General features: G+C 38.8%; 2 protein-coding genes and 1 pseudogene across 2 annotated transcripts; 1 reads left to right on the forward strand and 2 right to left on the reverse strand.

Annotated features, from left to right (window-relative positions):
- Positions 1-22,948: 22,948 nt before the first annotated feature.
- On the reverse strand, positions 22,949-34,294 carry LOC141627607 (uncharacterized). Its single transcript, XM_074440841.1, has 2 exons — positions 32,761-34,294; positions 22,949-22,959 (listed from the first exon to the last, which is right to left on the reverse strand). Exons 1-2 carry the CDS (start codon positions 34,292-34,294, stop codon positions 22,949-22,951), a joined length of 1,545 nt encoding a protein of 514 aa, XP_074296942.1.
- A 2,527-nt stretch (positions 34,295-36,821) lies between these two features.
- LOC141626817 (uncharacterized) lies at positions 36,822-40,220 on the forward strand (annotated as a pseudogene).
- A 7,201-nt stretch (positions 40,221-47,421) lies between these two features.
- On the reverse strand, positions 47,422-51,251 carry LOC141627609 (uncharacterized). Its single transcript, XM_074440842.1, has 3 exons — positions 50,597-51,251; positions 47,627-50,265; positions 47,422-47,520 (listed from the first exon to the last, which is right to left on the reverse strand). The coding sequence occupies exons 1-3, from the start codon at positions 51,249-51,251 to the stop codon at positions 47,422-47,424; spliced, it is 3,393 nt and encodes a 1,130-aa protein (XP_074296943.1).
- Between the last annotated feature and the right edge of the window lie 20,838 nt (positions 51,252-72,089).

Below are 72,089 nucleotides of genomic sequence, written 5' to 3' on the forward strand. Positions count from 1 at the left end.
AACATTTCATTTCAGGTAATTTATTTATTTAAATACGCTACTTATCAAACATTTAAAGAAAAACCAAGGTATATGTAATTTTGGTCAACTAAGTCACTTTAGTCAAATAAGCTACCTGAAATGACTTGCCAAACAGAACCTAAATATTGCTCTTGGTCGCAATTGTAGTATCTTCTTTATGCATATGGATCGTTTCCATTACCTATTAATTAGAGCTGATCAAATAGCCCAAGCCCATTGGCCCTACCCGGCCTGATCCGTTTTTTAGAAGGGCTTGGGCCTTTTGTTTTGGCCAAAAAAGCCCATGGGCTGGCCCAAAAAGGCCCAACATATTTTTGGGCCAAGCATTCGGCCCAAATTTTATTAATTAATGAATTTTTTTCCTTAAAAAGCCTATTAAAATAGTGTTAAAGTTATAAACAACTTTTTAAAAACTCAAGTATATTTTTTTAGATTTATAAAACAATGTGTAATAACATAAATCATATCACGAATGCATGATTAAGCATTCTAAAGTGGCGGTGTTTGTGTTTATTTTATTTTGGAGAGCAATTCATAAGTATTTCGTCATATTTTGTACAACTTTATAAACTACGTATGTTTTTATAGTAATTGAAGGTATTATGCTAATTATTTTTTTAATGTATGTCGTTAATTTTTGGCACGAAAAGCCCATTTAGGCCTAAAAGCCCGAATTAGCCCATAAGGGCCGGGTTTGGGCTTGCCAAATAAGCCCACATATTTGGCCCAGACTGCCCGACCCATACAAATGGGCCATTTTTATTAGAAAGGCCCGGCCCAAACCCGCATTGGCCCGCCCATGATCACCTCTACTATTAATGGGTCCTTTCCGTCCCGGGATCTACTAAAAGAATAAGAATTCTCACATTTTTCCTCCAAAAAAGTATGACAACTTATAGTAACTTATTTTTCAATAGTGGTCTCCTCTTATTACTTCAGCCCAAAATAACCCGTATAAAGCAAGACCAACACTACCCCTATAGTTGCATACTTCCATATTAAAGTCATATTATGCTAACCATTTCATATAAAGTGCAAACATATGTACCCTTGTTTATATTATTCGATTGTCTAATTTAAAACTGTGAGATGAACTTGTAACAATAATGTTCCATGCATAATGAAAGAGTACTCCCCTCTTATTTTTATTGTTCCCTTTTTTTCAAAATTTATTCAAAAATAATTTTTCATTCCTAAATTTAGTACGTACTCCCTCCTATTCCCGATAATAGTCTCTTGTTGAAATGACTCAATAATTAAGAAATATAAAGTAGTGTGGTGGGGTGAGGTAATTGAAGAGATGGAAGGTATTGTGGGGTATTATTGTGGGTGTAGTGATTAAAATAAATATTGCTGTGGGGTGAGATGGGGTATTGTTATGGGGTTGAAGTGATTAAAATAAATATAAAAGTTTATCAAAAATGGAGAAGGGTCATTACTGTGAATAGACGGAAATGAAAACTGGGACAGTTATGTAGAATACTCCGTGGGAGGTAGTATGTTGTATGTGTTGGAGCTTGTGTCCTCCACAAATTAGTGTGATAACGTTTGTAAATCACTTACAAGTTCACAAGGGTATACTTCGTATATTTAATCAGTTGATTAACGTTTACCTAATAACGGTTGGCTTGCTAGAAAGTTTGACGTTATTATCATACAGATGGCGGTGATCAACTGGTCCCTAAAGGTCACACCTATAGGATGTGTTTGAGAAATGTGGTTATAGAAATATAATCATATTGATGCCCAATATGACTAAACAGTTAGTCAATGTGTTGATGAGACAATTATTTAATGAAGATTAAATAATATTAGTTGAGACGAATTAACTGTCAATTCGTAAATTAAATATAATAAATTATATTTAAATTAAATATATAATGTTAATTTGGACGAATTAATATGTTAATTCGTAATTAAATATAATCAGTTATATTTAATATCAACAAGTTGAATGTGTCATAGTGGTAATAGTGAGGGTACACAAGCCAAGAAGTCATGGGTTCGATCCTCACTAGATGACAATTTAACACACTTTATATATTTTTGGAAAGACCAAAAATAAGGAGAATATACTCCATATTTCGGTTTGTTTTCCATATTTCGGTCTGTTTGGCCGAAATTAGGAAAGATTTTTCTTTCCTAATGGACTCCATATTTTCGGTCACTATAAGAAATAAACGGGGAGAATTATTCTACCCTAATTCTTTTTTTAACCTAGCATCCTCTCTCATCAGAAGAAAAACACAAAACAACTAAATTTTACAGAAAATTTTAGATCGATTCTAGCATTATCAATAGGGCATATCTCATATCGTCTTGGGTGCAACTAATAGGCGAATATCAATTTTGATATTGTTCTTAGGCCAATTTTGCTAGGACCGAAAGTTATTTCTGAATCCTATATTTTGTTTATGTATTTTAATTTTATGACTAGTAATCATCATTGTTAAATTCGTTATAATCCTTCTAGTTTAAGGGAAGTATACAGATTACTTCCCACAAGTGGTATCAGAGCCAAGGCCACGAATTTTATTTTGATGATTTTCATAAAATTGTTTGTAAACAATTATTAGAGTTTGCGAAGAAAAAAATATAATCGGCTATTTTTTTAGCCGTGGAATTTTTTTTTCTTTCTGTTTCTGTACTGTTCACGGATGAACAGTAATTTAAAAAAAAAAATTCTGTTTTATTTTCCTTTTCGGTTTTCTGAAAAACCGATTAAAGTTTTTTTTTGCGCCGTTTTTTTTTTTATGCCGATTTGAAAAGCATCCGAATTTTTTTCACTGTTCACGCCATTCATTCGCTTCACAGGGCAGATTATAAAAAAAAAAATTGATTGTTTGGTTTCGGTTTTTACAGAAAAACCGTGTTTAAAGAAAAGTAACGGTTTTTTTCTGTTTTGCCGAGAAAGAAAAAAAAATAATTTATTCTTTTCACGTCAAAGAAGATTATAAAAAAAAAAAAAAATTATGTTTTTTTTTTCCCTTTGGTTTTTGGCTTTGAAAAACCGAGGAAAAGTCTTTTTAATGGGTTGTTTCGGTTTTTTACCGAGATAATTTTCAAAAGAAATTTTTTTTGTTTGTTTTGGCAAATTAATTATTGTGAAGCGGTTCATAATTAACAGATACCTAATTATTTTAAAGAAGTTTAAAATATTGATGGATTACATTCATATTACAAGTTTAATGTGAATTAAGATTGAAATTAATGTGATTAATTGAGGAATTGTCACTTAATTTGATTTAAAAAGGTGGTTTGGATAAATTAATCAACATAATTAAGGAATTGTGTCATGTATGTTTAATTTATTTTAGTTGATGTTTTTAATTATGTTGAATGAATCGAATGAATGAATTTTATTTACGTATTTAATTTTGCAATCGGTTGTAATTTGTAATACTTAGTGTGGACTTAGTCAAATTATGTTTTCGTAATGAAGGAAACATGATTTTTTATGTAATTATGAGATCTCGAATCTCCTTTATTTTAGTTTTGGGTTTTTGAAATTAGAATGTAATAAATAGGTCTATTATGTAATTTTATTTATTGTAATTTCAAAGAAGACTAAAGATGAAGATTCAAGCTCACTCCCGCTACATGGATCAAGATGGAACATCAAGACAAGCTTCTCGGGTCCAAGGATGGATTCCAAACTTGTATTTATTGTTCATTTTGATAGGATAGGCCACACTAGGACTTTTACTGTTTTTTTTATGTTTTTCATTATTATTGCGTTTCATTCACATGTTAGTAATTGCATCATTTTCCGCCTAAAACCAAACCACCTACTTCTAAAATGCATGAAAATTGACTCATATAGGTTGTATGTTAGTTTTCATGGACATGCAGATGTCACAGTCTTTAAGCCATCACCTTAGTTTAATCATTCTCGCATGCTAGATTATAGTTCACTTAAAATGAATTTAAATAAAGTTGATGGGATCTTCCTCTAAAACGGAAATTGAGATTAGTCTTTATAAGGGCAAACATCTATGAATCCCTTCTTCGTCGGTAGGCCTAATATGACCCCTTCTACGTTGGGTAAGTAGTTGTGTTGACTTAGTTTACCTCAACATCATAGTCCGAAGAGTTTCTCGTGATTATGATGGACTAAAGATAGTATTTACAGAAATTTATCGACCAAGAATTCTAACGGTAGAATTAGCTAAATGGATAGCTTATCAATTTACAGAGAATTGAGTCTTGGGGTCATTTATATAATTCTTGAGGGAGGTCAATTGTATAAATGTTCTGAGTCTTCGCGTTATGACATTAGCTCATTAGACTTAAAATTAAAACGATGCACATGCTTATTATTTTATTCTTCTTTCGCAATGTAGAACACGTTTATTATCGATAATACTGTTACAACAAATGGCTGGAAATAACACAATCCCAATGCCTAGTGCCACACTAGATCGTTCGTCCTGGCTAAAAATGTTTATGGACCAAATGAATCAGTCCACTCGACTGAAGAATGATGGGTCCAATTTTGGACTCGGGAGGCGGCACTACGGAATGCTGCCATCACGATGGCGAAGCTCGGGTATTTAACTGAGCCATTGCCGGTCAACCCAGGCCCCAATGCAGGAGCCAACGAGTCACTGGCTTATAGTGATTTCATTATGGAAGCGGGTGCGATAAAGAACGTACTTATCTTTGCAATGGAAACCAATTTGCAGAGACGCTTCATTGCCCAAGGTGCAAACAAGATTTTCACCACGCTCACTAACGAGTTCTCAAAGGCACCGAGAATCGTTACATATGAGCATACATGTCGCTTCTTTGATGCGAAACTCCAGAAGGGCCAACCGGTTAGCCCATACATTCTTCACATGATTGATAATGTCGAGAAGCTGGAGGCACTGAATTGTAAAATCAGTGAGAGCATTGTCATTGACCGAATGCTTCATTCTCTTCACGATGGTTTTGCCCTTTTCAGGGCAAACTACTATATGAACGACTTGAAAAAGAGTCCTCATGAGCTACACTCCCTTCTCGTATAGACCGAGAAGGATATGAAATTGAGTGGGAGCGTGAAGCAGGATGTTATCACAATTTACAACAAGGGTAAAGGTAAGGGCAAGACTCATGGCGACCTAGCTGTAGGTAAGCCAAAGATTAAGGAGCCAGGAAATGGTAAGAGTGCGCCTGGTGAGACTAGTGGCTCACATGGCAAGACAAAGAGCAAGGGCGGAAACATAGAGTGCCACCATTGTCACAAGACTGGACATTGGAGGAGGAACTGTCCCGTCTACCGTGAGGACATCAAGGCAGGCCGCGTCGTTCCTGTTGGTATGTCATCTTATATTCATATGATTGAGATTAACCATGCAAGTTTGAACTTGGGTACTAGATACTTGGTTGTGGTTCTCATCTGTGTAATCATTTGCGGGGCTTAAAGAACATCATACCTCTCGAAAAGGTGATGTGGACCTGCGAGTCGGGAATGGAGCACGAGTTGCTGCTGCCTCGAAGGGAACATATGTAATCCAACTCCCTAGTGGTTTTGAGTTATCTTTAAATAACTGTTACTATGTACCCAGTTTATCTAAGAATATTATTTCTGTTTTCGTATTTGCTAAAGACGGTTTTACATTTTCAATAAAGGATAATAGTTGTATTTTCTCTTTTAATGAAATGATTTATGGCAAAGCAGTTTCCATGAATGGAATTTATATCTTAGATCAAACCACGGAAGTACTACACATGAATAATAAGAAATTAAAGGTTGGTGACAAAGATCAAACCTATCTATGGCATTGTCGAATGGGACACATAAATGAGAAACGCGTGAAGAAACTCGTCGATAATGGGACTATTCCCGCATTCGGATTTTTTACATATGACACGTGTGAATCATGTCTCATTGGCAAGATGACTCGAATTTCCTTCAAAGGTGTTGGAATGCGCGCTAGTGACCTATTAGGACTCATACATACGGACGTATGTGGACCTATGTCAATTACCGCTAGAGATGGCTATAGATATTTTATCACTTTCACGGACGATTTGAGTAGATACGGATATGTCTACTTAATGAAGCATAAAAGTGAGTCCTTTGAGAAATTCAAGGAATACCAGAATAGGGTACAGAACCAACTGGGTAGAAAGATTAAAGCACTCCGTTCAGATCGGGGTGGCGAATATCTTTCAAATGAGTTTGATCAACACCGAAAGATCTGTGGAATCGTTTTGCAGTTAACTCCACCTGGAACACCTCAATTGAATGGTGTGTCCGAACGGAGAAATCGAACCTTACTTGATATGGTTCGATCCATGATGAGTCACACCGTAGTGCCTGATTCATTATGGGGTTATGCTCTTTTGTCAGCCGCTCTTATACTTAACCGAAGTCCGTCTAAAGCTGTCGACAAGACTCCATATGAAATGTGGAAGGGAACGGTCTCTAACTTGTCCTTTATTCAGGTTTGGGGCTGCGAGGCTTATGTCAAGTGGAGACACGAGGATAAGCTCGGCCCGCGATCGGTCAAGACATACTTTATAGGTTATCCAAAAGGAACATTTGGTCATTACTTCTATTCGCCTACCGAACATCGAGTTTTTTTTGCGGCTAGTGCGGCGTTCTTAGAGAAAGAATTTCTCGAGAATAAGACAAGTAATAGAACCTTCCTTCACCGCGGAGATTCCAACCAACAAGCGAGGAACGGATGGAGGAAGTTGTTCCTCCAACTATTGATACGGTTAATATTCCTGAGGAACCTAGGAGGTCGGGTAGAGTCTCTCATCCTCCGGACAGATACATTGGTATGGTCGAGGAGAATGACGTTTTACTCCTAGAGAGTAATGAACCCGTTACCTATAAAGGTGCTATGACCTGTTCCGACTCAAAGCTATGGCTCGAAGCCATGCAATCCGAGATGGACTCCATGTATGAGAATGACGTGTGAGATCTAGTTGATTTACCTAATAAGATAAAACCTCTACAGTGCAAATGGCTTTACAAGATAAAGCGTTCTGTAGACGCGCAATCAGATACCTATAAGGCACGACTTGTGGCAAAAGGTTTCACTCAAGTGCACAGATTGCACTATGATGATATTTTTGCACCTGTAGTCATGCTACGTTCCATTCGAATAATCTTAGCGATTGCCGCTTTTCACGATTATGAAATTTGGCAAATGGATGTGAAAACCGCCTTCTTAAACGGTTATTTGGAGGAAGAGTTGTACATGGTGCAACCCGAAGGTTTCATAGATCATGAACATCCTAAGAAAGTATGCAAGCTTAAGCGTTCCATTTATGGACTTAAGCAAGCTTCTCGGAGTTGGAATCATCGTTTCGACCAAGTGATAAAAGAGTATGGCTTCATTCGATCGGTCGAGGAACCATGCTTATATATCAAGTCGAGTGGGAGTAAGATTGTGTTCTTGATATTGTATGTCGATGACATACTCTTGATTGGGAATGACATTCCTCTCCTTTCTTCGGTTAAAGAATGGTTGAAGAACCATTTCCAGATGAAAGATCTGGGTGAGGCACAGCGCATTTTGGGAATCCGTATCTACCGAGATAGATCACGACGGACGTTATCACTTAGTCAGGAGTCTTATTTGGATAAGGTTCTTGAGAGGTTCAGCATGACCAACTCCAAGAAGGGGAACCTTCCAATGACGTGTGGGATACAGTTGAGCAAGTCTCAGTCACCCAAGACGCCTGAAGGGTTGAACGCATGAATCGTGTTCCTTATGCATCGCTATAGGATCAATCATGTATGCCATGATATGCACACGTCCAGACGTGGCATATGCATTGAGTATGACGAGTCGGTACCAAAAGAATCCAGGTACCTACGGAGGACTAAGGATTGGGTATTGACTTATGGAGGAGATACTAAGCTATGCGCAACCGGTTACGTAGATGCTAGTTTCCAAACGGATCTCAGTCCGGTTCGTCTTCACTCTTAGTGTGTTGTAGCAGATTCTACGACTGAATCGTTGAATTATGATAAGCATGTAGGGAACGTCATTTCCATGGGAATTAAACGTGTTCCAGAGTTGTAGTACTTGATTATGGATTTGATACATTATCTTTTTCATATATTACTTATAACTTCATCGTTTTATGTATAATATTTTGTTTTTGATGTGGATTGTACTGACAACATTGAACGCCACAAAATGAACTGAATTACATTATATTTGTTTTGGTCCGTAATCGCCAATGTGAGCTGATAACTTCGGCTATTATATTGTGCAGTCGATTGATGGTGGGTTCAACGAGCCATAAGTCAAACGGTTGACTGATCGATCACAGATACGAGATTATGACGATACCTCGTAGGACAACTTTTTGTGACAACGTAATGGAGTCCTAAATGTTTAGTAAACATTCGGTGCCAGGTCGTGGATAGGACATCCATTGTGTTCCTAGAGTCGATTCTTTTGACTATCGACTGTCTCTTGAGATTAAGGCAGCTTTTTGGGTGACTTTGGTTTCTTTCTCACGGTCTGCCGTAATTGGAGGCTAAGTAGATTTTTTCTGGGTCATTCATACTATGCTTACATCCGCAGGATTCGAGTTGAGGAAAATATCCAACCCTTATCAGGTATAGTTATTTCTCAGGGCCACTCGAGGAGTTGTAACTGAAATGCATGGCCATGCTCGAATGATGATTCGTTTATCAGTTAAGTTACTCTCTAGTCGGGGAAACCACTCTTGATATTGATCGCTTGTAAAATACGACCTTTGTGAATACGGATTTGCAAATTGTTTTACATTGAGTGGGAGAAATTTTAGGATATGAGAATCGGTTATCGCACATACACTTGTGAGGACAAGTGGGAGTTTGTTGGAGCTTGTGTCCTCCACAAATTAGTGTGATAACATTTGTAAATCTCTTACAAGTTCACAAGGGTATACTTCGTATATTTAATCAGTTGATTAACGTTTACCTAATAACGGTTGGCTTGCTAGAAAGTTTGATGTTATTATCATACAGATGGCGGTGATCAACTGGTCCCTAAAGGTCACACCTATAGGATGTGTTTGAGAAATGTGGTTATAGAAATATAATCATATTGATGCCCAATATGACTAAACAGTTAGTCAATGTGTTGATGAGACAATTATTTAATGAAGATTAAATAATATTAGTTGAGACGAATTAACTGTTAATTCTTAAATTAAATATAATAAGTTATATTTAAATTAAATATATATAATGTTAGTTTGGACGAATTAATCTGTTAATTCGTAATTAAATATAATCAGTTATATTTAATATCAACAAGTTGAATGTGTCATAGTGGTAATAGTGAGGGTACACAAGCCAAGAAGTCATGGGTTCGATCCTCACTAGATGACAATTTAACACACTTTATATATTTTTGGAAAGACCAAAAATAAGGAGAATATACTCCATATTTCGGTCTGTTTAATCTTTCCTAATGGACTCCATATTTTCGGTCACTATAAGAAAGAAAGGAGGAGAATTATTCTACCCTAATTCTTTTTTTAACCTAGCATCCTCTCTCATCAGAAGAAAAAACACAAAACAACTAAATTTTACAGAAAATTTTAGATCGATTCTAGCATTATCAATAGGGCATATCTCATATCGTCTTGGGTGCAACTAATAGGCGAATATCAATTTTGATATTGTTCTTAGGCCAATTTTGCTAGGACCGAAGGTTATTTCTGAATCCTATATTTTGTTTATGTATTTTAATTTTCTGACTAGTAATCATCATTGTTAAATTCGTTATAATCCTTCTAGTTTAAGGGAAGTATAGAGATTACTTCCCACAGTATGGATGGACTAATACTATTATCCCTGATTTTTTTTTTCAGAAATAAAGGTTATTAGTAAGTATGAATAATATCATACACATTCTTGAAACTTATAGATGTACAAACTCAAGGAGTGTTGTCACTGTTGTGGATAAAAAATTTTGAAGACAATGGCATGTAAAATCAAACAATAGTATTAATACTAAAAAGTTAAAAGAGGTGTGTCATCAATTCATCATTATACGAAGCCGTGTGACGAAGGCCTGAAAAATTGCACAACTCAAAACACATGCATTAGTATATACCTATAAGATCAAATATAGATGTAAGACTACCAAGCTTTTGTGTTTGTATTTAGTTTCCCAAAATAAGTATAAAGTAATAAATAAAAGGAGATTAGTAAGTAACCGTCTCTCTTAAGAATTTGTAAAACTAATATATACCATCATCATGCGCTCGGTAACCAATAGCGTTGGCCATCAACACATAATCCTGCGAAAAAAACACAGCTATTAATATTAAATGTACATCAATGAATGGAATTTAAAATAACATCAACAATTATAAATATAGAAAAAATATAAATAATCCTCTAAATATAAAATAGATAAAAGTAATAATAAAATTCTCTAATGATCAACAACGTGAAATCGGACGTTGAAATTTTTGGTGTAGAGAATACAATGCGTGAATGGTGATGCTACGGAGTTTATATACTCTCGGTATATGCTAAAGATGAATGGGTTTGAGTCCTATTCAAATACGTTGCCTATATATTATTATTATCTTAATACTTCTCATTATATTTTTAATTTTAAGATTTAATTTCATAAAAGTCAATTAAATATTATTTTAGAATTTTGAAAAAGTTGGAGTCTCTAGAATTGCCTGAAAAAAAGTCTCTTTTATATATATGCCCGAGCAATTTGTAATAATTTATGAATATGATGTATGTAACAATACTAAAGGCACTGTTCTTTTGCACTTAATTTTGGTGAACTGAACATATAGAAGCTGAACTGAACTTATTACGTTCTCTAAATCGAACTTATATGGGCTGAATTGAACTTATAACTTAACTTGTAGAAAAATAGGTATAAGCTTAGCTTAACTTTTGAAGTGAATTTATAGGAGTTGAACTAAACTTGTATATGCTTTAACTTTTATTAACTAAACTTGTAGGAGCTTAACTTTATTTATCAACTGAACTGAACTTATTAAGTTATTATGATGTAGTATAGATGGACCTGAACTACAATGGTTTGAACTTAATAGAGCTGGAGTATGAGTTAATTTGTTACGTTATTTTTTTTTTTGTTTTTTTAATGTTTGTCTATCTTAAATGCTCAAAAGATTTATATCCTTGATTAATATATACTCCCTCCTATTCATTCATTTTGCCCCCCTTCTATTTTGCACAAGAATTAAGAAAATGATTTTGGATCACACAAAACACTCTATTCCACTCTACCCCACATGTAATTAAATTTGGACCACACAAAAGTTACCAAAAAAGGAAAGAGGGACAAAAATCCGACTAGCTTCGATAAGGAAAGAGGGACAAAATGAATGAATAGGAGGGAGTATATCTTAAATGCACGGGTCAGCTTGTAATTTCATACATCTATAGTGTAATAGTATATTGGCTATATATGATTTCAATTGACCTATTTTTTTATAGCAGTCTCTCGGGAGAATTACTATTATTATAGAGAGTTAAGTATTCAAATCTTTCATGTACATGATTTACTCAATCATGTACATGATTGACCATTTTACCCCTCCCATTTCAACAACCATTTTTTTCACATTTCAATTTTCTACCTCCATATCTCAACAGTCAACACCACCCCTACTCCAGTCGACCCCCTCTTGCACGGTTGCAGCCCATACCCGCCCCGTCTATTACCCGCCCAAATCTGCTATTAATTTAGGATGGCAAAAATATCTAGCAAAAGTATTCGGTATTTGACGAACTACAATGCATTTTTCCGATTTTACTTTTTAATTTTCACCTTTCAGGCATTGGGATTTGCTTGTACATCCTTTAGGTAATAATTTTAGAGAGAGGAAGCTCTCTAACAAGTAAGAAAAACCCAGAAAATAATTTATGGGTGAAAAACCCAGAAAATAATTTATGGGTGTTGAATCTTCTTGGCTCTCTTCCTCATTAGCTCTCCATCTTTTTCTATAGAAATTTCTTTTAGTCATCTTTCTTGATTCTACCTCTTATAAGATAAGATTTGACTCTATTAACTCTCCATTTTAGCCTAGGAGAGTTTTTGGAGTCATATATCTTAAGAATGGTGGTGTAAATCAAGAAGTTCAATAGAAATTTTTTTAGATCTAATATCTTGAATTGATTGATTAGAACCATTTTTCTCAAAGCACTAACGCTAACGTTCGAGTCTAGAAAAGAACGTGATGAAGAAGCAGCTGGTGATAAAGGTGTGAATTAGCAAGAAAAAAAAAATTGAGTTGTTTGGGATTATAAACTATCCTCACTTCCAGCTTCCAGGGCGTATGGAGGTACCTTAATTACTTCCTTTTGAAAGCGTTGTTGGCCTGTTGGATAAGAGAAGGAGGTTGGTCAAATTGGAGAAAACAGACTTGCCCTCGGATAGAGGCAACTCAACCTTTTCCCAGTTCTAAGTGAGGCTCTTTTAAAAATATAGACCAAGTCTTGATTTGTTGGAGTTTATTTTTCCTACTTTTGGCTTTTGAAGTTTTACGTTTTCTCCTGTGAGAGAGTCTTCTTCTGTTTGCCCTCTTTTCTCCTTTCTTGATTTTATTTTGATTTGCTTGGTATATCGAAAGTATTTCACTTCCGTTTACCGTTCACATCCGCGAGAATATTATAAGTTGATTTCGATTAACCTAGTTTCCTTACCTTATCAAAAAAAAAAAAAAAATCTATTGTTTAATCGGATAGTATCATTAATATTGACGCATGTCACTCAGTGTTCTTAAAAATTTTGTTTGTTCCTTAGTTTCCAGCCCATCTCGACAAAATGGTGTCTTTGTATTGAATTAAATGATGATTTTTTGAACCCTCAATAATAAGTATGGGTGGGTTCAATCCTTATTTTCATAAACCCTAATTTAATCAACGGTAATTTAATTTACACCACCTTAATTTAATAAGAAAAATTGATGCATAAGCAATGAAGTTACTTGATCAACATGAGAATTAAGATTCATAGTAAGTAATTTGATGAGGGTTTGATCGATCTTGAGAGAAAGAGAAAAAGAGAGACTTATTTTGAAAGGAGGGCGTGATATGGAAAAATTATGAAAAAAGTAGATGAAAGAGTAAAACTTGTACATGAGAGATCAACTACCAAAAAGAAGTGATAACATAAGAAATTGATCCGCCCTAAACTATTAAACTAGTTTTAAACCCGTGGAAAAAAATGCACGGGTCATGATAACATGCACTATTATTGGACACGGGACTTAGGAGCATATAAATGAGCGTTACTAAATATGAATGTCCTGATAATATAAGTAAGTCTATAATTGAAAATTCGACATGCGTATAATTTAATTAACTTTTTTCATTCTGATGAGATAATACGGTTTTCATCATTAATGTACATATAATTTAGGGAAAAAAGACGGTTTTAGCAATAAATGAACACCTTTTATACAAAAGTTCACTGTCTCACCGTATGAGACCGTCTTACACTATAATTTATGATATATAAATACATAAATCAACTCTTTCTAAGAATTTTACCCTACTTCATATTACCTATACCCCGCAGTCGCCCTCTTCCTCTCACAATTACTAACCGACTTTTCATCTTGCTTCTTTCTTTGACTATCTCCATCTCAAAAATTATCCATCCTAATGTTATCCCCTTACTACCTATAATGTTAATCGGCCGTTGTTCTTTAATTAGCCTAATTGTACACATTTGTCCACTACTTCACAACATTCCACATCCCTTCTCCCTCCCCAATCACTCCGGCTCCACAGTAGCATAAGATGGTTACTACTCATCCAACATTTCAAATCAATCACACCTATTTTCCATTTCACTGTATTAGAACACGATTCTAGCGTGATCAATGCGAATAATTATATATTTGCGTTGTTGTGCCTCGAAATTTGTAGATCTATTGCTAATTATATACGGGTCTCCATAATTTTTGAAAAGCTAATTTCAAAAGAGGCGGTGTATTATTTTATGTTAAAATTTTCATTTTTAACTATATTTTCACACTTTAATCATTATTATATATCTTTTTTCTTGTTTTAGTATATTTTCACTACTTTTGTTATACTCTTTATTGTAGATCTGATGCTCTTGTTAGTATTAAATCATCCCTGTATTTGTGTTCCAAGAAAATATTCTTTTTTTTTTTAATTTAAATATGTTTTTAAGACTTTTTCCTTTTTAGCATTTTTTATATTTAGTTTTCTTTCTATATTAATAAGGTACTTTAGTATTTTTTTTTGAATTTAAATATACTTTCTTTTTGGACTACTATTTAAATTATTTTCCATAATTATTTTCTGATGATTATTGTGTTTGTGTCATGAACCATAGTTAAATTATTTTGATTTCAACAAAAAATTCATTCTTTTTAATTTTTTTTCCTTTAAAATATTTCTGGTATTTTTTATTTTAAATAAAGAATGGCTTATATACGCAACTTTATTTTTTTTGCTGGTTATTAAATATTTGATCATTTAGAAAAATAAAATAAATATTTTAATTATTTTTTTAATAATTTAATTAATGACAAAAATCTGATCAATCATAAATATCATATAGTAAAGACAAATTAACTTGATTGATATTTTTTTTTGTTGAAGTAACTTGATTATTTTCTCTACGTATAATGTTCAATGAAGATTTGTTTTAGAAAAAATGGAAGTAAAAGCTTATCAAGAAAAGGAACTATCCAGTTTGTATTAATTTTCTATACAATTTTCCATTTATTCTATCTTTAGTGTAATATTGAATGTGTTTAATTTTTTTTATCATAAGTTTTTTAACATATGAATATGAATATATAATTAAGATTAATCTAAATAGAAATTGAGTTGATGAGAGGAGATGAGAGAAGAGGAGAGAGAGTAATTAAATGTTGTATAAATCATGAGGGGTCCTATATGCACCCAATTCTCTCAAATCAATCAGCCAATCAAAAGCCAACAAAAAACCCAACTTTTATACTATGTAGATGACGAACGAAACTTTTACTCCATGCAAGGGCTGATACTTGTATAAGTTAAGTTAACAAAATTGAAAATAATGAATCGTTGGAAACTCAACGTTTGAGATCACACGGTGGACGACAATTTTTAAAGTCTATTAGAATAAGATAAGCATACGCATAATATGTTATAGAGTTATTTAATGACAATAATCCAAACTAAGTCTCCCCTTCCCCATTTAATGCAACCTATTGATTATCTCATATTAATCTGATCTTTCCTATCATTTATCTTATTTTGATCTTTTGGAAGAGCAACCTGTTAAACAGGTCACCCCTTTACTTTAAAGGCCCTCCGTCATCTATCTTCACCTACTTTTTTTTCCCTATTTCATGTTTTTTCACTTGATTCAACTTCCTTCTTCTGCATCCTCTATGATTTTTTTTTTCTAATTCTCATAATCAATTATGTTCAATTAAACCTTTGATTACATTAATTCACCATAAACACTCACTTCAATTCACCACCACCAAATCCAACTCACCTCATTCTTCAATCCCAGATCAAGCCATAAACACTCCGGCGAGAGTTTAGACTCTCCCTTGATTATTCCCTTTTATTATCTCTATCCACCGTCTGATCAATCACAATCATCCAATTCATCCCCAATTAGTATCGTAAAACCTAACCTGCTCATTTACCCTAATCCCAATATCTCAAATCCTTTTGCTTTGCTCACAACACCCACTTGATTCGGAGAATAATCAAATTAACTACTGATGTTATAATTTAGGGACCATGTGCTTGTTCTTCTAGAACTTCTGTAATCGATTCTCCTTGGATGAACTAAAGTACGTCTATTTTTATCTTCCATTATATGTGGTTGTCCTTCTGGAAATCCCGGATTTGGGAGGCTGGGGAGGTGGTGATGAAGATGGTTGTTTTGGTTTTGGTGCAAACGAACGAGAGATTGCTTGTTTATGCTTCACCATTTTTTACGATGTTAATTCATTTGTTGTGGGAATCTGGAGATGGATGTCTGGATGAAGAAATTAAAGTGGGTATAGAAGAAGGGAGTCAAGGAGATAATTTAATAAGGTTGGGACACTATGACTTGATCTGGTAAATAAAATGGAGACACACCCTTCTTCATTGTGAGGGAAAATCAGGTAAATAGAATGGAGAAGTTAAAAGGAAAGAAAAAAAAGGAATGTTGATGATGAAGGAAGAAGTGTTGGTAGTAATGGCTTAGTAAAGCCAAAAACTCAATTGAGTTTTGCCATTCTCCCACATCGGTGGGGAAAGGTAGAGTGTTGATGTTTTTATATCTACTTTGTCCCCAAGTGGATAAGAGTTGGACCAAGGAGGCTTTTGTTGAGAGTGTTGGGCCTGTGAGTCTGATCCAAACACACACACGCGCGCGCGCGCCGGCCCGGCCCGTCTCGAGCTCGGGCTCGGGCTCGGGTTTGGGTTTGGGTAGAGCCCCTGCGGGGCGGGCCAAAGGCCCTCTTTTCTTTTTGGGCTGTGTGTGTTTTTGGTTTAGGTCCAGGTTCAGTGTATCTGTTTAGTCAAATGTTTTTATGACTATTGATTGCAGAGATTAAGGGAGCTTAATTAACCCCTTAATTACGTTTGACCGTCCCTTAATTACTGTGATTTTATCTATGTATCAGCTCTATTTTCCCCTATAAATAGAGCTGTTCACTTCACAGAATATACACAACTCAAACACTCTCTTCTCTTTCTCTCCTCTACTCTCAAATATGTTCTCTTTCTTTTGCTTCTGAGTTTTTCCGGGTAAAGTATCTGTTTGTTCCAAAGCTTTCTTGCTTCAGTGGTGCGGCTCGAAAGCTGCAGTGTTAACCTTGGGAAACGTACGGCGTGTAGGCGATAACCACCGGAGTCGTGCCGATATTGTTTTCAAGTCAGTGGCTTCATTACCACTTACCAGACCGCTATTCCGCTTTCGATAAGGATTCTTCCTGGTTTTTGTTTCTGTCTTTTCTCTGTCTTTCATCCGTTGTTACGGTTTTATTCCAACAATTTGAAAACAATATAATTCCTGTCGTAACAATGGCTGCCGTCTCAAACAAAATTCTGTCTGAATTGTCGAAATTGGAACCCTTAGACGGTATGAACTACAAAAAGATGGTCTCGAAAATCGCTTATGTATTTTGAACAACTAGAAATCGACTATGTTTTGTTTTCTGACCCTCCTGCTGCTGTTACCGCTGCTAGTGTCGAATCTACCCCACCTTCGTCTATTGCTGTTAAGTCGAATGAGGAGACTATTAAGAAACATGATAAGGATAACAAAACTGCTAAGTTCCATCTCCTTACTCATATGTCGAATACCCTCTTTGATTTATTTTCGGTCCATAAATCTGCTAAGACTATATGGGAATTGTTAGAGAAAAAATATGGGGCTGACGATGCGGGTAAGAAAAAATATGTTGTCGGGCAGTGGCTTGGGTTTCAAATGGTAGATGACAAACCAATTATGGAGCAAGTTCATGTTTATGAGAACTTGTGTGCCTATGTCACTAATGAGGGAATGAAACTAGATGAAATTTTCTTGGCTAATGTTTTGCTAGAAAAGTTTCCCCCTTCCTGGAATGAGTATAGGAACCATTTGAAACATAAGAAGAAAGATTTGTCTCTTCAAGAGCTAGTAGGCCACATGAGAACTGAAGAAGCTAATCGTCTGAAAGATAAGTCAGTCCAATTGTCTCTTACTACTGTCAAAGCCAATCTTGTTGAAACTGGTGGGTCTTCAAAAGAAGATAGGTTCAAGGGTAAGGGAAAGGCTAAAGCTGGTCGGGTCAATCCAAGGGTCGAATGCCAAGAAAGTCGGTCAAGGGAAATTCACCAAACCTGCCTCAAAGATCCAGAAACCAAATCTGGTTTGCTATGTTTGTGGGAAATCGGGTCACAAAGCTTATCAGTGTCCTCCAAAGAAAGTTGCTGCTGAAGCTAATGTTGCTGAAAAGGATGATATCATTGCTGCTGTAGTGGTTGAGGCTAATCTGGTTGCAAATGCTAGTGATTGGATTCTGGATACAGGGGCTTCAAGGCATCTTTGTGCTAACAAGGATCTCTTTGCTGAATTTGAAGATGTTGCTGATGGTGAATGTGTCTACATGGGTAACTCTTCTTCTGCTGTTATCACCTAAGCAAAGGCAAGATATTTCTCAAACTAACCTCAGGGAAAACTCTTGCTTTAAATAATGTTTTGTATGTTCCTACTTTGCGTCGAAACCTCGTGTCTGGTGCCTTGCTAAACAAAGCTGGTGTGAAACTTGTTTTTGAGGCTGACAAGGTTGTAATGTCGCGCAATGGGGATTTTGTGGGCAAGGGTTATCTCTGTGGGGGTTTATTTGTTTTGAATGTTGATTCTCCTATCATTAATAATAATGCTTCTACTTACCTTATATTCTTTGAGTCTATTGATGTTTGGCATGGTAGATTAGGTCATGTGAATGTTGATTCGATTAAAAGGCTCAAATCTATGTCACTTATTCCTTCGTTATCTTCAGAAACTCATGAGAAGTGTCCTAGTTGTGTCGAGGCCAAATTTGCTAAGAAACCTAGTAGACTTGTTACAACTAGACAAACGAGTCTTCTTGAGTTAATTCACACCGACCTAGCTGACTTCAAAAACACCATGAGCAGAGGTGGTAAACATTATTATGTCACTTTTATTGATGATTTTTCTAGATATACCAAAGTATATTTGCTTAGAAATAAAAGTGAAGCTGAGGACATGTTTATAAAGTTCAAAACCGAGGTAGAAAATCAACTTGATAGGAAGATTAAAAGAGTCAGGTCCGATCGAGGAGGAGAGTATGGCTCTGGTTATTTAGTAGATTTTTGTGAGAAAAATGGTTTAGTACATGAAAAGAGCCCACCATACTTACCTCAATCGAATGGAGTAGCTGAACGTAAAAATAGAACTTTGAAAGAAATGATGAATGCTATGCTTTTAAGTTCGCCTTTCGATGATATGTGGGGGGAAGCGGTGCTTTCAATTGTCATATTCTTAACAGAGTACCTCATAAGAAACTAGACAAGACACCCTATGAGATGTGGAAAGGTTATGCTCCTAACTTAAGTTACCTTAAAGTGTGGGGGTGTTTAGCTAAAGTAGGCTTACCTAGCTTTAGGAGGCCAACCATTGGACCTAAGACTTATGACTGCGTTTTCATTGGTTATGCTCAAAACAGTTCTGCTTATAGGTTCATGTCTTTAAGTGACAGGTCTATATTTGAGGCTAGAGATGCCGAGTTTTTTGAGCAGGTATTTCCTTTGAAGAAGGAAACAAGATATCACTACCGATGCCCCGTTGTTTCTACTCGTGCTGTTAACCCTATTGACAGTTCTACGCAAGCGAGTACTAGTATTTCTGTGGATCATGCAGTTGAACCAAGAAGGAGCAAAAGGCCCAGAGTTGAAAAGAGCTACGGGAGTGATTTCATCAGAACTGATGCTATCAGACTTCACTTATCTCGAAAACGCAGTGATATTTGTGCTTTTGATGAGCTTATTTACGCTTTTTAATAGAAGATGATCCAAAAACATATGATGAGGCTATGAGATCTATAGATGTTGTTTTTTGGAAAGAAGCTATTAAAAATGAACTAGATTCTATTGTTTCTAATCAGACTTGGGAGTTAACTGATTTGCCTAAAGGTAGTAAACCCATTAGTAGCAAATGGATCTTTAAAAAGAAAATGAGACCTGATGGAACAATAGAAAGGTTCAAGGCCAGACTTGTGGTGAAGGGGGTTTACACAAAAGAAAGATATTGACTATTTTGAAACTTACTCACCTGTGACTAAAATTTCCACCATTAGAACTCTTGTTGCTCTCGTCTGCTATTCATGATCTTGTAGTACATCAAATGGATGTAAAACTGCTTTTTGAATGGTGACCTAAATGAAGAGATCTATATGTTGCAACCCGAGGGGTTTGTGGTAAAGGGTCAAGAGAGTAAGGTGTGTAAACTGAGAAAATCACTATATGGTCTGAAACAAGCACCTAAACAGTGGTATGAGAAATTTCACAACACTTTGATTGATGATGGCTATATAACTAACAATTCTGATTCATGTGTTTATTCTAAAATGTTTGGGTCAGATTGTGTGATTATATGCTTATATGTTGATGACATGTTAATTCTTGGTAGTAATTTATTTGTTGTAAATAAAACCAAACAATTTTTGTCATCACGTTTTGAGATGAAAGACTTAGGAGAAGCTGATGTTATCCTTGGAGTTAGAGTTATGAAAACCCCAAGTGGTATATCCCTTAGTCAATCACATTATGTTGAAAAAGTGTTGAAGAAATTTAATAGTTTTGATGTTGCACCTGCTAGAACTCCTTATGATGCTAGTATATCTTTGTGTAAGAACTTGGGTGATAGTGTCTCACAAGAAGAATATGCTAAAATTATAGGAAGAGTTATGTTCCTCATGAATTGTACTCGACCAGACATTGCTTATGCTATTAGTAGGCTGAGTCGATATACACATAACCCCAGTGCCGAGCATTGGAATGAACTTCGTCGTTTACTTAAATACCTAAAAGGAACAATTGATTTGTGTTTGCATTATGGTAAATTTCCTGCTGTTTTAGAAGGATATTGTGATGCAAATTGGGTTGCAGGTAATGATGAAATACATTCCACTAGTGGTTATGTGTTCACCTTGGGTGGAGGAGCTATATCGTGGAAGTCTGCAAAACAGACTTGTATAGCTAGCTCCACCATGGAATCTGAGTTCATTGCTCTTGAGTTGGCAAGGTCAAGAAGCAGATTGGTTGAGGAACTTACTAGCAGACGTGCCTATGTGGGGGGGACAGGTTGCACCAGTCTCCCTTCTCTGTGATTGTAAAGCAGCTATCAGTATTGCTAAGAATAATGTCTACAATGGTAAGAAATGACATATTCGGATCAGGCACGGTGTGGTAAAACAACTCCTGAAAAATGGGGTGATTGTTTTGGACTATGTGAAGTCCGAACGCAATCTTGCTGATCCCCTTACTAAGGGGTTAACAAGGAGAGTAGTCCTTGATATGTCGAGGGGAATGGGGCTTAAGTCCTTAAATCAAGTTTGAGTGTGATACTTGATGGACTCTATAGCTCATTCCTATGGCATTTGATATCCATAGCCAATTTTGGTGGTGCTTTTGAGACGCACTTGATGGATTGTGTTTTCTATAGAGGTTGGACTTTGTCCTTAATAGCTCTTGTGAGAAGTGCTACTGAGAAGCACTTGAGCTACCTTTGGGGGTGTGATGGCCCAGCCACCATCTATGTGTGAATATGTAAATTCTCGCTAGAGCACTCACCTAAACCAGGGTAAACGCATGACTTAAAAGCGTTGCACTTAGAAATCGCGGAATAAAACAGATTTTGAAGGTATGATATGTGTTGTGGGGAATTCAACGACCGAAGTTCGACGAGGAATTCAAATCGAAAGATATTCACTTGTTGAAAGTAAGTTGTTGCCTCATTTCACTAATACGTCAATTCAAGTCGAAAGACATTGAACGTTTAAGTGTCCAATCCTTCCTTACCCGGAATATCTCTTTAGCTTTCTCTTCGCCATTAGTGGGGGATTGTTGGTAGTAATGGCTTAGTAAAGCCAAAAACTCAATTGAGTTTTGCCATTCTCCCACATCGGTGGGGAAAGGTAGAGTGTTGATGTTTTTATATCTACTTTGTCCCCAAGTGGATAAGAGTTGGACCAAGGAGGCTTTTGTTGAGAGTGTTGGGCCTGTGAGTCTGATCCAAACGCACACACGCGCGCGCGCGCCGGCCCGGCCCGGCTCGAGCTCGGGTTTGGGTTTGGGTTTGGGTAGAGCCCCTGCGGGGCGGGCCAAAGGCCCTCTTTTCTTTTTGGGCTGTATGTGTTTTTGGTTTAGGTCCAGGTTCAGTGTATCTGTTTAGTCAAATGTTTTTATGACTATTGATTGCAGAGATTAAGGGAGCGTAATTAACCCCTTAATTACGTTTGACCGTCCCTTAATTACTGTGATTTTGTCTGTAATGACTCTATTTTCCCCTATAAATAGAGCTGTTCACTTCACAGAATATACACAACTCAAACACTCTCTTCTCTTTCTCTCCTCTACTCTCAAATATGTTCTCTTTCTTTTGCTTCTGAGTTTTTCCGGGTAAAGTATCTGTTTGTTCCAAAGCTTTCTTGCTTCAGTGGTGCGGCTCAAAAGCTGCAGTGTTAACCTTGGGAAACGTACGGCGTGTAGGCGATAACCACCGGAGTCGTGCCGATATTGTTTTCAAGTCAGTGGCTTCATTACCACAAGACTATTCTCGTTTCGATAAGTATTCTTCCTGGTTTTTGTTTCTGTCTTTTCTCTGTCTTTCATCCGTTGTTACGGTTTTATTCCAACAAGAAGGATGAAACCAGAAAGATGAAATCTTATAAATTTTTTTAAAAAAGGAAGGAAACCTGCTAATATGTAGAAATAACTGGTTACAACCAGTAAACATGAAAGCTGGTGTAAAATAAGATAAATGATAGGAAAGATCAGATTAATATAGGATAATCGATAGGTTGGATTAAATGGGGAAGGGGAGGCTTAGTTTGGATTATTGTCATTAAATAACCCTATGTTATATCTATTGTCTACTATTGATAGCAAAAAAAAATCTTATGCTAGATTAAACTGCTAGATTAAACCCCACGTGTTTATTTTAAAATTAAAACAGGTTAAATATACTCCTACTTACATATATAGGACGAAGACAATACTTGACCAGTTAACATGTCTTAGCTTTAGACGGATAGTCAAATAAGTATAAAATATGGACTCTTTAATATTATTAGAAAGTGTTCTGTAAATAATCATCTATCAAGTTATCACCATTGGATTATTAAGCTTTCTACCCAAATTAACGCAAAGATCAAACGGAAGAATAATCATATTTCAAAGCTATATATAAGCACTTTGGGCTAAAATTTTTCACAATTGTGTACTTTACATCTGTACTGCAATATCAAAATATCAAAGTGTGAATCAATAACAATAGTAAAAAAAGAACATTGATATAGTACGTCACAAAAACCCTTTTTGTGTTATATAGTGTGTGCAAATTTTCTTTTTGGGGTTTGCACCATTTAACAAAATACTCTTGAAATATAAAAATTTTACGCAGATACTAATAAAATGAAAAAAAAAAGGGTAAGCAAGCAACCAATTAAAAATTTCAGTGAGCTTACTATAAGCATGCATACAGATTGGTAGGGCCAAGATTTGAAATTAGTGAGTGAAAATTTTCAACAGAACGAATGGGTAAATAATAGTCTAAGATAAGGTAAACTCGAAAAATTTCAAAACTCGTAACTTTGAACTTTGACGCCCGGCTACTCTGCTACTGCTAGTTTCTCATATCCGGCTTTACCAATGAAAGTAGATCTACCCAGCAACAAATTAAAGATAATCAAACCCCTTGTGAAAATTACATGATCTTGATCGTTCATGTAAAGAAAATAGTTAACCTACATAGTAAAGAAGACTTATGTAGGAATAATATATAAGGTGCAACAAATTGAATCGAGACAACATAAATATCATCTATGAAATTAAACGATATGACAGTATCATAAAAAAATACTCCCTCCGTCCCGGTCAATTGTTGTCCTTTGGTTTTGACACAAAGACCAAGGAAAGGGGAGATGACCAATAATTAAATGACAAGTGGAACAAATTGAATGAGAATGATCAAATTACTCATCAAGTTCATTCTTAAAATAGAAAGGACAACAAATGACTGAGGCACCTAAAAATGGAAAAGGACAACAAATGATCGGGACAGAGGGGTAATCAATATCTATCTATCTATATTAATAAATGAAGTTTTTTTCGAGCGACGTGAGAGACTCCAACTTTTATAAACTTCTTAATTTAAAAAAAAAAAAAAAGATAAAATTAGAATAGTAAGAACTACGTAAACTATATGTCTCTTCCTCCTATTAGAGTTTTAGGGGAAGTACATTGTTCTTAGTCAGGTAGATTCGTAGAGTCCTATGATTCCTATCATTAACCAACTTCTAATTACATAGTATAAATAGACAAATATTGGTGAGCCTGGTTTCCCAAATCAGGCTACTATTTTCTTTATTATGTTCATTTAGTCATAATTTAGTGTTGATGGGGCATATTCTGCACCGCTGACCAAGTCAACATATTGAGCAAGGTCAAAGATACCCACAGCAAGTCAACGACTTAGACAAATGACTAGCCGATGCGGCCCCATCGGCTGTCGGCTGGTCTCGGCATGGCAACAACTGCCAGTAGGGACACATACCCGCGTACTCATATCCAAGACCCCTCGGCGGTGAGTCAACAGGGCCCGCCGGCCTGCCATAGGTCCCTCGGCCGAGGGGTAGATCAGTCTTTCCACCTGCTAGCCACTTGGCCACTACGTGACAAAAGGTGAAAGCCTATAAATACTCCTCAACCTTCATTGAGGAAAGGATCCACAACCTAACCTAAGAAACACTATTCACCTGGTATTATCTTCCTTATCTCTCCACAATATACTTTCAGCCAAGTAACAACTTATCCCTTAAGTTTACTGACTTGAGCGTCGGAGTGAGTACGCTTGGCACAAAGCCAAGCCCTCAGTTCGTTCATTGTTGCAGGAGAGGCCGAGAGGAACAATTAAGGAAAGAAGGATTCTACCAAAGACGACATTCTACAAGCTACGAGTGGTAACGAATATCTGCTCTGGAATTACACCCGGAACAATTGGCGCCGTCTGTGGGAAATCGCTACTAGAAGCTAGTCACATTCATTCCCAAAAAAAAAAAAAACACAAAAACTCACCCAAAAAGCTAAGAAGATGTCGAAACAACAAGACGCAGTCGTAACCGACGAAACCGCGTTCTACCAAGATGATACCTTCAACAATTCTGGAGTCGTGCAGCCCTCCACCGGCGGAGTAATCCAACCGGAGTTCGGGATGCCAATAATACCAGACACGTCGCTGCCAGCCAACTAGGTCACCATCATGGGACATGTGGTTGACGTAGCAAAACTGAAAATGCTCCTGGACCTAATTAGTAATACGCCTGCTCACACTGTCACGCCGAGAAGAGCGGCGGAAACCGTCCAGGAGACCAGGGCCCAAAATGTGACTCCGAGAAATTTGAACGGAGCACTAGGAGAAGCTGACCCAGTCAAGTCGCCGGGGGAGCCCAAAGTGGGCGTGGTAGACCTAAGTCCTTCCCGTACTCATGGGAGGACAGCGTCCCCGCAGCACGAACGAGGCTTACCCCAAAGGAGCCAGAGGAGTCCGACTCAGCAGAGTTGGAGAAGAAGTCCGAGTCGAAGAAGGAGTCCTTCCCGCTACGAGGGGAGGAGCCGGATTAAGAACGCGAGGAGCCGATCGCCACGTGTCGTTCGACACGTGGTCAGACAGCCCCTCAACGCCTACGTCCTAGAAGTCCAGGTGCCAACTAAGCTCAAGTTGCCACCCATATCATACAAAGGGGAAAGTGATCCGGTACCACGACCACGCCGAGGCTTTCGAGTCTTACATGTCGGTATGGGAGCAGCCCGATGAGGTCTGGTGCCGAGTTTTCCCAACAACTTTGCATGGGATGGCTCAAAGTTGGTACAAGGGGCTTCCCGACGGCTCGGTATACTATTACGCCGACCTAAGGGACGCCTTTCTAGCCCAGTACTCTTGCAACAAGAGAAGGGCCGTGGAGACATCGGACCTCCTAACTATCAAACAGGAGGGGGGCGAGTCTCTACGAAGCTATGTGAAGAGGTTCGATGGAAAGGTCCAGCAGATTCGAGAAATTAATCCCGAACTGGCGGCCTTCGCGCTGATGAAGGGCCTCCCAAGGGGAGACTTAAAAAATGAGCTCATCAAGTGCGGAGGCCTGGGCTTGGATGCCGCCAGGAAGATGGCCGACCAGGCCATCAAGGTAGAGGACTATCACAAGACCTGGGTAGGCCCCAGCAAGGCCGATCACTCAGAAAAGAAGAGCCGCCGGGAGGACAACCCGGATGAAAGACGCCGTGACAACAACGGGTCACGGTCCGATGAAAGACGCCGTGAGAATAATAGGTCACGGTCGGACAAGTCTGCCAGGAAACAGGACTCGACAGGCGCCGGGTGGAGTTCAGAACGTACCACCGGAGGCGGTATAATGATAAAACCCCTCTCGTCATATCAGCCCGCCGAGGTCTTCGCCCGAGCAAAACGAGGGCCGAAGTGGGAGAGACCCCCAAGCCAAAAAGTGACGGTGACACGAGCCAAGATCGTGAGTACCACGGCCACACCGGCCATTTAACCAACGATCGCAGTATCCGAAGAATGCCATTGAAGAGCCGATCCTAAGGAAGGGGAGGCTCGGCAAGTACGTTGCCAAAGGCCGAAGACCGACGCCGACGGTTCGGGTAAGAAATCCGTCTTCGAACGGATAGGAGTGATCCATGTTGTCATCGGGGCAACGAGAACGGAGGGTCCGCTCATGGGCACAAACGGCACCAACGAGCTATATCGGCCATCAACTTTGTGCCCAACACAAATGACCCCGCTTCCAACATCCCCGATATAACCATTGGAAGGAAGGACTACGAAGGAGTCATCGCTCCTCACAGCGACCCACTTGTAGTCAATTTGGACATATCCAACCACCTGGTCAAGAGGTGCCTGATTGACACAGGCGCGTACACGAACATCATGTTCAGGGAGTGCTTCCTCAGCCTCGGCCTGAAAGTCAAGGACTTGAGCCCCTGCACCAACCCACTATACAGCTTCTCTGGGGCCGGCCTGGTACCACTGGGATGAATCAGACTCCCGGTGACGTTCGGCGAAAAGAATGCGGCTAAGAATGTCCTAGCTGAGTTCGTGGTCATCGACGGCTCGTCCGCCTACAACGTTCTCATAGGCCGAGTCACCCTGAGCGAGGCCGACGCAGTGATGTCCATCCGGGCCCTAACACTGATGTATGTCTCGAGGCCGGGGAAGCGCATAAGCTCGTCTCCAAAGACGAGAATGACGAGGTGGTCAACGTCCGGATAGGCCGCCGAGGATGCAACATGCAATCCCTCAAAGTGGCAAAGAAATCAGAGAAAGGGAAAAGTCTATCCTTACAACAGGAAGGCGACCTCATGGATATAACTAGCGGCTGACTGGGAAGGAGTGCCTTTGATAAACCATTAAGGCACTGGTGATCTCGGGAAAACTCTGTGTAGCGGCGGAGGTGTCCAAAACAGCTGTGGGCACCCCGACGCATGTTTTTATCTAATGAAAAATCTTCCGAGTCTTCCATCAAAATGTTCACTTTCCCCATAGTCACTAAGAAGCAGCAGACGCCGGCTCACACTGTCATACCGACAAGAGCGGCAGCCTTTATCAGTGAGCAGACGTCGGCTCATACTGTCATAACGACAAGAGCGGCAGTCTCCATCAAGAAGTAGGCGCCGTCGCAGTCACCCCAAGTAGTAGACGCCACGGCAGTCACCCCAAGAGGTTTGACGCCGTCGCAGTCACTCCAAGTGGTAGACGCCACGGCAGTCTCCATCAAGAAGTAGGCGCCGTCGCAGTCACCCCAAGTAGTAGACGCCACGGCAGTCACCCCAAGAGGTTTGACGCCGTCGCAGTCACTCCAAGTGGTAGACGCCACGGCAGTCTCCATCAAGAAATAGGCGCCGTCGCAGTCACCCTAAGTAGTAGACGCCACGGCAGTCACCCCAAGAGGTTTGACGCCGTCGCAGTCACTCCAAGTGGTAGACGCCACGGCGCCTCCATCAAGAAATAGGCGCCGTCGCAGTCACCCCAAGTAGTAGACGCCACGACAATCACCCCAAGAGGTTTGACGCCGTCGCAGTCACTCCAAGTGGTAGACGCCACTGCGAGCTCCATCAAGACGTAGGCACCGTCGCAGTCACCCCAAGTAGTAGACGCCACGGCAGTCACCCCAAGAGGTTTGACGCCGTTGCAGTCACTCCAAGTGGTAGACGCCACGGCAGTCTCCATCAAGAAGTAGGCACCGTCGCAGTCACCCCAAGAGGTTTGACGCCGTCGCAGTCACTCCAAGTGGTAGACGCCACGGCAGGCAATCACCCTCAGGAAAAAGACACCTCGACGGTCACGACCAGCGCAGTTGATGCTCGCAAAACGATCAAAATGCCCATGAAGCGTCATCCAATCAGCGAACAGACACGTGTCGGACATGCAACCAGGGGATGTCAATCGTTGCAACAGTTGGACGTCAATCAATGCAACAGTGACCAAGCGTCTTCAACACGCCCATTCATATCTCTCCGCCTATTCACCTTCCTCAACAAATTCTCAAGCATCTGTTCTCCGCCGGCCACATGATCAACCAAGCTAAGTAGCGCCGGCCGGGGGCAATCAAAAACAACCGGCACTCTCAACCCTGGTCTCGGCAAGCGTCACTTTCTTTTCCACATCGGATGCCCTTTACACATCCATGTGGAGGGGGGATATGGTACGGCCTAAGAAAGACCAGGCCGAGGTAAAAGAAGCCGCCGCAGAAGAAGCCGATGCAGAAATTTTTTTACAAATTACTTGCGCAGAATATACGCTCAAACGTACATCGGAGCCCATACCACGGCATAGACTACGCTGGGGGCAAATTGATGGGGCATATTCTGCACCGCTGACCAAGTCAACATATTGAGCAAGGTCAAAGATACCCACAGCAAGTCAACGACTTAGACAGCCTAGCCGATGCAGCCCATCGGCTGTCGGCTGGTCTCGGCATGGCAACCTGCCAAATGACACATACCCGCGTACTCATATCCAAGACCCCTCGGCGGTGAGTCAACAGGGCCCGCCGGCCTGCCATAGGTCCCTCGGCCGAGGGGTAGATCAGTCTTTCCACCTGCTAGCCACTTGGCCACTTGGCCACTACGTGACAAAAGGTGAAAGCCTATAAATACTCCTCAACCTTCATTGAGGAAAGGATCCACAACCTAACCTAAGAAACACTATTCACCTGGTATTATCTTCCTTATCTCTCCACAATATACTTTCAGCCAAGTAACAACTTATCCCTTAAGTTTACTGACTTGAGCGTCGGAGTGAGTACGCTTGGCACAAAGCCAAGCCCTCAGTTCGTTCATTGTTGCAGGAGAGGCCGAGAGGAACAATTAAGGAAAGAAGGATTCTACCAAAGACGACATTCTACAAGCTACGAGTGGTAACGAATATCTGCTCTGGAATTACACCCGGAACAAGTGTGTTTATTTACATTATGGCAATACAAATTGGTCATGCTGCTCTTTCTTTTGAGACTAATTTCATTTATCAACGATTTTACATGTTACATTATTCTTACTTTTCGGAATACTTGAGTACATAATTTTAATTTTGTAATTTTATTTTTTTGGTAGAAGACGGAGATCAGGGAGAATGAGCAAGCGCGTTTATTACATTCCGAAATATAGCAATCATCCGAAAAGATCTTTGCTTGGAGCGTCATTGTTTATGATCGGCATTTAGAAAGCAAGATGGTTACTATGCATGTGTATATTGGGGTAAGTCGTAGTGATGTCTTATTGTATACCCAATTTTATTGTATAACTAAAATATTATGTGTAAGTTTTTTTTTGTACTTAATACCGTATATTGATATTGTGTTTTCGCATCATGTTGGTTCAATATTGATCATCGACAACTCGAGAAAGTATGGAATTTGATCCACACCGATGTAAAGCACAAGCCACAACGAAAAAGATATAACTATAAGAAGTGAATAGTGAGAATTATATTGCCTGAGTTGTTAGACGATACATCAAATGAATATATACTACAGCATGCATCGTTAGCTAGCTAACTTCCTAAAACTAAGGAATTGCATCCTACAAGTTAGCAACTGGAAAGCTACAGAATAGCAACTACTATATTCTAATGCAACTACTATATTCTAATGCTAAAGAATAGCTAACTACTATATACTAACAAGTTGACTAAGTATAAACATAATATAGAGACATATTCTAATATCCTCCCTTAGTCGAAGCTGGAGGAGGACGGATGCTGAGACTAGATCGGAAATCATCAAATAGGAACTTCGGTAGGCCTTTGGTGAAAATATCCGCGTACTGATAACGGGACGGAACATGAAGCACTTTGACCTGACCAAGAGCAACCTTTTCCCGGACAAAGTGGATGTCAATTTCAATGTGTTTCGTACGTTGGTGATTGACCGGGTTTCCAGCTAAATAAATGGCCGAAACATTGTCGCAATAAACAATAGTAGATTTTTGAATTGGACATTGTAGCTCAAGTAGTAAATTTCGTAACCAACATGATTCAGCGACTACATTAGCTACACCACGATATTCGGCTTCGGCACTAGAGCGCGATACGGTCGCTTGTCGTTTGGACGACCACGATATCAAATTGTTACCCAAATACACACGACCCCGACGTGGAGCGTCGAACCGACACCACTCCAATCAGCATCCGTGTAAGCTATAAGAGACGAAGTGGTCGAGGCGGATAAGTGTAACCCAAAATGAGACGTACCTTTGAGATAGCGAATGATTCGTTTTAGCGCACCAAGATGAGCTTCTCGTGGGTCGTGCATATGCAAGCACCCGTTGCACCGCATACGAAATATCGGGTCGGGTAAAGGTTAAGTATTGGAGAGCACCTGCAAGACTCCGGAACAGAGTCGGGTCAGACACGGGTGGGCCATCATCAGCGCTCAATTTGGGCTTCGTGTCTACCGGTGTCTGAGCAGGCTTACAGTTCGACATCTTTGCACGGTTGATAATGTCGAGGTATATTTGGACCGATGAAGAAACAAACCATGTGCGTGTCTAATAGCCGCGACACCGAGGAAGAAATTCGGGAGCCGAGGTCCGTCATTGCGAACTCTCAAACGAAACAACGCCATAAATTGATCCCGTAGAGCAATGGAAGACGTTGTTAGAATAATGTCGTCAACGTAGAGTAAGAGGTAGGCCATATTAGCACCATTAGAATAAATAAATAGCGAGTTGTCGGTTTTGCTGTGCACAAACCCAATCGAAAAAGCATAAGTAGCAAACCTTTGGTACCACGCTCGGGGTGCTTGTTTGAGGCCGTAGAGGGATTTCTTTAGAAGACAGACATCATCGGGTCGAGTTTTATTCTTGAAACCAGGTGGTTGATGCATATAGACCGTTTGATTAGGTGTCCGTGTAGAAATGCGTTTTTGACATCGAGTTGATGTATGGGCCACTTTTTGGACACGGCTGACCGAGTACGGTGCGAATAGTCGCGGGCTTGACCACCGGGCTGAAAGTTTCGTCACAAATCGACTCCCACTGTTGAGACCCGCCATTGACAACAAGTCGAGCTTTGTAGCGCTCCAAATCACCATTAGCTTTAAATTTATGTTTGAACAACCAGTGACACCTCGTTATATTGACATTAGGTGGCCGGGGCACAAGAATCCAAGTCTCATTCTTAATGAGTGCATCAAATTCATCGTTCATGGCGCGATTCCAATTAGGGTCATTTAGAGCGATGATCGGACTCTTGGGGACGGGTGATATGGCGGTTGTGGAACACAAATTAAACGGGTTTTTGGGTTTAAAAATGCCATGTTGAGCTCGGGTTGTCATTTGCGGTGAAAAAGGAGGGATGGGCTGAGGTGACGTGGTGGTTGCAGTGGCCGCGGAGCTGGCAGCCGAGGTGGAGTTATTGGCAGGTATAGGGGAATTTGGAGGGGAGTTACCATGTCCATTAGGGGAAGCTGGGCCGGGTTCAGTGGCAGTTGGGCTACGGGAGGGTGTCTCGGCTGGGCTGGTAGGGGTGGGGTGAGTTGGGCTAGTTTGAGTAGCTGGGCCAGTTGGGGTTTTTGTGTTGAGAAGTTGGTCAACAATGTAAGGGGATGGGTCATTTGCTAGGAATTTATATGAGGAGTCAGGGACTTTGTTTTTGGTTGCAAAGGGAAATATAGACTCATCAAAAGTTACATGTCTAGCAATAATGACTTTATTAGTAGCCAAGTCTAAACATTTGTAGCCACGGTGATGTGCCGGATAGCCGAGAAACACGCACGGGGTAGCTCGCGGGTCAAGCTTGTGAATGGACGTAGGTGGTTTGTGAGGGTAGCAAAGGCATCCAAAAGTCCTTAGGTGGGAGTAGGAGGGGACTCGATGATATAGACTCGATGTAGGGGAGTCGTAATGGTTGGCTTTGCTAGGTAGTATATTGTGAAGGTAGGTGGCCATGGCTAGGGCATGGTGCCACATGGAGGGTGGCATATGGGCATGGAGGAGAAGGGTTCGTATTGTGTTATTTATGGTGCGAATTTTGCGCTCCGCCTTTCCATTTTGAGGTGAGGTGTGTGGGCATGAGAACCTAAACAACATTCCTTTAGACTCAAAAAATTTATGGAGAGGAGAGTTATCATATTCACGTCCATTGTCACATTGGAGAGTTTTAATTGCAATATTGAATTGGGTATTAACCATGTTATAAAAGGTGGTGAAAATTTGACATACATGTGATTTATTTGTGATCGGAAAAGTCCACAAAAAATTGGTGTAGTCATCAAGAAATAAAATGTAATAACGATGGTTAAGGGTACTCAAAACGGGCGAGGTCCAAAGATCCGTATGCAAAATGTCAAAAGGAGCAATTGTTTGAGATAAAGACGGAGAAAAAGGTAATTTAATGTGTTTTCCTAATTGACAAGAGTGGCAAACAGACAACTTATTCAAGGGACGACAAGGTAAAGTTTTTCGAGTACATAAAGCATTAAAAATCTCGTGGCCCGGATGGCCGAGGCGTCCGTGCCAAGTACTGGATGGAATGGCGGTGAAAGCTTGATGAGGAGAGGCGGTTGTGGCAGTGGTGGAGTCATGTAAAGGGTAGAGGTCCCCCGTGCTATTGCTTCTCATAATCGGCATCCCCGTCTTGAGAGCCTTCACAGTGAAACCAAATGGGTCAAACTCAACAGAAACATGGTTGTCGATAGTAAATTTTCTAACAGAGACCAAGTTTTTAATTAAGTTGGGCACGTGGAGGACATTATTTAATAAGAGGGGCGGGTGTGGGGAAGCAAGAGTCGTAGCACCATAACCGATAATAGGAATCAAGTCACCATTCCCGACTACTATATGACGATTTTTACTCAAAGAAGAATAAGAAGAAAGAGTACCGTTATTGGATGTCATGTGCGACGACGCACCGGTGTCCATATAATAGTTATCATCCGGTTGTTGGAGAGATAGTGACTGCATCAAGGCGGCAATATCCGTTGGCACAAAAGCTCCAGGAGTCGAACCAGTTCCTGGTTGGGCTAGAAAGGCCTGCCCGTTTTGGCTTGGGCGAGGACCAAGGATCCCCTGCTGCTGCCGGTTAGGAGGAGCCGTCCACCCCGCCGTTGGGTAAGGGCACGGTGGAGAACCCCAGCCTTGTTGTGAAGAAGACGGCCATGCGTTGAAGGGGACCCAAGTCCATGTACCCTGCTGCTGGTTGTTCCCACCGCGACTGTTACCACCATTGCGACCCGAATTATTCGAGTTTCCACCATTATTCTTTCCTTTATTCTGACCGCGGTAATTATTACGTCCTCCCTTGCCTCGATAATTATGGGAATTCGAATTTCCACTCCCCTTCGAATTATTGTTGGTCGACGGGGTTTGGGAATCCGAGTTCTTGGACGATTGAGACGCAAGGAGGGCGGTGTCAGCCGTTGCAGGGGCCGTGATGCGCTGATTGTGTTCTTCAAGAGCCAACATAGATCGTGCCTTATAAAAAGGGGGCAAGGGATCTTGCTGTTGAATGATTGTAGCAATTCCCTTGAACCCTTCCGAGACATGAGTCACCAACTGGAGCACCAAGCGGGTTTCGGGGACAGGGGAACCAACATTAGAAAGTTGGTCCGCAAGCATTTTCAATGCTTGACAGTACGACGACACGTTCGGGTAATTGTCCATGTGAGTATTGGTGAATTGCTGCTCTAACAGGACGGCCCGGGAGTGTTTATTGTCGTTGAAAATATCTTTCAGACGATCCCACGCGGCTTGAGCAGTAGAGCCGGGTTCAAGAATCGTATGAAGGAGGTCGACGGAGATGGTGCTATAGATCCATTGCTTGACTATAGCATCGAGACGCTTCCAGGTAGCATCCTTGTCGATCACCGTGTCCTTAGGAGGAACAAGATGATCGAGCACATCAAACGCGCTAGCCGTATTTAAGAACAATTCGGCCCAAGACGCATAGTGAACGTTCTCGGTTTCAAGAGTGATTTGAACATAATTCTTGATGTTCGAGACGGAGTAAGCGGGATGAAAGGAAGACTTAGAGGATTGGGGAATACCGTCGTTAGTCATGGTGAGGCAAAAAGAGATTTTTCAGTGAGCGGAAGAGAAGGGATCGGTATTAGGGATTGATACCATATAAGAAGTGAATAGTGAGAATTATATTGCCTGAGTTGTTAGACGATACATCAAATGAATATATACTACAGCATGCATCGTTAGCTAGCTAACTTCCTAAAACTAAGGAATTGCATCCTACAAGTTAGCAACTGGAAAGCTACAGAATAGCAACTACTATATTCTAATGCAACTACTATATTCTAATGCTAAAGAATAGCTAACTACTATATACTAACAAGTTGACTAAGTATAAACATAATATAGAGACATATTCTAATATAGTAGTATAAATATAATTTCACGGGTGTCTCTTTTATTAAGAGATTATGTCTTAACTATTGTGTTAACGAGTACGTCTTCTTTGACAATCCTACAATGTAGTGTTATTACACCAAGTACCACAAGGCCACGCATTGAGAAAACCCACCAATCTATAACCAACTTCTTGATCTCTTTTAGTATAATAATTTAACTATTTACTTCTTTTTCTAATCTATGCTTTTTATGAGATTGAGTAATTAAATAAAGTAATTCAAATGATGCTTTTCATAATGCCGGATGGTAATATTTCATTATCCAAGAGTTAAGCTATTGTATTATTAATTTATTACTTCCTCCATTCTCATTTAATGTACCCATTTTCCTTATTGGGCCATTTCACTTTGATGTACCCATTTCGTTTCTTTCTATTTTTGGGTATGGTAAATGACCATATTATCCTTGTTACTTATCCATATTTACATAATAATCCTAATTCTTCTCAATGCATGTTGAGCCATAGAATATTACCAAATATTGACCTTGACAAAATACGAGTAGTTTATAGAACTCCGTATTTGCATGACTTTAATTAACTGTTGTGTCATATAATAAATTTAACTATATTTCTGGTTGATCAAATGCTTATGTGTTTTACGGTAAATGAAGGATTGAGCAAAAGGGACAAGTATATTACTACTAAGTCTAGCGTTAGACTGGTAGTCTCCGAGGACGGTCCTCCAGAATGCAATATCACAATTATAAATCTATATATCTAATTTCATGGCCAATGCTAGGGCATTGGAAGGGAAATATATATAAGCAACTATTATACAATGGCATGTGTATCTGTATAAAAATAATATAAGAAATAATATTGAGCTTAAATTATTGCATCTAGATTAGAAACAATATTGGACTCAAATGTACTTATTTCCAATTTCCTGCGAAATAATAGTGTATATATATAATTTTTAGAATATTACCATGTTTGAATAATAATTAAACTCTATTTGATAAAACAGATGTCTTTAGTAGCTACTTTAAACCATTAATATGATTATGCTTCTATTCAATTAGTCATAGTGAATTTACCATGCGCAATTTTTTATCGTTAATTTTTTTTAGTAATATCGTAAACTAAGACAACAAAGTAACTTATTTCGTATTTAACTCATTTGGTCAAATGCACTTATTTTAGTAATACCATAAACTAAAATAACAAAGTAACTACATCGGTTAACATAAATGTGTTGATGGCGTTTATTTTATTTAGAACGTGTTCATAGTATATTTTACAATAGTAGAGCACCAAACAATCAGCTTTTATTAACGTACTCACAGTGGGTTGTATCATGTATGAAATTGTTATAGGTATAGTTTTACTTGGTGATTAGTGAAGGAAGTGTGCATCCACGCCCCTATAAAAGACTCGCACTCGAGCTTCAAACCATGAAATTTAAACGTGCGCGTTTTACGTTACCATTATCCTTTGATATGAGGTGACAAGAGAAAAAGGAACATCATCGGTTGTACTACCTCCAATTTTTTTATATTTTGAGCATATATATATTTTTTTGAGCTTATTATTTCAAACTTTATTTGTTTTTGAGCATATGTGTATTTTTTTGAGCATATTAAAGTTTATAAGTTAGATTTTAATATTTTTTCCGTCAAAACTAAAATTTAACTAAATTTAATGTAATCTTTTTGAGTTTTATTATAATTTTTTAGAGCTTAATGTTTTAGTGAATAAACTCAGAAACTTCATAGTGAAACTCGGAAACTTTAAAACAAAACTCAAAAACTTTATTATAATGCTCAGACACTATAGAATTGGAGGTAATACATCAGATGTATAATCCTCTTACTAGAGGTGATAATAATAAAGTTTGACTATGAGGGAGAATGTTTAGAAAACTTAGGGTGCGTTTGGTTGCCTTTTTAAAATACAGGAATTTCAAGTTCCCAGGAATTGAGTTTTTACATACTTGTTTGGTTGACAAAATTTTCAAATAATGGAGGAAGTGGGTGTTCCACCGGAAAAACAAATTCCCACATTATGTGGGAACTCGAAGACCAACCCCTCCCACGGTCATTCACAATTCTGGATTGATGACTTGTTTATTTACCATTTTATCCCTAATTCTTTAAAATATTTACATATTTAATGTACCATTGGGGTTTTATAAAATTAGCTTTTGCCGTCTTCTACTTTCATTTGCTATCTACCAAACTCTCATTCCTTGAAGCAACTTCTGGAGCAATCTCAATTTTTGGTATGTATTTTCTATCTTTCCTTATTTTATCATTTATGCATTTTTTTTTTCATTTTCAAAATTGATTTCAGTGTGATGTAAGCAATGAACCATGTCCACTTGACTTTTACAGAGAACAAATTGTTCTGGGTGATTCTTTATAAAACTTTGATGATTTTTATATTGTTGATTTGAAAACTGCTTTTGAGATATAAATAACGGTCAATCCATTATTATTAGTTTACTCCCCTCCGTCTTAATCATTTGTTTACCTTTAATTAAAATTCTATTCACAAAGCTAGTTAAATACATGATTGAGACGGAGGGAGTAACATTCATAGATTTTGTGTTAGTAGTTTTAAGTGTCTACTTAGAAAAATTGGTTGGTTCTTATAATGAATGTTACGATTTTTGTAATGGGTTGGAGAATGATAGTGAGTTTGTGATTATTAGAATTTTTTTGTTACTTGTTACTCTCTTGAGGTGATGTACTGCATAATACAAGTGTTTATTTACTTAGAAAAATTTGGTCATGTAATGCAGAATACAAGATACAAGTATTTAGGATGCTTTCCTTTCAACTATACTTTACATTTGGATTTTACTTCTTGTTTGGTGATTATCATGTTCATCTTAAGAGGTTGTTTGAGTAATTAACTATTTTTTGTATGTGTATTTCACGCAAGTTATCAATGGCGCGCTTACCTTTGAGTAAACGGAAGAAGATTGTTACTACATGTATTGCCATATATAGGCAAATGATTTTGATGGTTATGGAGATCATTGTGGAGCTTCTATGTCTTCTTGCTAGCTTGAACATTACTATTCCGAAACCAATAACTTATGTTTTTGACAACTCTATTGATGAAAGATTCCAAGCTAGACTTCTTAATCTTAGATCTATGATTCAAGGGAGTGATGTAGCATGTTTAGACAACTTAAGGATGGATAGAGCTTGTTTTAATAGGTTGTGTGAGATGCTTAGAGATGTTGGTATGTTAGAAGGAAATAGAAATACAAGTTTGGAAGAAATGGTTGCACTTTTTCTTTTCATACTTTCCCATGATACAAAAAATAGACGAACCCAATTATATTTCAGAAGGAGTGGCGAGACTGTTTCTAGACACTTTAGATCAGTTTTGCGTGCTCTTCTTAAATGTCATCATCTTTTGCTCAAAAAACCTCAACCTGTCACGGATAATTGCCAAGATGAAAGGTGGAATTGGTTTAAGGTAATTTAACATCTAAAGAATATATTGTCTATAAATATTTAAAAAAAAAAATAGATTTATTAACAATAGATGTGTATAGAATTGTTTAGGTGCTTTGGACGGAACACATATTAAGGTTCGTGTCGGAGAAGAGGATAAAGTTAGGTTTAGAACTAGAAAAGGGGAGCTTACCACAAATGTTCTCGGAGTTTGCACTCGAGATATGCAATTTGTTTATTTGTTACCCGGATGGGAAGGTTCAGCTCATGATAATAGAGTTCTTCGTGATGCACTTTCTAGACCCCATCCTTTAAGAGTTCCCCAAGGTAAAAACATCTAATAATCATTATTGTTTTATATATACTAACTAAACTCGTATATTAAAAGTCTACTTTGCTAATTTTAGGGTATTATTACTTATGTGATGCTGGCTATATGAACTGTGAGGGTTTTTTAACACCATTTAGAGGTCAAAGATACCATTTGAGTGTTTGGAAGACGGGTGCTCAACCAACATGTGCAGAGGAGTTTTTTTAACATGAAGCACGCTCAAGCAAGAAACGTTATAGAGAGATGTTTTGGATTGCTGAAAATTAGATTGTGTATTCTAAGGAGCACTACTTAGTATTCTAGGAGAACAGTGAGCAAAATCATTTTTGGTTGTGCACTTTTACATAATTTTATTCGAACACATATGAGCGTAGATCCCTTGGAGGCTTTTGTTCAAGATGGTGATGAAAGCGACGATGATTGTATTGATACTATGGAGACTAGTAGTGAATGGAATGAATTTAGAAAGGATCTAGCTACTAAAATGTATGATAGTTGGTTGCAAACAAGATGATGTTTGTTGTATTTAAACATGTGCTATTTTGAATATCGGATTGAATGTTTCTAATATATATCATGTTTCTTTCTCACATTGATATAATAATTATTTTTTGTCTTTGAATCATGATTATGATGTATAGATGTCTCAACCCCAGCAAAAAGGTAAGGAAGTTGCATCTTCTACTAGAATTTGCTCAAGATGGACAATTGAAGAGGATCGTGCCCTTGTAAGTCCAATGCAAGATCTTCTTGATCTCGGTGGATGGAAAGCTGACAACGGCCAATTCAAAAACGGTGCTTATGCTAAAATTGAAACTTTTATGGAACAAAAATTACCTGGATCTGGGAAGAAAGCCAAACCTCACATTGAATCTAGAGTGAAGACTCTAAGGAAGCATTATGATGCAATTGTGGAAATGTTAAGTCCACAAGCGAGTGGTTTCGGATGGAATGATGAACATAAATTTGTTACATGTGATCTGTCAGTTTGGGAAACTTGGATAAAGGTAATTTTCACTTATTTATCATGAATTTTTCTTTGAGCTATTAATATTTGTCCGATGATTATTTCGTTTTATATATAATAGAGTCATAAAAATGCGGCGGGATTAAGAAACAAGCCATTTCCGCTATTTGACGAGTTAGGAAAAATATATGGAAAAGATAGGGCTACTGGAAGAGAGGGTGATAGTATATAAGATGCATTAGGAGACATGGATGGTGATGAAAGAGGTGAAGAAGAAGAGGAACAAGTTGTTACACCTGACACACAGGGAGTACCTTCTGCTTCCCAAAATAGTCAAGCTGAGCCTTCGCTGTCAAAAGTGACCTCAAGTAGCAAGACCAAGCGGTCTAGAACAGAGACAATCGAAGCATTGAGACAATTTTCCACCAGACTAGATAAAATGAGTGGTGTGATGGAAGTTGCTAGAGAACACATTGGAAAGTTGGCTAATTGTTTCAAGCATGAGTCTGAGTCTGCTGAGCGAAGAATGCAAGTAACTTCAGAGATAATAAAGATGGAAGGGTTAACGCGTGCTGAAGTTCTTTTTGCGTCCAAACAAATAGCTACAAACCCTCTTGACGTTGATTTTTTCTTCAGCCTTCCGGAAGATTTCAAATATACTTATGTGCAAGGTTTGTTAATCCCCGACCAAACAAATTGATTTTATGACCTGAAGTCCTTATTAGCCGTAGGATTTGGTCGATCATCAATAATTATTGGAATTATGCTGAAGATTATTAGCCACAATTTTTTTTGTTGAACTCGGAGATAATTTCGACTTAATTTGTACTTTTGGTTATCATTTTTATATGCTTCAAGTCAACACGAATTATTTCTCTAGTTGAATGTCATTGTTTTTTCAACATCAGATCATTGTGGCTAGGACGTAAAATGAAATAGTTTCATTATTGTCTTAACATTAAGCTAACCCATGTGATTATAATGGTACAAGTAGGCATACAAGCATGTAATGGTATATTGGTTATTTGGATAATCGCCCAACATAAAACCAAACAAAAAGCAAGGAAAGGTAAGGGTATAATGGTATTTGCAGACAAAAATCGTGGGAATTGAGTTAATACAACCAAACGAGTTACAGGAACTTAATTCATGGGATTTGTGAATTCCTAGATGACAACCAAACACTTTTATGCTAACTAGTTGTTGCTCCGCGCCTTACCGGGCGCGGTGCCCCAATTCGGTTAATCCTTTATACAAAACCATAGTAAATGGCACCAAAATATTGGGTCTTGCGATGTACTCGTATGACGTTACGCTACTCCTATTTAACCCTCTATTTGTAGATAGTTTGAGACGACCTGTATTTAGGATCTAATGAGCTTAATTCCTGAGCCAATTTGGATTCTAACATGTGCCATAATGCAGGAATTAAAATGCATATAACACATCAAGGGTGGTAGGCCATTAAATTTTCTCTACGGAGCCAAAGTATAGGTTGCGATACATACAGAAAAGCAGGCATACAAAAGGGGATCAAATGATTAATAATAGATGGAGAAAGCGGTGGGTGAAATTAGGAGCGATTGTCGTAGTTAAAGTAATGTCTGGCAGCGTAGCTAGTTATATATACATATAATAGAAATTGTTACAGATTGAATATGCGGACTAAAACATTTCTATGCGGGCGTTCCACTGATATTGTTTTTACGTACTGATGTTTTGAAGCAACACAACTTTATGTTCCTTGACTGGTTTGGGGTTGTATGAACCTGCCCTAAAAGCGCATGCCGGCAAATGCAGGCTAGGATTGTTTGTTTGACCATGGCATATAAGAGGCCAACAGGTCATTGTGCTTTGAATGGCAAGTTCATCCCGAACCGCATCTACAAGGGGTACTACGACATTATAGTGTAGCGTTAATTTTCAATGTACTTATTATAGGTTTGTGAATCCATTAGTCTCAAAGGGAAAGTTTAAAACTCGTAGGAATACGACCATGTAAATTAAGATTCCGTGGAACTTACGCATAGCTAATGGTGTACTTGGGACTTTAGACATTCGAATACGTTACGCCAACTTTCCGCTGCATACTATTTACTAAATATAATCCAAAAGAGAACAACATTGGACTTCTAAATTCAAAAGCAATCACATGATGCTTTTGAATGGAACACGTGGCCGGAAATGCGCTAGTGTTCCCAAAATACTGTTGGCGTCCTATAGCCATTATATGACCACATCATGTTTCAGAAGTGGTTAGGAAGCACGCCTAACAGGATAGTTCAGCAGGGCAAGTTAAAGTAGATAATATTTACATACATGCTGTTTTTGGATAGTGGCTCTTTGCATGGGAGATGAGCTAATAAGCTGCAGACGAGCTGGTAGCGGCTTTCTTTTTTTTTGAAGGCGATCCAGCAGCTGTTTTTGCAGTGTTGCGTTTTGGAGTAGTCTGAGCAGGGGTTTCTGGAGTGGACGCGGCAATTTTCTTGACTTTTGGCGTCTTAAGCACGGGCGTGGTTGGCACAGGACTTGTGGTTGGCACATGAATCACTGTCGGTGCCACACCATCAAGTGGCTTACAAGTAGGCGTGATATCTGCATGTGATATGTTTGAGGTAGTGTTTTGGGTGGCGGCCACCGCTTCTTTGGTGATTACACCTTGCAGCTGAATCGCTAAAGGAGATGCAGTGATCGTTGTAGGAAGCTTTCGAAGCGATGTGTAATCAGAACTAACGGCAACTTCAACAAGTGCTAAGTTTTCAGGCTGTTTCAGTGCGCTTCCAAAATCCAGTTGCCTAGCTACTGGGGGGCACTTTGTTCTGCATTACCCACCGTTATATCTCGTTCTTTGCCCTCAGGCGGTAGCAATGCAGACATGTTTGCAAGTCGTTCCTGGGAAGGTATAACTTGTCGCAGTGCCCACTGCAAAATATTATTTTTTGAAAGCTCTGTTTTGGGTGCTACTTCAATTGTGAACGTTACATTCTTTAATGAAGATTGAACCTTCCCAAATGTTGTTTTGTCCCCCTGAAGTTTTTGCAATACAAAGTTTAAGTACATCTGTAATATGAGGAGAACAATATTGCAAAGTTTTGGATTAGGGGCATTTTAGAAGTCGTAGAAGGGGATAGGTTTATCATAAAACTTCTCATAAAGCATAGCTATATGAGTCATCACTTTCGCAGGCGATTTAACGCAGAGCACACAGATCTACAGTGTTTGTTATTTGTCATTAATGTTATGAATGCTTTATTGGAGACTGTTACGTAATAAAGAATAGTTGGGATAGACAATTTACAGATTCTTTCATGTGGAATATTTCTGGTGCTGACATGCAGAACAGTTTAACGGTGTCTTCTGTGAATGCGGTGATCTCGAGCTGGTCGGTGCCATCAGAAACTTTGCAATTGAATGTAACTCTGCAATGTAGATGAGAATTAAAGTAGGGTTTGGACAAGAATAGTGATCCTTTTTTTTCGTGCGTGTTGTAGAGTAGGGGTGTTAACTTACCTTGGTTCGGAAACAACTCCTTCCCTAGTACAATTTTCGCATTTAAACACCTCACCTGCTGCATAGTCTGACCGCTTTCCGCATCCAGAGCAGCCTAAATATGCGTTGATCCTGTGGAATTCTGGAGCCAACGCGGTCACGTTCAGTCTGTACCGTTCACCCTGGAGTGTGTTTGTTGCCTGGATTTAGTTCACATTAGTATGGGCCAATAGTTTATTGTTTATATGGCTTTCAAATAGGCATAATATTTATTGTGAGGAATATACCGACACTCACCTACTGCTAAAAATCTACTATATGATAACTTGTAAAACTTGAAGAAACACAACACGCTTATTTCGAATGGGCCTGATGGTCGTACCTTTTTGCCCTTGAGAGCACTCAAACTTAGGACGGGAATGACCGCATTAGGATCCCTTACATTGTAAATTCGTGCTTGTAATTCGGATAGGACTTCTTTGTTCTTACTTACCCTGTATTAGTTGTTAGTGATTATAGAGAACATATAACAAAATTCATGGAACAGTGCGAATGTGCAAATAAATAGTTGTAATAGTTGTTTGTGAACATGTATAGGTGAAATACCATTCAAATGAAGGGAAACCGCCTTGGCCCCGTAGGATTTGGATCAATTGATGTGGACATGGTGCCTGTCAATGAGAAACCTATATAATATAGAAAGGAGGATTAATATTTTATTCGGATTGGATTATATACAATTGCCCCACTGGTCTGGTCTTAAATACCTCTATGGGTAGAAACACTCAACGCTGTGAAGCCAATTACTGGTAACGATCCCACCAAGGCTACGAGCTTACCACAGTCTTCCTCAGCCAGTTCATTCCATGCTGAGACCACAATTGGTTGTACAGTACTGTGACATAGAAGTCTGTATCAGTAACAGTCCGGGCTAGCAAGTATATGAATGCAGGGAGCTATGATAAATTTTTTCTACCTGTGGTCAGTGAGGACAACCTCTCTAACAGTGTTTTTTCGGCCTTGTCGTGTAGTGACTTCGCGTGAAGCTGGTTCTGCATACAGTAGAATACCAACAACATCTGTTGGTGGTAAAGATAATTAGTGTATTAATAACATGGAACAAGTGTGTAGTATCGCTCGCTAAATTTTGGAAAATACCAAATATGTCATATGGAGTGGCTGTCTTTGGTATTTCAGATACACATTGGTATTCAGCGAACCGGACCAGCGTAGACGCTAGTGGACGTATCAGTGTCCGACGACCAAACCCCATTGTGTGGGAAGTTCTGTAGGGTTCCTTCATGTCTGGTCTTGTGGTGCCCTGATTGGAGCGTTTGCAATCTCGTATACCCCATTATACACGAGCGCATCTGCGTGACTCGCAATTTGATCTCCGAACAATGTACCTCGCATTTTATTTCCCTGCACGTCGATAACTAAGAGTCAGGAAGCGTCAATGTTGAGCATATATAGATTTCTGATTGACAATATACTCTAAAGGTTTACAGGTAGTGAAGTTAGTGAATTTTGCTAGCTGCAATGGTCACAACACATGATTATGAGTGCATACATAACGTGTTTCAGAAAACCCTAACCCCTTTTTTTTGGGGAGAATATGACAATAAGGGATGTTGAAGACACTTGTGATTTTACAATTTTAAACAATTACCCGGAAGAATATAGCGTTAGACAAGGGCAAATCGAAAGTTGTTTTGGAGAATTGGTTAAACACAGAAGTTAATGACCAAAATATCTTTGCACCTAAAATCAAAGTCTATATATTGTTAACCTTATCATCTTGTAGGACCATCGATTGGTAAAGCACATCTGTAGCAGATCTTTGGGGCTTCCCTTTTTGCAAGACTTTAACCTTAACCTTGTAATTAAGGGTATTATTGTTCAACTCATCCAAATACACCCGACCGTCCCGCCATCGAAACGTGCATGAAAGGTGACATAAGCGGTTGTAAGTTATTCTAGTCAAACTGCCACTATACTTTTTTGGCATATAACTACACATTATAGAGTAGATCTATTTACCACATATGCTTATAATAGCCAGATGTTAACCCTCATATTTCTTTTTCTTTATAGAGAAAATGTGTAACCTTCTACGTAATTGATGGGAGAGCTAACGGCACTATTATGAGATCATAGCGAAACTTACACCTGACCACTTATCTGTAAAGGCCGTCGTTTGACTCCAGCATACTACTCTAATGAGCTTCATAAAACATTTACGAGATGTTGATCTCTTATGACATTTCGACACTCCATATCATTAGCCTAAAGTACGGTGGACAAGTGATTTTAAACACTATATTGCAAAGTTCTTTATTTAGATCTAATTGTAAGCCTAGCCCAAAAAACACCAAGACACGGACCTGATATTCATTTGTTAACAGCATTAGTCTGTAAAATTTCTCATTTAGTCCGAACAATTTCTCATTTGGTGTTACAACAAATCTACATATAATACCATAAGAACCCAAAACTCCTGAAAATCTATAAAAGCTTGCAGCTCTGACCAACATCAGAGCCGCTATGACTAAGCTAGGCGTCTAATCAGTCATACCATAAGAGATACTAATTCACAATACTCTGCATATTAAGTAAGACAAAAGTATACATGGAATAAGTGCAAAGTGAATGTTCAGGAATAGCGGATGTTATTATAAATTTACATGGTTAATTATAGAATAAATATGAATTTGCATATAGTTAAAAGAAAGTTTGCGGTTATGAAGCTCTTACTTTGAATACAAAGCTGTGGAAGGAAGAGCGTAATAACACAGGCCTTCTTCAAAGATTTCCAATATGCTTTACAAGTTAAGGGGTATAAGCATGTTTTATGGGGATAACAGATGCAAAGTGGGTAGTTGTACGTACACAATTATTTATTTGTCACAAAGGCTATGCTCCTATGCTTCTAACTGTAGAAATGAACAGTTAGGTTGCTTGTGGAAGTAACCATGAGTTGGAGTAAAAGATTTTGCTTGGATTGTCTTATAACTGTGGTAGTAAGGGGTTTGGTACCTTTATTATATATATATATATATATATATATATATATATTATTGTTGATAATTTGGCAAGTGTGTTTTTGGTCAAGTTGACCATTAATATAAGGATTCTTGTGGGTCTTACAATCCCCTCTTTTTTCTTTCCTTTATTTGGGTTTTATTTATCACAAAATCTCATTGAAGACGGCACGTATCCGTCACTTTGGAGTGACGGATACCATTTCCTCTCACAAATGACTCAAATAGAGGAGAGAGGGAAGCACATGGGGTGCCCCTACCTTGTCCCCCCTATCCGTTTTGTGAGTGACATTATCCGTCACTTGCTCCGCCCGTCTTCTTCACAAGACTAACTGTTTATTTATTGGGTATCTGAATGTTAAACTTGTAATTAATAACACTTTACAAATTACGTAGTCTATAGCATCTACGCAATTAAAATTTGAATGCCGAACTCTTGGGTAGTTTAATCAGTAAATTTCACGAATTATTGTTTCCTCCCCTTTTTGTTTTTTGTTTTGTTTTTTTTTAAATTTAGTGTGCTGTGATATAATTCTTGTCAACAGGACCACGACGATAATTTTTCTATACTTGTGATTCATGTGTCAATAACTAACACTTAGGGCGTTCTAAATGTTGTTATATGTGTTATTTTTTACGGTTCGACGTCCTTAAACTGTTTGTTTTTCTAAAACATCTAAAGTATATTTTTTACGCCTGTTAAGTGTGTATAATTATTAGTATGAAATCCATGTACGTGTTGGTACAGGTTGGCTAACATTTTTTTGGGTGATAAAATGAAAAAAATTGTAGCTATACGTGCTTCTTAGGCAGACACGACAAATTTACACGAAGACGTACGTGCAATATAAGTCATTAGTTTGGTTGGTGTTCTGGTACTTTTTTCAACTAATCATAATTTGCGGGGGACGCTTTCCGTATTGTTTAAATATCCAAAAAAGCGCAAAAAAAAGAGAGAGAGAGAGATAGATCAACTACATTCCCACAGGGCAATCTGGAACCGGCAGTTGGTTGTGGCTACTTTAGCAGGTCGCGGTGATGCCATAAGGATTGTTAAAAAAGGAAGTTCAATTCTTGCTGCCATGATCTGCAGCTATATAACGTCCACCATGCATGCCTGAATCCAAAAGATAACGATCCGTTCACCATCGCCTCATTTACACCTATGAGAGTAAAAACAGCAAACACATATCAGTGGTGCTCGCACATGTAGTTTAGGGAATGTGGAATATTTTGTAACAACTGCGCATAAAAGGGCTTGTTTGCAATATACCTTGACATTATAGTCGACCCTAAATGATGCCGGCAAGAGTAAGTGCATCGTATGATACAACATTCTTGACAAAGTTGCTAGGCACCCCTTCGGGAGCAGGGGCTGCTATTATAATTACTTGACTTGCCTTACGAGCTCTAGAGATCACGACATACAGCTGCCCAGGAGCGAAACATGGTCGCGGTAGGTATATAGCAACCTGGCTTAGAGTTTGACCTTGGCATTTGTTAATGGTCATTGCAAAGCTCAGCTTTAAAGGGAACTGATTCCTTTGGAATTGGAAAGGGTAGTTATCGATGGAGTGGCGCAGCTTGATTCGTGGAATGAATACATGCTCTCCTTTGTGATGGCCTGCCATTATTTCACATTCAATTGAGTTTGGCAAGAATCTCTTGCAAATAAGGCGTGTGCCATTGCAAAGGCCAAATGATGGCTGCAAGTTTCGCAGCAGTATTACTGGGCAATTTTCTTTCAGAATGAGGTCGTGTGGGCTCATTCCACCTGGACTTAGTTTGTTGATGAATTCTGCAGGGTAGACTGTGCAGTTGTCATCCAACATTGAATCATGGCTTTTGTAGCTGACAGGGTTGCCTGGGAATTTGGTAATTAACTCGTTGTTTATGGCATCCACATCGTCGTTCAACGGGGTTATTATTGCTCTTGACGTAAAGATGTCGGAATTAAACGTATCATGACCCATCTCTGGAAACGCGATTGAAGACAGATCCCCGATAGGGGGTATGGCACCGTCTACCAGGTCACTGACAAGTCCATCTGGCATCTTGATATATTCAGATTCTTTAGTTTGTAATGCTCTGTTTCCAAGTGAAAGCAGGAACTCTGCAAACTCAGGGTCGGTATGTGCTCGGATGTTTTCGGTCAGCCTAAATTTGACTAACTTTGGCCACAGAGGTGAGCTCACCAAGCTAGCTTCAACAACTTCCCGCTGGGATTTCCGTGGCAGTATTGGCAGTGTTTGTCGGAAATCGCCGCCAAAAACTACAACTTTGCCCCCAAAAAGATGGTCTGCATCACACAAATCCCTAAGGAGTAGGTCCAGAGATTCAGCATTCTGCCGCTTTGCCATTGACGCTTCATCCCATATTATTAAGCTCGTTGCCTGAATCAATGCCGCCAAGCTACCCTGCTTAGGGATGTCACAAGCTAGAAAGATATCGCAGTCTAGTGGAATCTTGAAACGGGAATGTGTTGTTCGCCCAGAAGGTATGTTAGATGCAGCAATGCCTGATGTTGCTGTCGGTAAGACAATTTTACCCATTAATCGTACCTCAGCATAAAGAGCATTGTATAGGAAAGTTTTTCCAGTCCCGCCTGGTCCATCGACAAAGAAAGCACCGGGTTGACCTGTAGTTACATGGTCCATAATTGTGACAAACGCCTCTTTTTGTGCTGTATTTAGAAGTGCCTTACATCGTGTGCATTCGTCGGGTATCGGTGCATCAAGCGCATCAATTATATCTCGGGTACGCCTCAATTCATTGTCGGTACATGTATCTAGATGGTCGAGCCCGAAAGCTAATAGTGACTTGCCCATTGCTTCCAAATACTGTTCAACTGAACGGGCCGTGAGTTGTCGAACTTTTTGTGGTTGGCCCGGATAGTTGTAGCGGTAGTCTTCTGATAATGACTCGTAGTGAGTGTCCCATAACAAGGACGGATCTTTTGGTTCGGCGAAAATGAGCAGTGTCGAAAAAAGACGACGTAATGCCACTGGCATCTGTACAGCACATGCTTCAGCCATACATAATTCAGCAGCGTTGTCATGTTCGAACAGTCTGTGTCGTAGTGCTGCTTCCTGGAATGTTGCACATTTGTATCCGTTCACTGTTTTTAGGTCCTCAAATGACGTTGGGCCTCGGATGTGTAACAGAAGCAACCTTAGAAAGTACCTTTCTCCTTCAGCAGGCGCTATAAAAACCAGTTTACCGATGACAATTACCTTGTTCCTTCTTTCGATCCAGGACTTGGTCCCCGTGTCCCAACGGTAGTGCTCTGTAAATTCCCCATACAAACGTTTGGGGCAGCCTTCGGTAGAACTTTTTTTGAAAAACTCGGTTAAGGGTGTGCGGCTTCTTTTGTCATCGGCAAGAACATCTGCTAGGTTATCGGTTGGCCTAAGGCGGATTGACTGCATATTGGGCAGGTGCACCTGTAGGGCCATTACCGCTGGGTGGGTTTCAAAAAGATCAAAACCAAATATTCGCCAAGCCGCTTCACAGGGGGATACCCATCGCCCTGACTGGAATTGTGAAATTTCATCAACTGCTTTTGGTCCGTCATTTTCCGTAACACTGAAAGAGATTCTGTCGTGTCCCTTATAAATATATTTATACAGATATTTCACAGCATGCATTGTGGAGCAAACTTCTACGTTTAGGTGGCAGTCGAATAGTGTTAATAGATATGGATTATAAGGTATGACCCATCTATTGTCAAGCCGGTGTTTTCTTATTACCGCTGTTTCGCTCGAGTTTCGCCTTCTATACTCAGGATAGCCTGCGACATTAGTTGTAGTGCCAGGCGTGAAGGTTTTAGGATATTCATATTTGCACTTCCCAGGCGTTTTTGAATGCTTCATGCATGCACAATCAGGATTAAGGTTGCCACAAGGCCCGTGCATCATGTGCTGCAGAACAGTTTTCCGGAGGGAGGGGTTATCCATTGTCGGAATTTCAGCAGACACAAATTTGTCATAATCAGCTGGGCATTTAAGCTTGTAGCCATCCTTCAGAATGATTAGGAAGTGTACATGAGGGAGCCCTCTTTTTTGGAATTCAACTACGTATACATAGGCAGCCACCTCTCCAAAAATGCATTTGTTCACTATCTGTTTTTTAAGGTCCAAGAGCTTAGCCCGAAAAACCCGCGCCACTAAGTCTGGACGATTATGTGCCTCTTCTCCGGGGGCTAGCTGTGCCTTTATTTCAGGCCAGCTAGCATTACACGTCATAGTTACGAATAGGTCTGGCTTCCCGTACCTCTGTACAAGTGCCATTGAATTGAGATATCTCTTTTTCATATCCCGAGGGCCACCCAAAAAAGTAGGTGGTAGAATTACCCTTGTCCCGACATTCGCTGCACGACATTCACCGGTCCCGACAGATCAAGTATCCCTGGTATAATTCAAACTCGTATAGTTTCTGGTTGTTCTGAAATAATCAAGCCTTGTGTTCTCTATCTTGACGTACATGTCCACCATGTACTTTGTTGGAAGCAATGACGGTTCTCAAAAGCATATTTCCAGGGCGGTTTTGTAACTTGTAGCAATAGTATTGCCGACATGATACAATCTTATCCTTTCGATTTGTATCCCTGCTCTTCTTTTGTTATAACACGCACAAAGATGTAACTTCCAATAATTTCATTAATGATAAATTGGTAAAGCAATTACTAAGGATATACATACGGTTCATTTCATCTTCTAATAGGCTCTGAACAGTTTGTGTGGCATCTAAGCTTGCACTGCCCGACGAACTGGCCTCTGCATGGCCCGACTCTGGGTCAAGTTTCTTAAGGCCTTGCACCCACCCACATTCCCCAGATGGGAAAAGTAATGGGTATTGTAAAGGATCATAGCACCCATAATAGTGCATAATCCGGTGGGATTCATTATTCTTGGCAGTGACAGTTATGTGAGGTGTATTAGATTCGCTAGAAGATGAACTTTCAGTCCATATTACTGCGACTTCGTCAGATGTTGGTGCGTTATACACACGCTGGTCTAAGACAGTGTCCCTGTTGAGCAATATCTGAGTATTTTCATTTACGGGCAATTCTCTAAGAGACCGAAAAAAACGAGCATATGGGTTGGTCTGGGTTATTTGCATAAGGGTATTAACTATATCGGCCCTTACTTCTGGAAAACAACCTGTTCGGTTAAGCGCTTCATGTTGCCCATCGTAAAAATAGAGTTGGAGATATTTCGGTTTACCATCATTTGGAAGCAAATTAGGTACATTATGATAGATTTGACCATGTAGCTTAAAGACGTATATACCTTTGTGTGTTGATGCATTGGTATTCCCACCAATAGAGCTGAATGCAAAGAGATTATTGTACATTCTTGCAAACGTTCTAAAATGAACAACATCTTCAGCAAGAGAGGTATACAGTCTTGTCAGCGCAGGAGGGTACGCATTAGTAGGTAATTGAATTGCACCATCAGCGCAGCAGAAAAAAGGGGTTTCATATGCAAACTTTCTGGCGTGGCACTTGGGGCAAACCCCCCCCCCCCCTGTGGTAGCCTGAGTTGACCCGTAGGTAATGGTTGATCTCTGTGGGCCGCGGGTAACCCTGTTGATGGAGCGGTTAATAACATTTAACATGTAATTACAGGTGCAAATGTTGTTACTTATTACCCAGTAATAACATTGTATTCACTTCTGTAAGTAAACTCACTTTGTTGTTGTCTTATCAGGGCCCTTCTCTGTTTCTTCGCTCTCGGTTGCGGTGGTGTTTCAGGAACATTGCTGCATAAGTAGTGTACCATAGTGTACCATGAGAGCATGTTTGACAAACAAACACCAAAAGGATTATGAGTTGAGTAGCATACCTGGTTTCACAGTAGTTAGCTTGGGCAAAGGTTGCTCTGGACCGCTTGCCACGCCTTAGTGGGGCTGGTGGGGGAGCGTAAGAGATGTTACCCGTCTCTCGGTGGTGTTCTATTTGGAAATGCAGAACACGAAAACCTTCTAAATGGTTAACACTTGCATATACACATTTGTTTTTTTTTTTTGGGGGGGGGGGAATGCATGACCAAAGAGGTAAGGTTGTTGAACTCTGAAACACCTCATGTACCAGGTAGCGTAGTCAAAAGTGTAGAGGAGGCAGCGTATATTATTGAAATGGGCTTAGTTAGGTCTCATTTTTTTATTTTGGCAGCTTATGTGTCATGGTATTAGTAGGGGTGAAAAAGATGAAAGGTTTAAGCACATTATTGTCGGATTTTTTACAACCACGGGGACTTTATGGTTATTTGGGGTGGGTTTTCTATATGTCAAGGGACCATCAGGTCAAACGGTAATTGTACATAATGTATATAATCGCAGTAGCTAATGCACTTGCTAGAAAATAAATAACATAACTCCATAAGCACACATTTTTCAGTGGTGACTACTATATCTAATTGGTAATATTTTTTTCAATTTGCATAGCCTAGGTAAAATTCTATTCCTGGTGTAGTACATCACACTCATCCAAACATTAACGGAAGGCCAATGATTTCAAGAGCTCTGAACAACTCGACGTTTGTGATTGTAAGAGGGGTTGGGAGTGTTTTATGTAAGTCTAGGTGTACCGAAAAGCACAAGTACTCCGTATTACAATTCTTGTTGGTCATCGACCGCTTTATGAAGGCTTATGAAGGGGGACAACTGATAGATGTATAATAAGTGCTTGTGATGTATCTGCAACGACGAATGGCATCTGCAAGTCCTACGATCTAACCACCTGCGACAAAAGAAACATTTCTGAGAGATAATAGAATGGGGTAACTATTCGAAGTCAGAATATATTAGATGCATGTTGTTAGGGTTTACGAAGGGCCGTAACACTAATTATTTGCACATGGCTGGAAAGAATAAGAACCCAAGGCAATAAATAGATAGAACATATCCACAAACAATCTGAGCATGTGCGCTTTTTTAATTCAACCAAAATATGTCCTTACAACCGAGTAGCAAGCCTTGCTTGCATTCATTCAAATTCAAAATACATCTGAGACCGACCTAAGCGTACATGCGCAAAACAAGCGTCTAGGCTAATACACTGCCTTAAAGATTACAATACTACATCAAGCTATTACAACAAGGAGAAACCATCAAAATAGAGCACAAACAAACCACCGTATAAGTGGATCGATATCCAAACAAAGTAAAAAACACATTACTTACTACATCTTTTATACATACCCAACAGACTACTCCTAGAATAACCCCAGCATAGCCTCCATCTACGCCTTTTTCAAACGGTCAAACATTGCTTCCACGCTTCCAGATACTTTTAAGTATCGGGGTGGCCTTGCTTTTGCAGGTCTCACATGTGCCTTGTGTTCGCATGTTGCACACAACTTCAGTTTTTTAGGGGGCGGGGGTGGGCCATCAAGCTTAGGAATTTGAAAAGCCAAGGCACGTGGAGTTGTGGCTCCTTCCTCAAGGAGAAGGCATGTCGGGTCGAAGTCTTCCTTTATGCCCAAGACACGTTCCTTTGCAGCAAGGAAGCTCTCCCGCTCAAGGCCATAATCCATGGTGATGCGGTTAGTTGCAGGAGTATCATAGTTTGCATCTATGATCTCAATGTTGAGGATTGGAATGACATACTCAACGACCTTTTAGCCAGTCACTTCTAGCGATTCGAAATTCAAGCATTCACTAACAAATTCCTTTTTCGAAGCAATAACCCTAGGGAGGAATACGGTAATCCATGCCGAAAACCGTTTAGGGCCATGACGGATGGTGTCTAGGGTGGTACAGTAAATTCCAAACTTTTGTTGTAGGCAAACTAAGACTGAGAAATAATCTAGAGTGACAACTTTTAGTGGGTTCAAAGACGGAACTGTATGTTCTTCATTCAGTGGTATGTTAGTACGACCTTTCACAAGCTCTTCCAACTCTAAGCGCTTTAAGCTATAAAGGCCAGCACACCTCCTCAATACCTCCCTTTTAGTGTAGGTAAAGTCTCTCACAGTGACACGATATTTAGTCATAATATCGCGCACAGCTTGCATAGCTGCATTCTCACAGGATTCGGGAGGGTTTTGGGCTGGGCCGCCAACATATATGTAGGAAAATGATTCGCCTTCCGGGCGCACTGAAACATACACATTGTTAGTGGCCTCATCTACGAAACGATAGGCAGGACTTGAGAAGCGCAAGCACTCTGAGATCTGCTCTAGCAAGGGTTGGAAAGGAATAACTACTTGTGTAGGTTGAGGAGCTATCACCTGTGTTTCATCCTTTTTATAGTAAATCACAGTATTAAAGAGGGAAAAATGTTAATACTTTGTGAATAAGGGATTATATAAGGAATATCGTAAAACTACACATCTGAGTCACACAATCCACATGGTTTACGTAAATGCAACTGTGTAAAAAAAAAAAGGCGTCCACAGGTATTTTTTTTTTTCGAGTTTATAGTAAGGGTGTCTACGAGAAAGTAGCGGTTTATCAACACAAAATGTGCGCAACCTGCATAGTGTCCCGTTGCTACAACATACCTATTAGGTCTGCTAGAAAACCACACGTTTCTCCTTATTATTTTCCTGAGAGTGATTTATGTTTAGGTCATAAAAAGTAGAATTTCAATACTACATATGAAGATAAACTCTCCTACGAATATAAAACTTAATAGTAGAATTTCAATACTGCATATGAACACCGTATGAACAGTGATTTTCCTACGGATAAAAAATTCCCACATATAACATTTAGACACACGGCAAGATAATATGAACAGTAATTTCTTTATGTGATATCTACTTCCCAAAGAATAATAAAGTTAAATCTGCATATGAACACTAATTTTCTTATGATTAAAAAGCTTCACACATATAACATTTAGACTCACAGCAAGATAATATATTTCAGGGAGCCAAATATTAAAGTAAAATCTTGTGAATTACATGTTAAGCATACAACACACACAACAATACATCATGCTATGCTTAACCTACAAATGCACTTAGATGATTCATGTTATAAACAACTGTACAAGCGTATATCCAACAAAGCGTACATTCCAATCATATATTAGGTCATATTAGGCCATAATACTGACGACTTGTCATATGCTATGCAATATAACAAATATCAGACTACATGTAAAACTCACTATTAGTAAGGTAGCTAATATATTCCTTTTTCTTTTTTTCTTTCAAGGATAAGCGAAAATATAATATACCGCGTGTCCTATTTGATATATTTGTGATCGTGATACACATAATGATACATGCTATGTAATTTAGCAAATTAAATTGAATATGGAATGAGATACGTGGTAAAGGCGAAGAAGAAGAAGTGGTGTATCTTTGAACCAAATTACCACCGTCCTGCATTGTGTTTATTGTATCTTTATTATTTTAGGCAGTGAGAACATAAAAATAGAACAAGGTCACACACATATATATAATATACAATGATATATATGTTAATTGTTTAATGTAAATAATATAATATAATATATCATCTAGACAAGTACATGTTAAAAAAACCCCTTTAATCTAATGACATCATTCCTCTTAATTTTTAGGAAAAGCATGGTCAATTTGCTATGGGTATTGGTTGTTAGACTGTAGAGAAATATGACCTCTAATGTCTAATCTGTTGTATTTTCTTTCCCCTAGTTTGTGGCAAAGAAAGACTCCTTGTTAGTACTTCCATTGCTTTTGCATATTTTAGGGGGTTGTGTTATTTAGGTGTAATAATGTATGATATGGTGGAGTGGTGTTGTGCAATGACTATGGCACATTGTTTGTACATGCCACTGTTGGCTTGTGGTATTTTGGAGTTTTTCCCAGGTTTAGTCATTGGGTAATAGAGCACAAAAGCACATGATCATGTTGGTGCGGTATTAACGTTTCTAATTGTGTTCTGCGTAGGTAAAAAATTGAACTAACAGCACTGGCATGCGATGAAATTACCGCCTAAAAGTAATAGCCGAAAATGTAATGACGACCGTGTAGGTCTGTAGTCTGTTAATATTGGCCACCTTTTTTTCTCCCCCAATCAGCCCAACAATTTTCGGGCGCTGATATGTTCAAATCCCTAATCACGTTGGATTGAACTAAACAAGGTAATACCGACCGCAAACAAGTACGCCGTTATCAGAACGTATAAAGAGACATTACACCCAATTTAATTATTTTTGAGTCATACATAAGAACATAAGGCTTGTACGACAATGCTAGTTCACATTGACAGACAATTTAATCCAAGGCTGTGTGTTTAGCTAGTCCGGACGGAATACATGTCCGGGAAAATTAACAAAGCAATGAATAGCCTTACACCAAATGAAGACAGTCCAAGCTGCTTGCAATATGACAGAAGAAGCTAGAATATAAAACTACCACACACATGTTTTAAAATAATTAATTTTTTTTTAAAAAGTTATCAACCGGTAATATATTTCTCAAAAAAGATTAGTTTGATACCATGGCCTAGAGAAATTCTAAATTATGTTGGAATGTATTAGGACACGGGATGCTTGTGTCCTGAAGGTTAAGAACATTTTTGTAACAGACTTGATAGAAATTGTAATTGTAGGAACCTTTTATTATTTTAAATTAGTATTTCCCTACAATAATTATGCTAATTCAAAGTTGTCTAAAGATATGACCTTTACCACATCGGAACCCATGCAACATGACACCAGTTTAAATAAGACAACATAAATAGATCAGAAATAGATCAGCACACATAGTAAGGCACGAAAAAGATTTATTAACAATGTCTACCAAATTTCAATGGCTCCAATAGGGAATGCAAATATAGGTATGCATATAGGTTTATTGAGGCAAACAGAATATAGTCAAAATAGACATCTTGAAGGAAACACCAATACATTCAGCACTTATATATTTGAAGTAACAGTTCTCTAAGGATATCCCGGCATTTGCATATATGAATAATATGGCACATAAAAGATTCAAACATAGGAGAGGGCAGAAGAGACTGTAACTACAGCGGTGGTGTCACACAGGACGCACAAATATTAAGCGACAATGTGTTGTTTAACAGTAGCGCAAAAATTTAAAAAGGAAGGCTTACGTCATTAGTTATCACAAAGTGATGTATAAGTACAACTATCAGGCTGAATTGTCCCTTTATGTTGCGGTTAAGACCGTATCACGTTTACGAGAGTGTGTTCCACGGATATTTGGGGTAATGCAAAGTTTCAGATACGTTTAGGACACTACTTGCGGTGGGATCAGAGTTATGACCAACAGCAATGAAAATCAGTAGACTGTAAAATCTTAAAAATGGTAGCTGCATTATTATTGGGCTAATAAACACACCTGAATCATGCAAGGCACAACCTCCAACAAGTTCACACCAATACACAATTAGGATGTAAGCGCGCATTTGTGTGCCGCACCTGGCCACCTAACGCGGGATGTCTGCCGCCCTTCGAGCACCACAACTGTTAATGCGCATATGTGGCGCAGAAACATAGGTGTTCATGAATAGGAGGAGAAATGGCCAGATCTTCATAGAAGAAAAAAAACAGGAAAAAAAAGACTGTCAGAGCTAAGTATAGCCGCAAGCGATCGAAAGTCAACAATAATGCAGGTTAATAGTAAAAAGCAATGGAAGATCACAAAATGCAAACAGGTTAACATATTATCCATACCATTCCAGCGCAAAATACCAAAAAGTGAAAACTAAACATAGATTAAGTCGGCAATATGATAGCTTGCAGACATACATATATACAACATAGAGTTATAATTTACAAGAGCCATAGACAGACCTAAAACGTTAGGCAACTAACATATTAGCCATACCATTCCAGCGCAAAATACCAAAAACTGACAACCAAACAGAGAAGTCTGCAACTCTTTAGTCTAGAGACATACATACATATAACATAGGGTTCTAATTTACAAGAGCCATAGAAAGACCTAAAACGTAAGACTACGACAAGCCACTGTCCCAACATAGGAGGACTATGTAGATATTAGTAGGATCGCATCGTCAACAACCTAGCATCTTAACAATCAGAATCATAATACCCCTCGCTGCCAGAGTCGTCGCAAGGGTACTCAATATATTCCTCCTGGTCTGCAAGTTCCTTCTCCAGTCGGCGATGAAACTCATATATCTCTCTTTCACTGACATAAGCTCTGCATAGGCAGTACATTCAGACCAACTTTTGCCCCCTACGTGCTGTTATCATACCCTGATTGTTTTCTGTTACCAATTGCTTATTATAATCAATAAACACTTTGGATGTTTTGGTTCCCACAGCGAACCATGCAGCCCAAGTCTTACAAACCACAGCCATATTCTTCTTATCAGGCTTTGATAGTCTATTAAAGATATTAGAGACCACATCCTCTAATTCGAGAACGGGATGGTGTTCAATACCACCAACTGGTGTGTTCTTTTCTACACCAGAAGTGAGAAATGCCCCTTTACAATTAAACTGCCCTTTCTTCCAGGCCACATATCCATCTAAAAAAATTCCCTGATCACTTTCGTCTACAAAAAACGGGCGTGTGCATGTATACTCATACATGTTAGAGAGGAAATGTTAACTTGTTTTTTTTTTGGGATGCAGGAATTGTGATTAAGAGAAGTAGATGGTGGGGGGTTTTTTTTGTATCATATTAGTGAGTTTATATAGTAGTGGAGGACTGGAGGAGACAGGAGCATTTATTAACAATCATGCACAAAGTGGAGGCCATTCCTCATGACATAAGCGAATGCAGTTAACATGTACAATAAAAACAAGTGCAATCTTGTCATTAAATGTAATATATTGGTGTTTCATTTTTTTTATAGGATTGAACATTTGGAAGGTGATTTGAACGCCGATTTGAAGAGTCATTAGCTTATTAGATTATCCTTTAATTAGGGTGGCACAATTAAATGTATGGTAAAAGAAATTTATTGTAACAGTCAATGAGTTATTCCCCATCAATTAAGGCCTAATTTATAAAAGTTGTGTAATTAGCAGTATTTAAAACTGCAGTTAGAATTACTCCCGCTTCGTTTAGCAAGTAGTGTGGAAACCGTCAGAAAACATTAATCTCTTGAATCAAGTGACGCATTTAAGACGTAACATTGCAACCCATATTCCGACAACTGTTGCTTGCTTGAACGTCGTTATTTATCATGTTCGTTTGAGGCCGGCACACATAATACGGTAATTGAAATTCCGTATCAGTAATATATAGTAGTAGTTAGACGCAAGTGAGTTTAATCATAAACATTAAGTTGTCATAGGTAAGAAGTAATCTTGGGAAATTTCTGTATTTGTCACAAATTACATAGCGCGGCAAGGTTAGGCCCTTTTTTTTCGGGGATTTTTTGTGTCTCTCACAAATTACATAGCACAGCACTCAGGGACCCTTTTTTAGTGCTGGACACCTCTCGCGAATAGAATGCATAACTACCGGTTTTGGAAACTGTAGAAGCCTCTCCCATCGCACTCTCTAAGACTTTATTGGCAAGCTGGCGACGGCAAACTTTAATTTCAGGTACATCTACATAAGTGGAGAGGCCGAAAATAAAATAAAAGACACGTAGATTTCCAAGTGAAAAGTAATCAAACACGACATATAGACGCACTTTAATCACGTTATTAGAAACACACCGGGTTGTCAGGCTACAATTGAAGACTATAGCTCGTGAATCAACTATTAAGACCGTTAATTTCCTGAAGTACAAATGTACTTACCGGGATAGGCGCACACGTACATGTACATAGGCCATCCTGTGATGCTTCCAAAACTCATGTTTGTTAGGTCGTGAACTTGAGCGCGCGACAGAAATGAGGAACGGCTCATTTTGACCACACCAGGCGTTGCACCAGCTGCATTTAAACAAAGGCAGCATAAGTTAAGCTAATCCCTAAAGATTTGGGATAAGTGGCAACTTATGTTAATCATTAAGTGTCACAGGCGCGACATGCCTAGGAATAATAGAAGCCAAAACCGTAACGGCGGGCCATTCCTTAATTCATCGTACGGCTAACGACGAGCTCTACGATGTTGTCAGGCCACAATTGAAGACTATAGCTCGTTAATTAACTATTAAGACCGTTAATTTCCTGAAGTACAAATGTACTTACCGGTATAGGGGCACACGTACATGTGCATAGGCCGTCCTGTGATGCTTCCAAAGCTCATGTTTGTTAGGTCGTGAACTTGAGCACGCGACAGAAATGAGGACCGCCTCATTTTGACCACACCAGACATTGCAGCAGCTGCATTTGAACAAAGTCAGCATAAGTTAAGCTAATCCCTAAAGATTTGGGATAAGTGGCAACTTATGTTAATCATTAAGTGTCACAGGCGCGACATGCCTAGGAATAATAGAAGCCAAAACCGTAACGGCAGGCCATTCCTTAATTCATCGTACGGCTAACGACGAGCTCTACGATGTTCCCTTTTATTTGGCTTTTTTTGTGTGTTCGCCTGTGTTTTTTTGTTACTGTGTAGCCGATGTACAATTAATTATAAATGTCAAACAAAGAAGGCAGTTATACGGCTAACTGTATTGAAATCCGTCAAGCTGAAATATACATGTGGTCAAGCAAAGTCGTTCGACTGGGTCGTCCTGAAAGGTTGAAGTATTATCTAAAAATCTTTCTGTGTGTCTGCTGCAATACAAAACGATGCAAATACTGATGAATCAAAACCCGCACCGCAAGAAACCCTAAGTAAGTATAAGAAGTAAGTATAAGTATGTTAAGAGGGGGGAGGGGAGGCTGCTAATAATTATAGATGATAAGCAAGCGATAGTTCTAAACATTATTCCAGCACACCTAAATCAGCAAGGCAAGGAGTTAAAATCGTTTTAGCTTGTGTAAAAAGAACACTCAAATCAACTCATCTTTATCCATTAAATATAATCTTCTAACAAAAGACTACTCTATTGAATTTCTTTTATTAAAATAAAAAAAAAAAAAAGGATCAACCTTAAAGCTACAATACCACACCACAGCAAATTCAATGCTTTAAACCCGCTAACCAAATAAAGAACACGAATATGATAGAAAAAATGTATTATTAACTCCCTTACACTATATGTGAAGCAATGTTGGCACACATCTTATAAGGAAAGGATAAAAATAAGAATGTGGGGTGAGAAACGACATTGGTACACATATTATATGTAGACTATTTATGTAGACCTACACCAAATGCTCAGAGTTGTGGTGTTTCTGCAAGATATAATACTACTCCGTATGATCCAAACACAGTCCTGTAATTGAATTACCCAATACACCAAACATTAGGGAAGTTCATTGAAAGACACGTTGGGGTTAACAACGGTATTAAGGATGAACAAAAGAAGAAATGAAATAGTTAATTTCTACTCAGTTTTAAGATACGTCTTGAGGACAATTAAAAGCATGTGGAAAGGTAATTCGCCTGGCATTCGATAGCCCTCGTATAACAAGCAAGCCATATAAAATATCCAAATTAAATCTCTCCAACCAGCAATTACTTCACCACAGACATTCAAGAGGGGGTACAATTGCAAAGAAAAGTAGTAATCTTGCTCTCTGTACCAGTAACCCAGAGATTTTTGCAACAAACAGGGCAACATCTGACTGTTTTTTGGTTTTCTTACTGCCGTAGCAGGCTGGTTTGTGTATATGCGGTTGTTTTTAATAGCGGCGGTGACTGTGAGAGTCCTTGGGGTAGGGAATAAGAATCTGCACTTTTACAGCCTCTCCTGAAGCAATGGAAAGCTCGGCATGCCGGAAAAATGTCCAGCACAAGCATGGGGGCTGTACAATTCGGAACCCCTTTAAAACGTACATGATGTTGGTTGTTCATTCATGAGAAGGCCATCTCCGGTCTAATGCGAACACCTGGGTAGACACACGTTAGACCATTAAAACGCGTATAAGAATATAAAACAAGGCAGGAGATTATAAACAAACTAAAGACAAGAAACAAGTGGTGTACGATAAAACGAATGGAGGTGCTAAAGTACAGAAAAGAAAAGGAGATATGTACCGTGTATAAGGATATTGGGTCCTAACTCAGGTGTGGTTGGCACAGTTGCAAGTCTATGAGATGATGCGAAGGCAAGGATCAACTAAAGCCTGCACGTGAGATCCAGTTGTGCTAACCCCAACTACACTGAGGACTGACCTGCTTCCCATTTTAAGAGACCAAAAGTGAAAGATATTAACTGCTATATCGGGATCAATTTCGGTATTAGTATTTATTCAGTACTACGAAATGGTAGTATAAAGACTAAGGACTAATTGTTTACCACATATCCACACCGCCGTACTTTAAGTGTGACCGCCAATGCTTGAAGACACAAGAGGTTGGTATAGAAGCTGCTCAGAAGAGCGCACACATTAGAAGCCGCTTAGCACCTTCAAATTCAAACTGAAAGAGCTTAGGCTAAAATTCAAAACTACTAGAAAAAATCAAAATAAACAAACAAATTATGAGAAATAACCAGCAAACTGCAGTTCCCGCAAGCAACTGTTCAGACTGAAGACATTTCGAGAAATGAAATCTACAAAATCAAATGAAGACAATTAGCGAGAAGAAAGTGCGATCGAGTTGTGCTAACCTCAACTATACTGAGGACTAATCTGCTTCCCATTATAGGAGAATAATGGCGAAAGATATTAACTGCTATATTAGGAGCAATTTCGGTATTAGTATTATTCAGCACTACGAAATGATAGCCTAAACACCGGTGAGGCAGAGTGAAATACAGACAATAGCTATTGAATCATAAACTCGGGTGCTAGAAAACTCGAAGTCAGAAATCCAGCCCCAGGGCATTCAAGAATGGCACACGAATAAGGTTACCCAGCGAAGAACTCTCAAAGCAAAGAAGAAACAAAGCAACGTAAATCACAAACCCAAAACCCACCTTCACCAAACCAGTTGAAAGAAGACCAGTGAGACAGAGCCTAAGATCCAACAATAGTAAGCAAGCTTAAAAACACAAAGAACCAAACTCAGTTACAATAAACAAGACACGAGTACAAGAAGAACGTAATTAACCATAGAACGAACACGTAGATCAAATTGTGCAATCACCAAGAAGCCTGAAAGCGACACAAGCAAGTAAATGGCAGTTTGAAGAGACCACGAATTACGTTTACTGAAAACCAGTACCTATGCTGGACCAATACCCTAAATAAGGAAACCCCCAAAACAAGAAAAAATGAAAAAACTAATTAAGCATAGGAATTTGAAAGGCAACTCAAACACCTGTTTAATGGCCAATCAAATCACCATCAAGAGCAGCCACGAACCGTACTCATAAGACAGGCAGCTTCCAGCACTTCGGATTGCTCCGCAATAACCCCCCTACAATTTCAGAGAGCATGACATAAATAAGAACACAAATACAATAGGAACCATCGGAAACGCACGACATTTGATGCAATAGTGTAAACAGGGGTCTACAGAGACAATAAACCCATATCAGTTATGTACTTGAAATTTTACACACCATAAACGCCTTATTTGAACAAAAAAAAAAAAAAAAAAAACAGATAAGAATAGCAAATATAATTCAGATACTCAGGTACTCATATCCGTATAAACTTACTTTAAGGGCTGCTTGAATAATCCTGTACACCGATCTTCTGATCATAGTTTGCAGTTTGTAGCTTGTCTAGTTCTTTTGAGACATAAAGGAGTGCAACACCACCACCTGGAACAATGCCTTCGGCAACTGCAGCTTTAGTTGCATTTACAGCATCTGTCACTCTATCAATAGTGCATCACAATAATCCAAACTGTCTGGGCTTAGATTGGTGTCGGCGAAGCAAAACCAGCAGATTGTAACTGGCATACGAAGAATCAAGGAAATACTCAATACTAATAATAATAATAACAACAAACAACAGTACCACAACTAAACTCCATCCTTAGACCTAATTCTAATTGAGACCTAATTTATAGATCTGAATTCCTAAATGAAACTATGCAAACGGAGCTAAGAGAGCATCAACAACAATATGTTAACCAACCCACAATAATAATAAATAATAAAAAATCTATAACAACAACAACAATAATAATATTAATAAGAATAAACACCAGAAAGCCACAAACGACAACAACAGTACCACAAATAAACCCCAATCTCAGAGCTAATTGAGACCTAATTTACAGATCTCAATTCCTAAACGAAACTATGAAAACGGATCTAATAGAGCATCAACAACAATATATTAACCAACCCACAATAATAATAAATAATAACCAGAAAGAATAAACACAAAAGGAAAAAAATGGGATTAGGAGTAAACACCTGCCACAAGCTGTGTTTTGCCGAGATTGCATCGAGGTGTGAGAAGGAAAAGATTGAGAATGAGTGGAGTAGAACGATGGAAAGGTAATTTTTTTATGAGGGTGGGACGGTGAGTAAATGAAAAAGGGAGGCCTGAGATCTAATGGGGAGATCTAACGGTAGAGGAGAGGTTTGGGTGGCACTATTCATAGCTACAGTACCGCTCATTCCTCTCTTTTTAAAGGGTAGGGATTCACATGAATTACATGTAGGAAGTTAATTCATGTGATTAGCAACTTCCCACATGAATCTAATTCCCACATGAACCAAACAACACCTGAATGTATATATTGTTTATAACCATCAACATCACCATCGGCGTTTTCTTTTTCCGATCAGAATTTTCTGTTGTTGATATAAATGAGTATACCAATATAGAAAAAATTAAAGTGGGTCAAAAATTATCAAAATTGAGTTCATTTGATAGATAATCAAAAGATCTAATCGTTTTTTGTATGCTCATAATTTATTTTAGTTTGATTTAATCTGTATTCTCCATTTAACTTATTTATTAAAGTAGAGTTTCATCCTTCTGACTTTGACAGATTGTGCAGAGGAGAAAAAAAAGAAGAAGGCTTTGGCTTGTCCTTTTATTTTTAGGTAACCAATTGGAATAGGACACCTATTAGGTCATGGAAGAGGTCAAGCATATCAAGTGAAGGTCACAAATTGACCTTCTGTGCAAGGAGGTCACCTTAATTCTCTCCCTAATTAAGGATTAAGGCGACCCAACAAGGTCACGACCTCCCTCGTGACCTTGCTTGGGGATGGTCTTAGTAATATCTCCGTCTTAACCACTAAGAGACGTCCTTTATTCTATGTTACCAAAGTTTATGGCGCTACACTTTTGTTTTCGCTTCTTTGGAGAAAAACTATACACATTCAAAAAATAATAATAAAAGGGGTACATATATTTAAAAAGGTATAGAAAAAATAAATTTGGCGTAGCACTTTGTTTTCGCTTCTTCGGAGGAAACCTATACAGATTCAAGAAAATTAATAAAAAGGGTATATATAATTAAAAAAGTATAGAAAAAATGGTATCTCGATGAATTAGTTGTATAATAAAAAGACCGTCTCTCTTAGGGGTTGTTTGGTTGCCTTTCCAATTCATAGGAATTGGAAAATCATGGAAAGTAGGTAAATGAAAGTTTGTTTGGTTGCCCAATTCATGGGAAGTGGAACTTCCTATGGAACTCCAATTCCTACATAATGTAGGAAGTCACTTACCTAGCCCCCCTAGGTAAGTGGGAGTTCCCACATTAATTCAAGTTCCCACATCCAACCAAACAAGATTTCTACAATTCACATGATTTTCAACTTCACATGAATTTAATCTTCCCGAAAATTCTATCTTCCCACCCATGGTGAACCAAACGACTCCTTAGTTTTTTGGTTTTCAATCAACATATATACATGTTAAATATGTAATTTGTTACCCGATTCTTTACATCAATGGCAACCCATGATTCATATGGAGTATATGGCATGATGATTATAATTGATTACCTTGTCTCCATGGTTTATAAAGGCTCAAGAGCATTCTTCTTGATGACCGTTATTGTTGAATCGTCTTTCTATGGATACATAAATAGCATAATTAGATACCAAATGACGTTGAACCATTAATAAAAACTAAAAGAATGTTGGCGTCAAAATAAAATAGAAAGTGAAACGATAACTATGATCACTTCCTTGATCAAGGAGAAAGGGATGTAGGGTTCTTCATGATAACAAATCCCAAAAGAATTGTAATGAAGTTAATTAGGTTCTTGTGTAACAATATAAAAAAACCAATATATGAGTAGCAACACAAATTACATGTTGGTTAGTTAGTATAATGTAACTACGGAGTATATACTATATCAAAAATAATTAAAATAAAGCATAGATTCATGATTTTTTTTTCAGTCGAAATTTCCATGCATGATAATGATAAAGGGTAAACAATAATATATTAACTAAAGAGTAAAGAAGAATATGGACGTCAAATATGAGACATAAAGTGAAACTTGGGGAGACTATATATACTAATATACATATACACTCCATATAGAATAGGATTGTAGAGTTTGAAGTATTATAGGTTTTTGGAATTATTGATGTTAGATAGTGGATAATACAGTATATACACATATATTTATCAAACTTATCCTTTAGATTTATCTTTATAATTAATTTTATTTTAATTTGAAGTGTTTCAAAAAACTTGGAGTCGCTCCCGTTGCCTGAAAAAAAACCACTTTTATATTGATATATTGATTCTTCTTTCATTATAGATCTATATTATGAAGGAAATACATGCATATTTGGCTATTTAAACCTCTCTGATAATAATCACGTACCATTGTTTTGTATCCACCCATTTATCGCTTCACTTGATTGATAATTGATTGTTAATTTGGTCCTCTTTCATTATTTTGATAATATATTTTTTCGTGATTTCAGTGATCTAAAACAATGGAATTGGATTTCATTATGGTGGATCGATTGACGGTATGCTTTTTTTACCATTATCGAACTCTCGAACTCTCAATATTTGCGTTACTCCCTTATCCCAATCATTTGTTACCTTTAATTAATATATCTCTCACTTTCCAAAGCATCTTGATAGTAAACGTTTTTATTTGTTGATTTTCACAATCTGCATACGTAGTATACATTATGGCTGTGAATTACTACTGCATCTTGGTTTTTATTGCGGAGGGAAGGGTATATGTACGTTTCCTCATAGATTTTTGATGACTATCATCAATCTCATGTCATGATTAAAGTATATTCTTTTGTTTTTATTATAGGTTCAGATATTATGAAGTACTCCCTCCTATTCAAGATAAACCTCCCTATTTCCATTTCCGTCTATTCACAATAACTTCCATATTTCCTTTTTTGGTAAGTGTTTGTGTGGTCCAAATTTAATTATATGGTGGGGTAGTGTATTTGTGTGGTTCAAATTTATTTATATGGTGGGGTAGTGTGTTTTCTTAATTTTTGTGTCAAAATGAAATGGGAGATTTATTGTGAATATGAGGGAGTATAACTTTTTAAGAGTTTACAGCAAAAAGGCAGATCAATTATAATATTTATAAGGTAAATATATTTGTACAATTGGTTTAGCGTTCATGCGAAGTACTCTAAATAAATTAATGAGTTGGGATTGGTTCGCTAATTTTAAGTTCAGCATTCCGGTGAAACTCAATTAAGTTCGTGAGTTTGTTAATACTTTGATAGTACGTTGATTATTTTATTTTATACTTTTTTTTTCAGCTGTAAAAGTAGATGTACCTAACTAATTAATCATAGCCTTACACGCAAGGCTATGTGCAACATTATTAAACGATCTAGGAATGTAACTAATAGCTAAACAATGAAAGAAAGGTAAGAAAGACTTGATGTTGGCCAGAACCGCCTTTATTTGATGATGGGGACGTTCCACGCCTGCCAATCGACAAACAAGGCCAAAGCAATCAGTCGAGATCATCAGGTGCCGAAAACCTTGATCTTGTGCCCACCGAATAACCATTCGCATGCCCAACCCTTCCGCTTGTAAAGCAGACTCAGCTCTAATCCTTGCTTCAGCTGTCATAAGTTGTTCACCAATTGCAGACAAAGTGACCCAGCCAACTCCCGCGATATCCTTCCCTCTCCAACCTGCATCAACCATCACCCGAACAAAGTCACAATGTCTAATCTCACCTACAAGACAGACAAGATTACTATCTCGAATCCATAGGTGACTCTCCTGCTGTGACGAGCTGATATTGTTCTCAACCAAATCAGTTTCCTTATGATTCCCCTTAATAACCTGATCAGCTGTACCCACAATCTGTGACCATAAATTATAAAAACTAGTGGGGTGGAACTCCAAATCTTGAAACAGGACCCGGTTCCGAATGCTCCATAGACACCATAACATAGCCAAAAACCGAATAAGCCTCTTTTCCGCTTCCTCCATTTTCTTCAAATATGAAATCCAACCAATACTCCAGTGGTCAATACGCATATGTGAATCCATACTAGTACGAATTCCAATCTCAGAGCTAGCCCACAACCTACGAGACACAGGACAGTCTCGAAACAGGTGTTCCATTGTTTCCATGACTAGTACATCTGACTTACACAATTTGCACTTTGTGTCCAGCGCAATACCCCTTTGCCAAAAGTTATACCCAACAGACAAGGTGTCCGTTAGAATTCGCCATAGTAGTATTTTCCATGATTGTGGTCCAGGAAGGCCCCACAAAGTCTTCTTACAAAAGTTACGCGCATCCTCTGAAATCCTCACCTTATCTTTATTTGTTCCTTTGCGGTCCATATAGTCCTCAAAAAGTACCCCATAACCACCCTTTACACTATAATGACCATCCTGAGTATGTAGCCAATAAACTTCATCCTTCGTCTGTGTCATGCAAATTGGCTTGGCTAATACACTAGTAGCACACTCATCCTCAAAATAGTGATGAACTAAATCCTCATTCCAAACAACATCACCTCCATATTGACTCCTTGTTGTAAGCTCATGTATCCGTAAATTTCTCAAATCCACCGAGTCTAATCCTAGTAGATTTTGTTTAGGCTCCGGATACTCCCCCTCTACCCATCTACTTGTCCAAACATTTAATTGCGACCCTATTCCCGGCTTCCATCCCATATGCTGCCTCAGAAAATGCAACCCATGTAAAACACTTCTCGCTCCCCATGATAAATTCTGTCGTTCCACAAGATTAAAGTTATCCCCCACTTTACCTTGTCGTAGAAGCTTTTTCCTGTAGATTTTTGTAAAGTAGGTGTTGTCTCCATAGATAATCCTCCATTCATGCTTAGCCAACATTGCTTGATTTAAACATTCTATATTACGAATCCCAAGACCACCCTTAGTTTTCGGTAAACTAAGAAAACGCCCACTACACCAATATATAGGCTTCCCGTGTCTTTTTCCCGCCTACCAAAAATGTGGTAATAAGGAATTAACCTTATTAGTCACACTTACCGGTATTTTAAATACCGATAGAAAGTAAATAGAAAGATTTGATATGACGGAAGAAATTAAAGTAAGCCTTCCCGCAGGTGATAAGAAAATGCCATTCCAAGATGAGATCCGTTTCATCACACTCTCCACCATACCCTTAAAAATTTGCTTTTTTGAACCTTGAATATCAGTCGGTAGACCAAGATACTTTCCTAAACCCTTATTACCTTTTATGTTCAGATGCCTCAATCCACGCCTTGCCTTAGCAAGTGTTGTACTTGGACTTAATTGAATCCCTGATTTATCCTCATTCATCACTTGACCCGAAATCTTGCAGTAGCTATCAATAATGTCCCTTAAGGTTTTTGTTGAATTTTTTGTGTCTTGAAGGAAAAAAAACTGCATCGTCCGCAAAGAAGAGATGAGAAAGAGGCTCCTCCCCACGACACAAACTGATCCCCTTAATCATTCCACTTTCCTGCGCCCGGATAAGCTTCCATGACAGGACCTCCATGCATAAAACAAATAAATAAGGTGACAAAGGATCCCCTTGTCTAAGGCCACAATTTGGTTTGAACAGCTTTAAAGGCCTTCCATTAAAAAGGACCTGGTAGGATACCGTGGTGACACAATTCATGATGAGCTTTATGATACGACTTGGCAACCCAATTTTAATTAAAACCTCCCTTAAAAAATCCCATCGTACTCGATCATACGCCTTACTCATATCCGCCTTGAAAGCGTAGCAATTATTCCGCCCTTTTTTATGTGAGTTGATCTTGTGGAGTGCCTCATGGGCTAGTAGAATATTATCCGAAATCACACGTTCCGGGATGAAAGCATTTTGAAAATCCCCTACCAAGTACCTCATCACACCAGCTAGTCTATTTGTGATACACTTTGAAACAATACGCATGAAGACATTAGCCAAGCTTATAGGCCGATAATCCCCTACATTTTCCGGATTTTCACATTTTGGGACCAAGCAAATGAAAGTCCTATTTTGCTCGTGGAGCACCCTTCCCGAATTAAGAACTGATAAAACAGCCTCTGTCATATCCCTTTTAATAAAATACCATCATTTTTAATAAAAAATACCTGGTATCCCATCAGGTCCTGGTGATTTCATCGCTCCCATTTGGAAGACGGCTTTACGAACCTCCTGAGTCGTGAAATTCCGGTTAAGAGAGTCACAATCATCACTCTTCACTACGTTAGGAAAATCACACAAAGACTCTTCCATTAAAAGTCTCCATGTATCGTAGTCCACCGTGGAAGTAGGATTATACAACGCAAAGAAGTAATCATGAAAGATATTCCCTACCTTATCCAAATCGTACTCCCATCCACCCTCACAATCCTTTACGCCTAAGATAAAATTTCTTTCCGCTCTCCCCTTTACCCAATTGAAGAAATATTTAGTACACGTATCTCCTTCCGCCATCCACCTCAATTTTGCCCTTTGTCTCCAAAAAATTGCCGCTGCCTTTGAAAATTCTCGTACCTCGTCATTTGTTTTAGTATACAACTCAGCATTACCATTTAAGATGGCATCCTCCATCCCTTTTTCTAACTCGATATCAAAATCATCCCATTTTTGTTTCCATTCTTGTCTTTTATCCAAAGTTCATTGTTTCACCCGTTGTCGTACTGTACTTAATGGTGTGATTTCTTTCTTAATGTATCGATCACTTTAATGATATTGGCCTTTGTTTGGCATTTGTCGGTTCATATTTACCAACTAAAAAAACATTGTATTTTCAAGAGCTGCAGTCTGCATTATTGACGGAGTTGTAAGTTATATCCAATTAAGTTAATCTTTGTAGACAGATAGAGAAGCCGAGAAGGTTGGTTTGTACTGCATTATTGACGGAGTTGTAAGTTATATCCAATTAAGTTAATCTTTTGTTATGGATAAAAAACGCTGTTTACCAAGCCCAACGTGGCATCCTATTGACAGGAGAAAGTGGCAAGGAAATAGACATGTGGCGCGCGGCGATTGGTAAGGAGGAGAAAGATGGATTGCTGAGGTGGCAAGCTATGGACCGTTAGATTAATAAGGAACAAACACAACATGGCCCAAAGGAAAGAAGCCCACACGTGAGAAAGAATAAAAGACTCAGTCAATTAACAAACTCCAACTTTGTAGCGCGTTGACCTGATATTCCGCAACAGAAGCAGAAGCAGCCTTCAAACCCTAGATTTTGTCTTCAACAGCTATAAAAGCAACGTACAAAAGGCATGAAAGGGAGATCAAGCAACATTCGTCCCTGAAAAATCCACCAGCAATTAGCAATAATTACTGAGCAACTTAAATTGTATTTCCTTACTTTGGCGTATTTTACATCGATTATAGTGCAAAGTTGGCGGGACTCCGACTCCCCCCGCGGTTGTTCCCACACCGGGTTTTCCGCGTCACCAAAAATCGCTCGTGTCAACCTTTTGTTTATCTTTTCTTTCCTCACTTATCGCAAACTCACTCGTTAGGTTAATCATAATCCAACATTAACCGGCCGTAGATCAATCACTATCACTCACCAATTAAATATATAACTCGGTAAATTTTTACCAAAACAGTTTGGCGCCCACCGTGGGGCATAGTGATCATTTTATATAGCCAAGCCTCGCAAAACCGAACCAGCCATCACAATGTCTGGAACCACCTAAATCCTTCCAAAGCCAGAGTATGTCACCCTATCTTCCGCAGGGAGTTACTTCGCATCTCGCAGGACTAGTCGATGCATCCCCAAAGATCCAGGCCAAATGATCCCCGCCAAAGATGTCGACCAAAGCCATGCCCCAGCCTCAGAAACCACCGCAGATTCCCAAGGCAACAGGTGCATCCAGCCAATCCAAATCCAGCAGAGAAAGCAGCCCCGGCAGAGGAGGCGAAGCAGCGTTCAGAAGCCCGACCCAGGAAAGTT

This window comes from Silene latifolia, chromosome Y (assembly GCF_048544455.1).
Source record: "Silene latifolia isolate original U9 population chromosome Y, ASM4854445v1, whole genome shotgun sequence".
Lineage (NCBI taxonomy): Eukaryota > Viridiplantae > Streptophyta > Magnoliopsida > Caryophyllales > Caryophyllaceae > Silene > Silene latifolia.

What these genes read in the sequence shown, in the direction of transcription:
- LOC141627609 (XM_074440842.1), bottom strand. Translation starts at nt 51,251, where the DNA reads ATGTACAATAATCTCTTTGCATTCAGCTCTATTGGTGGGAATACCAAT. An exon ending in ATTAGAAGATGAAATGAACC is followed by an intron (nt 50,266 to 50,596) that starts GTATGTATATCC and finishes AATGTCGTGCAG; the next exon opens with CGAATGTCGGGACAAGGGTA. An exon ending in TTCTGAAAGAAAATTGCCCA is followed by an intron (nt 47,521 to 47,626) that starts GTAATACTGCTG and finishes AAATAATGGCAG; the next exon opens with GCCATCACAAAGGAGAGCAT.
- LOC141627607 (XM_074440841.1), bottom strand. Translation starts at nt 34,294, where the DNA reads ATGACTAACGACGGTATTCCCCAATCCTCTAAGTCTTCCTTTCATCCC.